The 60,948-nt window shown below is 33.3% G+C and overlaps 6 protein-coding genes and 2 long non-coding RNA genes across 15 annotated transcripts; 5 read left to right on the forward strand and 3 right to left on the reverse strand.

Annotated features, from left to right (window-relative positions):
• Positions 1–4,239: 4,239 nt before the first annotated feature.
• Positions 4,240–7,230, forward strand: LOC109148167 (annexin D4). Its single transcript, XM_019296003.1, has 6 exons — positions 4,240–4,359; positions 4,484–4,656; positions 5,686–5,901; positions 6,041–6,265; positions 6,695–6,766; positions 6,849–7,230. Exons 1-6 carry the CDS (start codon positions 4,263–4,265, stop codon positions 7,056–7,058), a joined length of 993 nt encoding a protein of 330 aa, XP_019151548.1. The 5' UTR covers positions 4,240–4,262; the 3' UTR covers positions 7,059–7,230.
• Positions 7,231–22,850: 15,620 nt separating this feature from the next.
• LOC109151867 (protein LNK2-like) lies at positions 22,851–26,034 on the forward strand. 2 transcript variants are annotated; one of them, XM_019299471.1, is made up of 6 exons: positions 22,851–23,117; positions 23,465–23,774; positions 23,866–23,965; positions 24,080–24,230; positions 24,378–25,157; positions 25,277–26,034. In XM_019299471.1, the coding sequence occupies exons 1-6, from the start codon at positions 22,956–22,958 to the stop codon at positions 25,544–25,546; spliced, it is 1,773 nt and encodes a 590-aa protein (XP_019155016.1). In that variant the 5' UTR covers positions 22,851–22,955; the 3' UTR covers positions 25,547–26,034. The 2 variants fall into 2 exon arrangements, with proteins under 2 accessions (XP_019155016.1, XP_019155022.1); XM_019299477.1 differs by having other exon boundaries at positions 24,378–25,183; positions 25,227–25,432.
• On the reverse strand, positions 24,216–24,679 carry LOC109151907. The gene is made up of 2 exons (XR_002049305.1): positions 24,592–24,679; positions 24,216–24,486 (listed from the first exon to the last, which is right to left on the reverse strand). It is a non-coding gene; the product is annotated as an uncharacterized LOC109151907 (long non-coding RNA).
• On the reverse strand, positions 25,670–28,852 carry LOC109151882 (DNA-directed RNA polymerase V subunit 5C). Of its 5 annotated transcripts, none has more exons than XM_019299502.1 (5): positions 28,572–28,852; positions 27,756–27,932; positions 26,250–26,363; positions 26,038–26,180; positions 25,670–25,762 (listed from the first exon to the last, which is right to left on the reverse strand). In XM_019299502.1, the coding sequence occupies exons 1-4, from the start codon at positions 28,815–28,817 to the stop codon at positions 26,055–26,057; spliced, it is 663 nt and encodes a 220-aa protein (XP_019155047.1). In that variant the 5' UTR covers positions 28,818–28,852; the 3' UTR covers positions 25,670–25,762; positions 26,038–26,054. The 5 variants fall into 5 exon arrangements, with proteins under 5 accessions (XP_019155047.1, XP_019155038.1, XP_019155035.1 ...); XM_019299493.1 differs by having other exon boundaries at positions 25,675–25,762; positions 26,029–26,180; positions 28,572–28,851; XM_019299490.1 differs by having other exon boundaries at positions 25,687–25,800.
• Positions 28,853–34,674: 5,822 nt separating this feature from the next.
• LOC109152633 (zinc finger BED domain-containing protein RICESLEEPER 2-like) lies at positions 34,675–36,081 on the reverse strand. Its single transcript, XM_019300275.1, has 3 exons — positions 35,196–36,081; positions 34,869–35,150; positions 34,675–34,772 (listed from the first exon to the last, which is right to left on the reverse strand). Exons 1-3 carry the CDS (start codon positions 36,079–36,081, stop codon positions 34,675–34,677), a joined length of 1,266 nt encoding a protein of 421 aa, XP_019155820.1.
• Positions 36,082–41,987: 5,906 nt separating this feature from the next.
• On the forward strand, positions 41,988–42,803 carry LOC109152642. Its single transcript, XM_019300287.1, has one exon. It carries the CDS (start codon positions 41,988–41,990, stop codon positions 42,801–42,803), a length of 816 nt encoding a protein of 271 aa, XP_019155832.1.
• An 852-nt stretch (positions 42,804–43,655) lies between these two features.
• LOC109148233 lies at positions 43,656–50,778 on the forward strand. Of its 2 annotated transcripts, none has more exons than XR_002048772.1 (3): positions 43,656–43,667; positions 49,934–50,475; positions 50,553–50,778. It is a non-coding gene; the product is annotated as an uncharacterized LOC109148233 (long non-coding RNA). The 2 variants fall into 2 exon arrangements; XR_002048771.1 differs by lacking the exon at positions 43,656–43,667 and adding an exon at positions 48,906–49,064.
• Positions 50,779–56,618: 5,840 nt separating this feature from the next.
• LOC109148221 (UDP-glycosyltransferase 74E2-like) lies at positions 56,619–60,251 on the forward strand. Of its 2 annotated transcripts, none has more exons than XR_002048770.1 (3): positions 56,619–56,818; positions 59,653–59,870; positions 59,988–60,251. XR_002048770.1 is itself a non-coding variant. In XM_019296094.1 (3 exons), exons 1-3 carry the CDS (start codon positions 59,387–59,389, stop codon positions 60,081–60,083), a joined length of 324 nt encoding a protein of 107 aa, XP_019151639.1. In that variant the 5' UTR covers positions 59,372–59,386; the 3' UTR covers positions 60,084–60,251. The 2 variants fall into 2 exon arrangements, 1 of the variants encoding a protein (XP_019151639.1); XM_019296094.1 differs by lacking the exon at positions 56,619–56,818 and adding an exon at positions 59,372–59,396.
• The last annotated feature ends 697 nt before the right edge of the window (positions 60,252–60,948 follow it).

A 60,948-nucleotide genomic window follows, 5' to 3' on the forward strand; every position in this document is an offset into this window, starting at 1 on the left:
AAAGACATAATAAGTAAAAACGAGTCAACTTATTACCCATATATAACAAAGCGAGAACATAATAAGTATAAAAAAGTATAAAAAAAAGTATTTAAAAAAATAAGTAAAAAGAGTCAAATTATATATACTATACAGCCTCATACTGTTAAGGATAAGATTTAGACAAAGCATGTCAAGTCTATCATATCACACAGCGTATTCACACTCAACAGCTTTGTTTTAAAAAAAAATGAAAGAAACATATGATGATAGGAATAGTCCAAGTTTAAATCATTTGGACCTAGATTAATATGATGTTGATTAAATGATTAAGACGTGCTTTATCTTGACCAGATGAAAAAAATATCTTCTTTTTCAAATCAAGGACGTGAACACAAATAAATTGCTATTATTTAATAATAGATTATGACATCTTCAAAAAAATTAAAAATCATTATATATCATATGATTTCAAGACAATACTAATCTAATCTCTAATTAACCCCGTTCTCGAAACCTCACCAGCCTATTCCCTCCTCACAAAAAAATAAAAATAATAAATAATAAATTTTTCTTGTGACCCTATTTTATCCTACGATATATTTTTATGACAAAAAATATTTATTCTCATCAACCTCTAGTCAAACTGATATATTTTTAATACTCTAGTAATGAAAAAAAATTAAATATTAAGTTCTTAATTTTAAAATAATTAAAATTTCATTGAATCCTCAATGACAACTAAAATAGAAATTATAAATGCAAATAATATTCAAGCAAATAAGAACACAAATACACAATTACAAAATATCAACACATCCAATCCCATATTCAAATACCATAAAAAAATTAATAATAATAATAATAATAATAATAATAATAATAATAATAATAATAATAATAATAATAATAATAATAATAATAATAATAATAATAATAATAATAATAATAATAATAATAATAATAATATAACAATAACAACAACAACAATTATATTTAAAAAGAAAAAAGAAAAATCAAGGGCATCATTCTCGCTGAGGTAGGGACCAGAGAATTGAACTCTATTAAATTAGATAAAGAATTTATTAATCTAAAATATTTCTTTTAATTGTTTTTAAGATATCAAATCAACACCTGTGTTTTGTGACATTAAACAATCAAAAATTTTAGTTAAATATTACTTAAGATATACTATATTGTAAATTAGGACTATAAAACAATAATTATAGTTCAAAAGTAAACGATAACATGCAATAGATTCATTAAACAAACTTTGCCACGATCTTCACGTACGAGATCAGAGCATCAATTTACATGCAATGCCACGTTGAAGAGATTGATTAAACTACAAGAACTTTATCTTTTATTTTAATAAATAAAATCATATTTTTCTTGTTATTTAAGTACTCCGTAATAAATAAAGCCGTAGACATGAAAAACGTGGTTAATTTAATAGAGATGTCCCGTCATTTTCTTGTCTGGCTTTAATTTTCATATTGCTATTCTTATCTTCTAACATCATGACAGGGACCCATAATGACAGCTTGAATTAGTTGAGTCCGTACAGACTAGTTCACCGATTAAGTAGACAGTATTTAGAAAAATAGATCAATGCTTGAATTTTGACATCGACAGTGTTGAAATTATGTCTAAAATGGACAGATTTTTTGTACGCATCGGCATTTGATTATGTCTGCTGAACCATTGAGTCACTATAATTTACATCATCTCAAATACTTTGTCAAATCAGATTGTGAGGGGGTCATTGAGATTGTGGATTAAACCTTTTAGGATAAAGCTTGAATTGGTTGTAACGTTTGAAGTATGAACAAAAATCATAGAGAGAATTTTTACAATAGTATTTACTATTCGCCAAAAAATAAAATGTGAGATATTTTTGTTCCATGCTATCCTAGCCTTTTTGTTTGGATCTAATTAGTATTATCAAAATACAATCTTTTTTTCATCATTTTAGAATTTTCAATGTTATTTTATTGAAATGGTGAGTATGTAATTTAGGAAAAATAACAATTTTAGCTTCTGAATTGTTTCGATTTTAAAATTTTGATCATTGTAAATATATTTACACAAATTTAACCTCTCAAAGTCTCAATTGTTTAAAATGCACTTATAACTCCTAATGTTATATAATGTCAAACTTCATTAACATATATGGGTTTATTTTATTTTATTTTATTTATTTAGACTTAATATTCACTATTACAAATAATGTTCCAATAGAGAGTAAAACTTTGACCATTGATATTGATTCAAAATGAAAAATTAACCTCATAAAAAAGAGTTTGCTAGCGGAATTTGATAATTATATGATAACAGAGAACATAATCAACAATTAAGGGATTAAATATGTCCAAATCAATTAATAGAGACTAAACTTTTAAAAGTGAAATAATTCAAGGACCAAAAGTACAGTGTTGTTTTCCCTATAATTTATTACAATTATAATATCAACTGCTAACAAATATGACCTCCAATGCATTCATACGTCTACTTAATATATATATATATATATATATATATATATATATATATATATATATATTTGTGGGTGCCCCCGAGAGACCTAAAAGGTGGCCCTTACAATTTTATCATCTGTGACAAAGTGGCAATAATAATAGCATCAAGAAGGAGAAGGTTCTTCAAATTATCTGAAGATTGATCAATCTCAACAATCTTCAAACTGTTAGTTTGATCAAGATTAGCTAGAAAATCGACACATTTATTCCCTTTAATTCTCTCAAAACTGGTGGAACCTGCTTTGTAATTCCCATTTGATATCGAATGTCTTTACAATTCACTTCATAATATAATAATTATGAGTTAATATCTCCAATGGTTCCTCGAGTATTGTGCTTTTACCATCAAACGTCATTCCAGTATAAAATGACCAGCAAACATCTTTCGAGTATAAAAAAGTGACCACCCGTAGTTTTCCGTTAGCAAATATGTGAAAGTGGCATTAAATTGAAGGGTAAATTGAGTGAGTCGTAAATGTAACACCACATTCATGTCTTTGTTAACGGAAGACCACATATGGTCATATTTTTATACTCGGAGGACATTTATTGGTCACTTTTGATACTCGGAGGACGTTTGCTGGTTATTTTATACTCAAAAAATGTTTGCTGGTAAAAGCACAATACTTGAAGGACCATTAATCCTATAATTTCACAGATTTTATTATGAAACTTTACTAGCCAGGTTCTTCTCCTATCAGGATTAATTATTCACTTAATGGGAGTATCAGTTAATTATGTCGAGAAAGAACTACTTGAAAGAGGATTATTTAGTGAAATAAAAAGGTCCAAAATGAAAATTATCTAGAATTAATATTTTTCAATTGTACTAAAAATGTATGAAAACGTGTTCATACAAAAATCAAAGAAACCCAAGAAAAGACATCGACAAAAACCAAAACCTTGGAACGACCACATGGAAACTTTACTGGTTGGCATTCACTAGCTAAATAGACGATCTTGTACTTTAATATTTTCTTTTAAAAAATACAATGTAATCACTAGTCCAGCTGTTATAAATTATTTATTTATAGATACAATTTGTAAAATACATAAAATCAAATTTGGATATGAAGAAATTAATTAATTAATTAATAGAATCATTATATTATTGATGTCAACTATAGATGAATCATGCATATATATATATATATATATATATATATATATATATATATATATATATATATATATATATATATATATATATATATATATATATATATATATATATATATATAAAGATTTTATTAAGGAAAATCCCTTCAAGACATCCACACATGATAATTTTCAATTTTTCATGGGATAGAAAACCTGGGTTATAAAATAAAAAGGAAAAAAAGAACAATGTTAGATATAATTACAATATGTTACATACAATATCATCATTAATTACGGTTTCAAAAAGAGAATTAATTATAAATAATGAAAAATGAAAAGCATATATTACTTATAAACATAAACTGGCATAATTTTCATTTAATTAAACATTCCCTTTTTCCAGTTCATTAAGGAAGAAAAAAAAAAAAAAGAAATTATATACACCGAACTTCATTAAATTCATTGAAAGAGGACGCAGGTGTCAGTTTCGGTTTCCATAGGGCTATTACAGTCATTCCATCGTTTTAAAAAAACGGTGTTGTTAATTATAGCGAGTCAAATGACGGGAATACCCTTAGCATGATTGTATAAATATAGCGGGGCTTTGAATGTCTCTCCCCACAAAGGCATTCCCGACAGCCATATATGTCTGTATCTATGACTGCCCCCACTCTAAACTCCGCCAACAGTTCAAAAATGGCTGTCTCAGATGACCATAAAATTCTCACAAAAGCTTTCTCAGGTGGATTTCGTTTTCTTTTCTAAGCTTATCATCCTCGATTATGATCCGAGGTTGTTCCTTTGAGAATGGAAAATTGTATCATTGTTTATAATCCGAGGTTGTCTACTTGTCTGTGGTGTTTCAGGGCTGGGTGTGGATGAGAAGGCGTTTGTGTCGGTGCTGGCGAAATGGAATCCGAAGCACAGGCAATCCTACAGGAAGAGCACTCATCAATTCTTCAGGGATGATGAAAGGCAGTTCGAGAGGTGGGATGATCATCATGTCCTTCAACTCCGACAAGAGTTCTTGCGTCTCAAGGTACTGGGTTTTCTAGCTTAAAAAATTTAAGGTTGTGCGTAAATCTAGCCCACAAGTTGTTTGTTCTTATGCCAGAATGTGAATTCCGTAGTTGTTATGTCTGATCTGCAAGTTTTAGGCGACCATATATTTTCTTATATCCTTCAATAATAATAATAATAATAATAATAATAATAATAATAATAATAATAATAATAATAATAATATATACACATTATATATTGAAGTTATATGTTAGTTATCTCTTAAAACATAAATATCAAAATTTTAAAAATGTATTATTATTATTGTTATTATTATTATTTACAATCATTTAAATATCTAAAATCTAAATAAATTTAAAATTTTAATATAAATTATTAATATTTAGCACATGTTTTTTGCGCCATCGCGCATAAAAAATACTAGTATATATATAAAATGAAAAAAAATAACAAGGTCGAGTCGGCCGAGTTCGCCGCCAACTCAACCAACTTAGGCGCCTAGGTGGCCGACTCAGTCGAGTTAGGCACTTAGACGGCCGCCTAGGGGGAAAATCGCCACAGTTTAGGGGTGTCTAGGCGATCGTGTAAGTTAATTTTTGCAACAGTGAATCCAGTACCATGTAACTAGAGGGATTGTTGGCCGGAGGCCATAAATGGCAAGTCTAGCACCCTGGCTTTTGGAAATGTGTGGAGGTATAAGAAAATAAAATTAGGCATTTGCTATAAGCTATAGCTTTTGGTGTAGTGGGAAGTGCTTACCCTAACAAAATGTGAATTCATAAGTTTCAGCTAGATTAGGATACAAAGATTTTTCTTGCAGTTGCAGAAATCGAAACATGTTACCACTAGTCATCATCTTGTGCATTGAGTTCAGGGCATTTCTTCTATCAGCATATGCATCAAATTTGGCAGTAAATTTCTGCAAATCAAACCACTGCACACTAATAATGTTGGATCCTTAGTAAACAAGACCATCTTAGCTTTTGACTTAGTACTTTGTCTGCCTGTGTTTCTTGTTAGTTATGTTATTGATTGATGATTTCAGGATGCAGTGGTGCTATACATGATGCATCCCTGGGAACGCGATGCACGCTTATTCAAGGAAGCATTGCTGAAAGAACCTCAATTCGATTTGCTTATAGAGACGGCCTGCACTAGGCCGTCCGAGGAGCTCTTGGGAGCCAGAAGAGCCTATCATTCCCTGTTTGATCACTCTATTGAGGAAGATATAGCCTTCCACATCCAAACCCCTGAAAGAAAGGTATTAATTGTCTGATCTGACACAGACATTGTTTAGTACTAGTACTAGTACTAGGTTTGTGTGTGTCAATTTCAGTTCTGGTTTGGGATTGATTTGTGTTTTGGTAACAATTAATCAGTTCTGGTTTATGCATTAACAGCTTCTGGTTGCACTTGTGAGCTCGTATCGCTACGAGGGACCAAAGGTACACGAAGACGTCGCGAAGTCTGAGGCTAAGGTGCTGGCTAATGCCATAAAACATGCTGGTAACAAGAATCTTGTTGATGATGAGGAGATTGTGAGAATACTGTCAACAAGAAGCAAGTTGCATCTCTTGGCACTGTACAAACATTACAAGGAAATCACTGGCAAATTCTTGGATGAGGTACCATAACCAATGTTGTAGAAAGTGTTAGGCCCTAGTCGGGCGCCGCCTAGGCGGGCCAGTGATAATAGTAAGAAAAAAACATCAGTGTACACATTGCACACCTAAAAAAAAATAAAAAAAATAAAAAACTAGGCCAAGTTGGGGGCCGAGTTGACCGACTCGGGCTCCTAGTTGGCTAACCCAGGCGCCGAATTCGCAGACTCCAGCGTCTAAACTACCTTGTCAGCAGACCGACTAATATCCGCCTAAGGGTAAAATCTCCTCAGTCTAAGGGCACCTAGGCAGCCGCCTTAACCGACTTTTGCAACAGTGATCATAACACACAACTTCAACATGACAACATTGATTAAACAAACAAACAAACAAACACACAAAACCAACAACGTTTGCACTTGCTTCATCATTCCTCTGTCTCACTGTCTGCAGGATCTTCATGCTCACTTGCTTTTGAAGCAAACCGTGCAATGCCTTTGCATGCCACAACTGTATTTCAGCAAGGTGAGATAGATACAACTGTCGAACATATAATATATGAAATATATATAAACGTGTAGTCTCACTATCAGATTTTTATATACAGATTTTGGATGCGTCGTTGAGACTGGGGGTGGACGAGGCGGCTAGAGATTCGGTGACTCGGGTGATTGTTACCCGAGCAGATGAGGACATGAAACACATCAAACAAGAATTTAAGACCAAGTACGGAGTTGCTCTGTCGGACAGGATTGGAGAAGTTGCCAATGGCAGCTATAAGGAACTGCTGCTCACTTTAGTTGCAAAGTCGGAATGAACATTTTGAGTTGATTTGAGTTTGGCCATTACTGGATCTGATTGATTTCCTCCATATATGCTTTTTCTTTTCCCTGATAATCCACCTTCCTACTTTAATTTGCGGCTTTTGTATGATTTCTGTACTTTCAATTTAATGATGATTAAATAATAAATAATATTGATGAGTTATTGAGCTATTATTACTACTTTACTATTATGGCACGTTTGGTTCATGGAATAGGTCAGGAATGAAATAGCATTCCTTGGAATAGACCTATTCCATCGTTTGGTTGGATCATTTTGTCATGGGAATAGCATGCCTAGGAATGAGCTATTACCTTCGCAAGGGGAATAGTCATTCCTAGGGGGGCCTTGGTATTAGCTATTCCCATGCCCTTGGGAATAGCTTTTATATCACAAATACCAAAAATACCCTTTGCACATTATATAATATTTATATATATTTAATAAATATAGTGTATTAAATAAATGTATATATTTAATTAATTATAATTTTTATCCATCAATCTATATATATATATATATATATATATATATATATATATATATATATATATATATATATATTTAAATAAATTGTATATACACACACACACATTTTGTAGCGTTTGTAATTGGCATTTTGAGAAAAAAAAAGTAATTTCTCAAAACACCGGCCGTGACAGTTTATTTTATATATATATATATATATATATATATATATATATATATATGTAAATATATGTAAAATAAAAAAATAAAAAAAATAACTGTATAAGACTCCTTAATTATGGAGTCTTGGCTCCTAAATTAAGTAGTCTGCTCATCTGCATGCCTAGCGGATGGGCATTGCAAGCTTGCCTAGCGGATGGGCATTGCAAGCTTGCCTAGCGGATGGGCATTGCAAGCTTGCCTAGCGGATGAGCATTGCAATTGAAATTATGGAGCCTTAAGACTCCTTTTATAGGAGCATCAAGGCTCTATTCCTTACTTCTCCAACCGATGTGGGATAAGTGAGAAAATACATATAAAAATAAATATGTATTTGTATAATAATAATAATAATAATAATAATAATAATAATAATAATAATTATTATTATTATTATTATTATTATTATTATTATTATTATTATTATTATTGTTATTGTTATTCTCTCTCACACACACACATACATATACATGTATATAAATATATATATATATATATATATATATATATATATATATATATATATATATATATATATATATATATAACAGTATATCATAATCATATTCATTATTATTATTATTATTATTATTATTATTATTATTATTATTATTATTATTATTATTATGTATAAGGGTATTTATGTCTTTAAAACCTATTCCATTTCTATTACTTTAACCAACCAAACACTGGAATACAATTACTAAAGTCTATTCCTTCAGCAAACCAAACAACAGAATACAATTCATATTCTATTCCTTACCTATTCCATTCCATGTGGAATATCATTCATATTCCCTCCAAATTCATTCCGTGAACCAAACGTGCTGTTAGTCCTTTTAAATGGTGTCTTATTACTTTTGAATTTTGATGGATGCTCAATATAGTTATCAATTAAATCGGAGATTTTTATTTAGGTCAATCTTATTGTATTAAGTAGATGTGGTTAAGTGGTTATGGTTGAAGTCAAATTTTCTGCCAAGTAATAGAAATTAAAATATTTTGATTTAAACCTATGTGATTTTACTAGGTCACAATTTGATATTCATATATAACGTATTAAGTAAAGGTAGTTCATGGTCAACATTTTTTGTCCCCAAGGGAAGATCAGGACCAAGTGAGTAAGTGACCAACATGTACCCTATAATCCTATATCAATTCAGGACAAGTTTGGTGTTGTCATAAAGCAAGAGTTTTTTTTTTTTTTTTTTTTTTTTTTTGGAAAAATGGTACAATTTCTACCAATAGCTATTTTTATAAATCATAACAGAAAAAATAACAACACTAATCCAAGAATGAAACCGAGGAAGCATATATAGGCAGTTTATATCGTGGACCAGGATCCACATAGCATTGTGGATTTTGAATCAAAACGACATCGTTTTGATATTTTAATTTTAACCGATTCTGTAGTTTTTCGTTTATCATGTTTCAATACAATTTTTAATTTATTCTGGATACAAAGTCAATACTCTTAAAGTACATAATTTGATAACACAAGACACATACATATGTTTTATATTTACTTATTCTCAAATATGATTTATGTAGATAATATATGTCATATATGCACATAATTTCATAATACAAGACAAATTTGTAAAATAAGACACAATGTGTTGTGTGTTACACAACTACTCATCTATTTCATGTACAGAATTCATATGTTTAAGGTACATAATTGCAAAACATGGGACATAGAAACGCATAGCACAAGACACATACACTACATGTTTTATATTCACTTTAGTTCAGATACAGAATCAATATTCTTAAGGTACAAAATTGCATAACATAACACACAAACGCATAACATAAGACACAAAAACGCATAGCACAGGACACAAAAGTGCATGTTATATTTACCTTATTTCATGTACAGAACCCATACGCTTAAGGTACAAAATTGTATAACATGAGACACAGAAACGCATAGCACAAGATACATTGTAACACTCCCAATTTTCAAAATCGAAATACCAAAAATAGACATCATTTTCTTATTTAAAAGACTGAATTGAAATGCAAAAGTGAATTCAAACTTTAAACTCAAAATGGGTGTTATGCCATATTTAGGCCATACTAAACCTAAGTGCACAGGCTGCAAATGTTTTATCTACAAATCCAATTACAAACCATTTATACAAAATCTCAAGATCTAATCTAAATCATTATTATACCATGAACAACTCGGGATACTAGTTCTACGCCACGCTCTCAACTAGCCACAAGATCCAGATCCTGAAAACATACTTTACAAAATTAGTGAATAAGCACTACTACAGAAATGATATACTACGTCGCTTAATAGAAGGTGGTTTTTTAAATAACCGCCTTCTATTATATTTTGTTATACTACGGCACATAATAGACGTCGGTTTTCTAAATAACCGCCTTCTATTATATACTACGGCACATAATAGACGGCGGTCTTTAAATAACCGCCTTCTACTATATACTACGACACTTAATAGACGGCGGTCTTTAAATAACCGCCGTCTATTATATACGGCGTCACTTAATAGACGGCGGTTGTTAAATAATCGCCTTCTAATATATATTTACGTCACTTAATAGACGGCGGTTTTAAATAACCGCCTTCTAATATATATTTATGCCACTTAATAGATTAAAACCGCCGTCTAATATATATTTACGTCAATTAATAGACGGCGGTTCTTAAATAACCGCCGTCTAATATATATTTACGTCACTTAATAGACGGGCGGTTGTAAATAACCGCCTTCTAATATATATTTACGTCACTTAATAGACGGCGGTTTTAAATAACTGTCTTCTAATATATATTTACGCCACTGAATAGACGGCGGTTTTAAATAACCGCCGTCTAATATATATTTACGTCAATTAATAGACGACGGTTCTTAAATAACCGCCGTCTAATTTATATTTACGTCACTTAATAGACGACGGTTGTAAATAACCGCCTTCTAATATATATTTACGTCACTTAATAGACGGCGGTTGTAAATAACCGACTTCTAATATATATTTACGTCACTTAATAGACGACGGTTTTAAATAACCGCCTTCTAATATATATTTACGTCACTTAATAGATGGCGGTTCTTAAATAACCGCCTTCTAATATATATTTACGTCACTTAATAGACGGCGGTCGCCGTGTAAAGGTGTGATACTCCATTTTTTTTTGGGCATTGTACGAGGACCGTATGTGCATACGAGTAATTTTATTAAATTTTCCTAAATCAATATTATTCATTAAGCTTAATAGTTTCTTAATCCAAGAAAACCTAGTATTTTCTAATTATATACATATGCACGTATATTATGTTCCTACATAGCATAATTAACCATCTCCCTTGTGGTCTGATGGTATTCGGTATGGGCCTTCAAAAAGGCAGGCCTGGGATTGATTCCCATCCCAAGCGTGGGTTGGAAAATTGTTGATAAAAATGATCTTGGGCCTTACACTGCACCCTAGGCTCAGGGCCTTGAACCACCCTGAACCCTAAGCCCCCGGGAAGTCTGATTCCAGGGCACCACCGGAACAGGATTACAGGGTCCTGAGTGAGATGAACCAAGTGACCCTATGAGCCATCCAATCTTAACGAGCCTGATGTAGTTTCAAACAAAAAATACATAACTATATAATGTAATTTTATTTTATTTTCTTTTAAGGTGAAAAATATATGTATAGACGGCGGTTCCTCAAGACAACCGCCGTCTATACATATGTATAGACGGCGGTTCTTACATTGAACCGCTGTCTATTCATATGTATTGACGGCGGTTCTTACATTAAACCGCCGTCTATTCATATGTATAGACAACCGCCGTCTATACATATGAATAAACGGCGGTTCCTCAAGAAAAGCACCGTCTATACATATAATTGTTGAGATTACACGACATATATCGTGAGATTAGACGGCAGTTAGCAACCGCCGTGTTTTAGAAGTATACACGGCGGTTCAAATAACCGCCGTAGAAAGTTTTTATTTACAAAGGCGGTCACTTACACGGCACTTCAAGAACCGCCATGTATTTATAAAAATAACCGCCGTGGTAAGTGTGTTTTGTAGTAGTGAAGGTTAAGTAAATTCCACTCCAACTCGTAAAACTACATACATATACTTTTGTATTCAAAATAGGTTTTGAGACTGACATATAGAATATATATCAACGTAACTTTGAGTCTGGTAAAATTATTCAATTGAGTCCAAATCAACCTGTTTAGCAGGTTAATACTTCTCAGGTTTTGACACGCGTTTTTAAATTATTATTTTTTTGTTTAAAAAAAAATTATGTTTTTTAAAAGTTTTAAGCTTCTGGGTCTTACTTTGCAGAACAAAACGATTTCTTTTGTTGGTGTTTACCTCAATCTCTATTGCCGTTCTATGGTGTAATATTGAGAGAATATTGATTGTTTACGACCAGGATCTGAAAATCTCCTTGGGTGTAGATATCGGGAAGAGTAACAAGAGGAGCTTGTGAAAACCATTAGGAGTGCAGGTTTTGTGCATAAGCACTCATGTTGTAAAAGTGCTGAGTTGGTGAACTAGCACTTGGTTGTTCACTATTGTATCTAAGTGATTGATATAGTAAATTTCTCTTAGAGATAGAAGTAGAGTGGAGTAGAAGGATTACACCACCTTCGAACCAGTATAAAAATTCTCTCTCTCTCATTTACTCATTGAATTTACGTATACTCGATATTGCATGCATGATCATCTCACTAACACTTTTTTTTTAATTATTATCGCTGGCAACGACGCCATTTTGATGAATCATAGTATGTGTGGGTGGAAAGAAGTGCGGAAAAGATGAATTTCCCAAGATTGTCATTCTCAAAGGATAACAAATTTGGAGCGAGTGACGTGTGGTTGAACACAAGCGAGCCACAAACTTACAAAAAGCTAGGTATAAGTGTATGCAAGAGATTTGGTGTGTGTAGCAAGTAACGAGAGTGTAAGAGAAACAGACTAGAGAGCAATTACTAGAAATCAATGAAATGGAGTGGGACTTAAATTAGTCCTTCCTTGCTTAGGTGCTATACAATGTCCTAGGTAAGTAATACAACATGTGCTAATAGGGATTCAAGAGAGATGTTTGCTATTGACAATGCCATTTCGGTCCTCTTGGATTATCATGGAGTAGAATTTCACCAAGTGATGACAATGCTACTAACATGAGACATTTCATCAAACACCTTGCTACATCTCCTTTAGAGATTCATCCTTCTGGAGCAAAGGTGGAAAATACAAGTAGATTAAGGCTCTAGTATAGTCCCAATCTCTTGGAAACTATACTAACTCCTAGATCTCCCATGTAGTTGGGCCCTAACCACATGGAAGTCAATACAAAACTCCACTTCCATCAAGAATCCAAATCAACTAACACATATATATTTCCTAAGTGCAATTATAATCAAACTAGCACCATAGCAAGTAAGTTCTAATCCAATTCCCTAAGGATTCTAGCCACACATGATGTTCATTGAATCACAATCACAATTGAGCTAATTGAAGATAAATGATGAAGTAAGAAACAGAGAAAATGCAGGAGATTACTTAGCTCATGCAATCACAAATTACAATCAATCAATCAAGTTCTTCAATCAAGCAAGGGTAGAGCTCCAAGATCAAAAGTAAGTTGTCAATTTGCCTTCAAACCCTAGAGTATCTTTCTCTCTATAGAATTGAAGTATGTACAGAGTTGTAGCTAGAATTGAAAAGTGAAATCTAAGTCTAAAGTTACAAAGTTAACTCCTTAAATCCCTTAAATACTTCGTGCCTCGTTGTCCCTTAAAGTTACAAAGTCAACTCCTTAAATCACAATCTATTACAAAATTATTTCTTATAAAATATTAATTATTTTAATAATGATATAAATAAGTGTAGTACATAGTACAGTAAAGTTATATGTTCTAACCTAACTAATAAACTCTTTTGCTTTGATTTATATTATGATTTTATTTAAATTAAAACTTATATAATTATTTATTTGTAAAAATTAACAATAACCATAATAAAAAAAAAAGTAAATACTTTTAAGTTGTAACTCAGTATAATAAAACAGATACATAAATTGACAAAAACTATAACTCTAAAGTCTGAACTAATAATCCGGGGTAGTAACTAGATGGTAAATGAGCTCTTTTTGTGGGGGAGAATTTCGAGATATAATTCAAATTCGATTTCCACAAGTGGCAATTCCCAGCAGGCCACTTCTTAGAAGTCCAAACTAATGAAATTAAAAAAAAAAAAAAAAACTTAAATTTCAAATTTTGGGTATGGGTCAGGCTGGCCCAACCTGTTCTAACCCAAATGAATTAAAAAACTTAATATTTAAGAAAAATAGGGCAAATTATACTGTGTTGTGGTGGCATAAAAACGGTGTCAAAATATGTGAAACTGTTATTCAGTTTCATTCTATATACACTATAGTTTCATTACAATATAACTACATTACCATTCCGATATGATATAACTACAGTTTCATTGCACAATATACATTTAAATATGTGAAATGTTATTCAGTTTCATTTTATATACACTGCTGTTTCATTTCAACACAACTACAATATCATTTTGATATAACTACAGTTTCGCTGGATAATATACACTCAAATATGTGAAATTGTTATTCAGTTTCATTTTGTATACACTGCAGTTTCATTTCAGCACAACTACAGTTTCATTTCAATTCAATTGCAGTTTCATTTTATAATATAAAAATAATATGTGAGGCAATGTCAGTTTAAATACACTATAATTTTATTTGGTAATTAACACATCAAAAATACGTGCTCCGTTAAGTTATAACGACTGTTATTTTTTTACTTAAAGAAACGGCGCTGTTTTTACATCGCGGTCCAACAGTATAATTGCTGGAAGAATAGGCTATGGGCTTGCCAAGCCCATATTTTATTGTTTGGTTCCATCCAATATGAACGAACTAATGAATTGAAAAAGAAAACTTTATTTGGATTTTTTTGGGACTATGGGCCAGGCAATGCCTAGAATTGTGTTATTTGGACTAGTACATCTTGAATCAAACGAGCTAAAGAAATTTAAAAAATAAATACAAAAAAGTAACTTTATAAAAATTAGGTTGTGGGACGGCAAATTATTGTATGGACCATGGTCCAAATCATGAATACAATATAATTTTTTTAATATATTAAAAATATATTATTTGATAATATATAAATATCATGTATTTTTAAATAATACGGAGTATATTTTATGTATACAAATAATGTACTTTTAATATATAAAAAATGTACTTTTTATTTATAATTTACATAAATGTGTGGACTATTGTCCATGGAATAATTATTGTTGTGGGACAGGCTAGGACTAAATTTTTATTATTTAGCTCAACCCACTCAAATCAATTTTTAATTACACCACCTTTGTTCATGGCAAATTATACCGTGCACAGAGTGCACAATGCATTGTGCGCCCTAAGAGTTTATGTGTATTATGTTCACAGACTGAGCCAGAAATTTCATTAAGAGGGGGCGAAGAAGCAGGGACAGATCCAGAAATTTTTTCCAGTGAAGGCGAAATGTTAAAACAAAAGAGATAATTTGTAAAAAAAAAAAAAATCTAAGAAATATAGGTATAAATATTGTTGGATATAAACAAAAAATAAAACTCATCGAAACTTTATAAAAATATTCATAACAAAATATGAAACATAATTAATTTGATAAAATAATTTGAATAAATTACACATCTAATTATTAATATAAAAGAATGTGTGTGTGTGTGTGTGTGTGTTAAATAAAAAAAAAAAACTATTAAAAACGTGATTGTGTTGAAGCAAAAAAAAAAAAAAAAAAAATTGTGAAAATGTATTATTGCTAAGATTTGAACCCATGACTTTCATTCATTATAACTAAACACATGCTTTGTTAACTAATCTAACTCACTTCTTATTAACATTTATCTATTTTTTATACTAATACTGAAACGTGTACTATATATACATATATACATACAAATGTTATATATAGGGTGGGGATGGGGTGAGGGGGGCAGCTGCCCCCCCCCCCCCCCCCCCCCCCCCACTGGCTCCGTCCTTGATCATGTTGATGGTTTATGTGTATTACGTTAAGAGTTTATGTATATTACTTTAAGAGTTTATGTGTATTATATTAAGAGTTCATGTGTATTATATTAAAAGTTTATGTTATTATATATTATGTAAAAATTATGTGTATTATGTTAAGAGTTTATGTGTATTATACTATACAATTATGTACATACGAAACATGAAATTTTTAGAGTGCACAATGCATTGTGCGCCCTGGTGCACGATATAACAATTGTTTGTCCAGTCGAATAAGTAACTAGATAGGTGACAGATTATTCTAATCATTTGGCACCAATAAGAAATAGGTAAAAAGAGAAAGTCGAGTGTGTGAGAGATTTGAAAAGTTTCTTCCAAATAAAATTTTTGAAAGCCATTTTTCATCAAAATGAATATTTTTTTTCTTATGATGAGAATTCTTTTTTTTTTTTTTTTTTTTGACTTGGTCAAACATTAAAAAGTGTGGAAAATAACTTTCAAGAAATTATTTGTGGAGTTTCTAAACTAACCCCATAATAACATCGAATTGAGTATAGTACAATAATGAGTAGTTACACTTTTTAGTTCGAATCGCATCATCATATCGCTATCTCCATTAAAAATGCCAAACATAGCATTCAATAAATGTTTGGTGCGTTCAACAAATATGATGTGATCAAAATTGGGAAAATTTTTATTTTGATTTTTGTGGACAAAACTGAAAACTCCACAAAGAATATGGTAAGTGTTGATATAGTAGGAAATTGCAAATTGTTCCTTGGTGGACTTGACAACCTTACTCAATGCTATCTGTTTATTTTGGTAATAAATTTAATTTAATTTAATTTACTCATTCTTAACGTCTATGAAATTAGCGGCCCAAATTCGGTCTGTATTAATGTGCTATGACGCCTAGACCACACATTATTGCTCCAACTATCCATGAATTAAATAAAAGGATTGTTTCCTTTTTTAAGTCTCCTCAAATTTTATATTTGAATCTTACAAATAAAGTAATATGTGTAAATGAATTTTTCCTAATGTAATTCTAATTTTGATCTTTCAATAGTTGTGTTTTTCACTTGTAATTATCAATTAAATTATTGAAAATGAAAGATAAAAGTTGATACATTTTAAATTTTAATACTAGATGAGACATTTTGTTTAATGGATGATAATTAAGTCTAGTCGGTTTTTGAATTTGATAATCAAAAATGAAAATATAAAATTGTAATAGTCAAAGAACTAAAACAAAAGTTTAAGCTAAATTTGAGCATCACAAAGCAAAAGAAAAATTCATACTCAAATTTAGTTCCTAATGTGTACCTTCTGCGTTCTGAAATTGGTAATGAAATTATTTATATTTATTTGATTATTTATGAATTGATCAACCACACTAACAAAACAAAAAAGTAACGCTAAAGTGGATGTTAGGAGTAAAATTTACAAATGAAGTGCAATAAAACTCTAACAATTTGAGTAATAAATGGCGAAGGAACTTAACTCAAATAAAAATTGACTTGGGAAAGAATTAATGTAGAATATGCTTGCACCTAAGAGCATCACTATTGTTTGTTTTTTTTTTTTTAAAGTCATTTTTCACAAGTTTATTTTCCAAGTGAAAGAGAGATGAGAGAAAGGGGGTGGCGTTTTCTACAAGAGAGGGGTTTGGACACAATTTTGAGAGTTTAAGGGAAAAAAAAAACAACAACAACAACAAAAAAGTTGCATTCCCAAAATGTGCACATCCATTGATGTGTCTAGAGGTGGGCATTGCGATTTGAATTAGGTTTTTTCGATTTTGAAAAAATGAAACCATTTGGTTTCAACACTTTAGGTGCGTCAATTCTGAAATGCCACCTCTAGGTGCGTCAGGTCAATTTCTCTTTTCTCTCTCTTTCCCTCTCACTCACTCTCCATCATTGTTGGCTATGCTATGTTTAACAAAACCTCAAAGAAAAAAAACAAACCAATGGGTTTGCTCTAACGTCAATTCCAATATGAAACATTTGGAGAGAGAGTGAGAAAAAAAGATGCATTGTGTGATTTCTACAAAGGAGTTTAATTGGTGGCGTGCTACACGTCGCCCATAAAATACCTTACATGTTTTTTTCTAATAATTAAAATATTAAATGACAAAGAAGTATGTGAATACTTAGTAGACGTATGCTACGTTTATAATCGGAAAATAATGTTTTGAGCATAAATAAAATATTTTAAAAAACAATGTATTATAATTTATAAATAGGCTTCGTAAATATTCTTATAGACACCCTTACTTTTACCACTCACAAACTGTCACTCCTTATCACATAAAATCATAGTTGACGAGATCAAACAAAAAAGGTTCATATGCCGCTCCCATTAAAAATGGAATGTTAAACGCATCTCCTCTACGAGTAAAATTTGAAACTTTATATTTAAAACTTGAAACCTTATATTTATAAAATCAACGCTCTAGTAGGTTACATAAAACATCCTTATATGCTTTGAATACCCTAATCCTCGAAGAATAGGGTATTATGCGCCCATGCTAAATAGTGTAATTAGTAAATCTCTTTTGTGGTCACAAATCATTGAATTCGGTTTTGGGACCCCATGAAAACGACCATCTCCCGCCATACCCGCTCCAACCCGATTTAACTTCCAACTTTTAAATTTTGTCCTTCATTTTTTGAATAATCACACAAATTGCCCAAAAGATGCAAGACATTGATATATGCCTATCCATGTGTAATTTGAACGGTTATGGTTCCATCCTTTAATGCTTTATTGCTTTACCCATTAAACAAACATGTATACTCAGTATTTAGATACATCAATTTTATTTTATTTTTTTAATTTTTATTTTTGTTATTAAAATCACCCTTAATATATATAAATATATATATATATATATATATATATATATATATATATATATATATATATATATATTTTACTAACATGAGATTATCTATAATTTTCTTCTTTTCTTTGAAAACTACTAACTCTATTACATTATAGTATCTGCAGGGGCGGACTCAGTGCGGGGCAGCGGGTGCAACTGATAGCATGAAATATTATATAAAATCTAGGGAAAATGGCACTTTTTCCCCCTATGTTATATGCTTATAGTACTTTTTCCCCCTGAGTTATTCATGCATCCACATTTGCCCCCTCAATTATTATAAAAGTGGCGGTTTTTCCCCCTGATAATATTAAATAGACATTTTTACCCTTAAATACATATTTTATTTATTTCTCTTGTTCAACAAATTATTGTTTATACGTAGGGATGGCCACGGTTCGGTTCGAACTGAACCGAACACTATAGCAATCAAATAAAAAAAAAATCGGTTATGATTCATAACATAACCCAATATTTGGGTTTCCGTTTATTAAAATTGTGAAGTGGAAAAAAATAGATTCTGAACCGTGAACCAGAGGTTCAAATCGGAACAACTACTAGCAATAGCTTAAAATTAGAATTATAATATTTGCAAATAGTGTATGTTTTTTTCGCATTTATATTGACTCTCACATATAAGTATATATAATCGCGATTTGGTTTTTATTTTGAATCGTTGTTTCACAATTTCGGATCCAATTTGAACTGTTGGTTCAAACATTATTTTAAAATTTTATTTTTTTTATTTTTAAAGTATTCTAAATTCAACAATTAATGTATTTTATTTTTTCAAATTGTGGTTATAATTTGTTGGAGAAGTAAAATAAAGGAAATATTTATTTTAAGGGTAAATATGTCCATTTAATATATTAGGGGGGAAAATTGCCACTTAAATAATATAGGGGGAAAAAGTGCTATAAGTATATAACACAGGGGGAAAAAGTTCCATTTTCCCTAAAATCTATATTTATGTTGAAAATATTAGTAGTTTGAGTAGCTTAGTTGGTTGAATTTTAAATTTTATGTTATAAAAGGCTTATGTTATGGGTTCAAATCTCATTAGCAACACTTTTAATTATCTTCTCTCTTTCATTTTTTCACAAGATAAATTAAATATTTTTAGTCTACTTTTTATGAATCATTTAATTAACAAATTAAATGCTATTTTAGTCTAGTTTTTATAAATTATTTAATTAATGTAGTATTTGTATTCGAATTAGTTTAGAAAAATCGGTCTAACTAAAATAGATTAAAATTTAAAGTATTTATGAATATATTATTCAAATTATTTTATCTAATTGATAATGTTTCATATTTTCTCATAAGTATATTGTAATTTATAATGTATTTTGTATTTTAACCATATTATGGTTGTTTGATATTTTGTCATTGACATTTCTAACGTCATTTAATATTCACCCCCACTCAGATGATTTTCTGGATCCGGCACTGAGTATCTATTCATCTATAATTTTTTTTTTTTAATGCATATTTAATTTTATTAGTTGTCTTACGTTGGCTAATTCTATTACAAGTTAATAAAGTGTTTATGCAATAATCAATTGTAAAAAAAAAAAAAAACAAAAAAACAAAAAAACAAAAAAACAAAAACAAAAACAAAAACAAAAAAAAAACAAAAAAACAAACCACCCTATTACACGTTAGAGAGTGGCTTTAGTAAGATAGTGTAATATGACTATACAACATGTTAATGTCATATTGTAATTTATAAAATTTATTTCCTATCAAACTTCAAAACCCCTACATCTCAGCCCGACAGAGCATTTGGAAAGATGTAAATTACGGTGACTTAATGGCTCAACATATAGGGTCAAATGTCGAGAAAAATGATATATAAATATAATCGAGGAAAATGGAATATATAAATATAATCGAGGAAAATGACAAATGTTGTGTATATTAATACAACTAGATCATAAATTGTCTAAATGAATACATCAGTTACATGGAACAAAAATGAAAAAAAAAATCTATTTAATTCCCTTAGCAAAACTTACGAACGAATAATTTAGAATTAATTCCGAGTTATTTATGACTAACTAATAATTTAATTAAATTTAATTTAAAGCAATTGTACAAACTACAAATATATTCTTTCTAAACATGTAAGATATTGATTAATTAATTTATAGCAAGAATTGCTTGATTAATCAATGCTTGCTTTAAAGAATCGAGCAAATCGCACACTTTCCAAGTATAAAAAAGTTAAGGTGGATGGAAATGTAATAAAGGCAAAGTTGAAGGGTTTATACATAAAATTGACATAGTATATGACACCTCAACAATTGAAGCGGCAGTTATGAGCCACGAAAAACACTTGGGAAGGGTCTGTAAATAAATTTGACAAATTTGACAGCTCAGCTATTTAACCGACACTTGTTAGCCACTAATAAACATCACTATACACATTTCAAAGCCTTTACGTAACTGTAACGGAAAATGCTAACTTCTCCTAAATTTATTACTCACACCAAAAATTACTGCATGGTAATTTTTAATAAGTTTTTTTTTTTTTTTTTTTTTTTTTCCAAATGTCAACATATTACGGGGCGTTTTGTTGGCGGGAGAAAATTACGTGGGAAAGAAATTGCAATTCTATAGGAGATGAATTATTGTGAATAAAGTGAGAATTTAAATTTCAGTGTTTGGTTTACAGGAATAAAATTATTGGAAATTTCAATTCTAATGTTTGGTATAGATGAAAATTGAATGGAAATAAGTAGTATAAAGTCCAAAATGCACATTGTTGTTGTCAGGCATCAATTTTAGATTAAAAAATGAGAATGTAATTTTGTCTCATCATTATATTTTTTTCTTCCTAAAATCCATGGAATTAAAATCCCAAAGGAGCGCATGAGATTTTAATTCCATGAAAATGATAGAATTGCAATTAGGTGAGAATTAAGTGGGAATGGAATTTAAATTCCCTCCAACCAAATGCTCTGTTAAAGTTTCTCCCAAGGTTGAATCCCCACTCCAAGGGCTCTCCACTATTCGACCTGACAGAACATTTGGGAGGATGTAAATCACGGTAACTTAATGACTCAGCAGACAAGACCAAATGCTGGTGCGCACAAGCGATCTGTCCATTTTAGACATAATCCCCACACAGTCTGCCAAAATTCAAACATTGAACTCTTCTTTCAAATACTGTCTACTGAACTATTGAGTTAAACTCGTGCGAACATCAACATATTAAAGCTTGTCACATTAGAGAGCGATTTTGTTATGAGTGATAAATATAAGGACATATAGCATTAACCAACTATACCTCCACCGCCACATTTTATGTCATATTATATTTTTTAACATATACTCATTTAAAATCATTTTATAATCTATTTGTTTTGAAATAAATGCCATATTTGTGTTTGACATCACTTAAAAAAATGTGATTTTTCAAAAATTAATGTTACATTCCCTCGTTATTTTATCTTCACAATATGTAATTGGTTTCACTTGTATTTAATTAATAATAAGTATATTTTCATTTTTATTTTTTGAATGATGAGAAAAATATTACAAATATATACTCACCTTTATTACATCCAATATGTTCTCAAGAATTAAGATCCGATCTCACAAAAGATCATCTCTTAAAACATTTTATTTATTTTCTTAGAACCCTTGCTTTTCATTTTTTATATTTTTGGGATATAATACGTATACAACTTAAAATTAATAATTATAAGAAATTATTACTAACAAAAGAAAATAGTAAGGCATGTAAAATAGAATAAGAGAAGTATCAATTTTGATATTCGATTATTTTGAGTTCAACTATTGTGATTTATCATTTTTTTTTTCAAAAAACGACAATTTAACTCTAATCTACATTTTCTCAAGTTAAAAATCTATTATATTTACCGTCATTCAGGCATTCAGCTACATTAAAGAAAAAACGAAAATATAAAGTTAGAAATTTAACCTTTTAAGAAAAAAAAAAAAAAAGCAAAAATGAATCTAGCGTTACTCTTTATAAAATTCTTTCAATACGACAATACGTTACATAAAAAAAGGAAAAAAGTTTTTTTTTTTTTTACTGGAATTACATATTTCGATAAAAAGCACTTTCAAACTTCCATGAGCTTTTCTCACATATTTCATATTGGTTTTTAGGCCCACCACTGCCACTCTTTAAACCCCACGCCACCTTAGTTTTCTCTGTACACTCTGTTGCAATCACCCGCCAAAACTTCCCTCCGTGCTAATCTCCGGCGAGGATTTTCCATGGATGATTACGGTAACTCCCTGCATTGGAAGCGTTCAGTCGTTGATTCGCCGTTGAGCGGCAAAGAATCGCCGGTGCGCCCCGGTGAGGTCTTTCAATTTGGAGCTGATAATTCATTCGGCTGTTCGTTTTCGTCTCCGCTTGATTGGAACGACGAACAGGTATTCTGCTATTCCCTGTTTGCTTCGCTTTTGTTCGGTCTCCGTGAAGATCAAGGAACAACGGCAGAGCAGATGCTCTTTAATTTGATTGTTGTAGTTTATAATTTTTATTTTTTTTTAAATCCTTCAATTTCTTAGTCTTATTTCGGAGAAAAATCTGAATTGGATCGAAATTATGGATTATATGTCATATTTTCTGAGTTAATCTGACGGGGAGCAAGATGATCAGTTTGTTGCTATGGATTCTGTTTGAAATCACTACTAGAGTTTTGAATTGAAGTGTGTATCAGAAGATATTACGGAGTTAATCAATTGATTTTTTATTTTTTATTTTTTTTTTGGATCAGTTAAGAGATTTAATGGAGGGTGACAATGGTGATAGTGGGGATCATGTTGTTCCATATCCGTTTCAAAGTGACAGAAATGTTCCATCTGCAGAGGGAGAAGTCATCATAAATCAAAACGATGAAAAAGCTTCAAATCTCAAACCTTCTGACAAGAAGAAATCATTTGATTTACATAACACTAAGCATGCTGCAAATGAAGCTCTTCCTGCATCACCGTTCATGGTGGACTCATGGCCCGATCTTTACATGTCAAAAACCGACCAGGATTTATCGTGTGCTTTAGAATCTGACAATGCAGCAGGAACTCTTGGTTTGTAGTTTGTACCTCTATTTTCTGCAAATGAGATGGGATATTATATAGAAACAAATTTCTGAAGTTTGTTTTACATTCACTTTGGCAGATAGAACAGGTGAACTGGACTCTGATTCGGGGTTTTTTCAGAAGCTGGATGGGAACGTATCTAATATGGAAATTCTTGATGATCTTGATACGATCCTTAGGTAATGTAAAACATTGCGTATTACGCATTCATACTATCTTGTGGTTAATGTTACATTGGCCTACTTTGTGCTCTCTCCATTTGATCATACATCCTCACGAGTCATGTTTTGCAGCAATTATAATCCAGATTTTTGCCAGACAAGCCTTCCGAGTACTCAGCTATTACACAACCAGCTTTCGACCAGAGGCTGTGAAAACATGAATGATTTCATCACACCAAATATTTCTTCACAAGCATTTCCCGAACCCTTTATAAAGGAAAAGGTATAAAATTACGCATAATAGAGTTTCAAGCTTTTAGGTTTACAAAATGAGTAATTATGTATGCTTTTCTTTTTAGTCATTAAAACATTTTGAAAGTTTTATCTAAGACTTGATATTCTTTGTATGTTGGCTTTGATTCTTCAACAGATAGATTTGGAGTTTGGCGGGAAAGCACCAGCATTCAGTATGGAGCTTGACACTGGTTTTGCTGCAATGCCTGATTCATCCTTGGACGAAGTATTCTTCGAAGCTCATTCTAAATCAAAAGAAGATCATGAAGCTAATCAATTTCAGGATTTATTCAGATACCAACCAATTTCCTTTGATAAACTTAACAATCACTATATATCAATGAACCAACCGTGTCCATCTGTCGCCTTTCCTCAACCAGTGCAGTCTCGCTATAATTCCAAGTCTACCCCATATCCATCTGTTCTCCTTCCTCAGCCAATGCAGCTTCACTACAATACTGGGTCTATGCCATATCCAGGTTCTGAGTTGGCTTCTTCTGTATCCATGGACTTTGCTAGTCAGTATAGCATGCCTGGTTTGTCACAGTTCCGTGATAAACAAGTTTACCAACAATCAGTCCCTTGCAGCAGTTATGCCTCTGCTCCTTACCGTTCAAATGCTTTAAAGATGTCATCAGGTAGACCCATGGATGGTTTGGCAATGACCCGAAAGACGAAAGTTGAAAGATTAAGGAAACAGCAACAAATGAGACCGATGCTCGCAATCCAGAAGGTGCAGCAGCAGTTTTCTGATCAAGCAGTATCCACAGACCATTCTGTGGTGGCACGTGGGAATTTCTTTGTCGAAGGAAAGTCACAATTAGAACGGAATGATTCTAATATTGTTAACATTGCAGCTGATGATCATCCAGTGAAGGACCCAATACTTTATCAGCTTTGGGAAATCATTCAAAAGGTTTGTACTGTGTTAGATATTATGAGTTTTTTTTTTTTTTTTTTTTTTTTTTTTTTTTTTTTTTTTTTTTTTTTCTGGTCTAAGCATTCATTGCTCAACAAATGATGTTTCTTCTTCAGTTGGATACCCGCGTGAAAGTCAATATCCGAGACAGCTTCTTTCGACTGGCTGAGAATGCTAAACAGAGGCAGTATGGTAACAACACAAACGGCATGAACACGGACAGCAACACATCAATTGTCAACAATGAAGACATCAACAACAATAAAGTGGAGACTGAAACAAATCTAATAGACCGTGGTGTTGCTCATTTGCTGTTTCATCAACAATTATCAGAAGAGTTCTATTGTGAAGGCAACCCATCTAGTTCATTGAGCTTTGCCAGGTAGAGAGTACCCCAGAGCTGTGAAATCTCTCCCCCTTCTAGCTTCCTCTGTGAAAAGGCAAGAACCCAAGAATGACCCGTGTTTAGAGACATCCAATATGCATCAGACAATGAAACTGCAGATGGTGGAGTATTGGGGTTGAATCCTCTTGATGAAGCTATCACATTTCCCAGTTCATCCAAATACGGTAACTGGCTTCTCTTCATTGCTGACAGATTTCTGTAGTAATGAAAAGCTCCTCTTACATCGCCAACCGACTAGACAACACTCATGCATGATCATAGAAGAAAAAGACGAAACGAGCAGACTGATTAAGTACAAAGCAATTACTGTTAGGCTATTTTAAACCATCAATAAGCTGTCTTGAAAATTACAGAGAGTCATTTTGGACCGTGTCTTCATACATGTATTTCCCATTTAAATTTGTTGTTGTCAGGAAGGGACAATAACAGGTTTTGTCTATGAAAATGACGATAAGAGTTCACTGTTGTAACCACAGAAGATGGCGTCGTCACACAACACAACGGTAAGTGACAGCTGAACCAGTTGGAGGGACTTGATGAGTAAACTTCACCACCTGACCCTTCTTAAGCCCAGAGTACCTTGCAATTGCATCAGTTTGATGCATCCTAGGCATCTGAACATAATATACAAACCATGAGAGAGAGAGAGATTATTGTAAGCATGACTTGGTATGAGCTAAAACCTGATTCTCTTCAATGTTGTATGCCTTCAGGAGCTTTGCCTTCTCCTCAGCAGTCAATATCTCATGCTCTGGCTGCGCGATGTGCTTCGTGACATTGATCAGCAAGTCAGTAATCTAAACAAACAGGATAGATGATGAGAAAACAGATATACATTTTTAATATACTGAAAGTACATTATTTGTGTATAGAATGTACATTATTTGATAATATATAAAAAATTGTGTACTTCAAATAATGTATTTTATGTATACAAATCATGTACTTTTAGTATATTAAAAATGAACTTTTTATTTATGGTTCACACAAATTTGTGGATCATGGTCTATGGAATAATGATTGCTTAAAGTCATGGTAGTCATACCTAATGTTCAACTTCAATCAAACACAGTTTTCATTTGTTTATACATAGGCGTTTTAAGTCCAAATTTATATGAAACATTACAATCTGTCTATAAAGGAATTCACAACATTTCTCTCATTTTCTCCTCATTTTGTGAGCCCAATTGTTTCACACCCGTATAATTCCTTCCCTTATTTTCTCTCCTATCATTCTACCTTTTTCTCTCTATTTTGTGCCCTACGCTCTCCTGTCATCTATTACTTTATTCACTTTCATATAATTATAATTTCAAAGTTTGATTTTAAATCCAAATAAGTTTAAAATAAATACACATAATTTTCGAACGAAAAAAATAAAATTTCAATTATTTAACTGAAACACATAAAATCACATTAAAAATTTTGAAGTACATTAAATTCAAATACGAACATAATATTTGAAAACATAAATAAAATAAAATAAAACATGAAATTTTATCTCAAACCTTTTTGAAAGATGTTCTTCCGTAGTTAGGAGGTGGAGGAGAATATGGATATTGATAATTGGATGTGGATATGGATAATTTCAATTGGGATTTTTTTGAGGATTTGAATTTTCTTCTTCTTTATTTGAAGACATATTGAGAGGAAATAGAAATGTATGAGGAATTTTGAGAGCAAATAGAAGTGTTATGAAAATTTGAGAGAGGGTATATATAGAGATGATTGTTTTTTTTTTTTTTTTTTTTTTTAAAGAATCTTCAACGGTCAAGTGACTATTGAGGAGGAAAGAATTTTAATTAATTCATTTTTTCTTTTTTAATAGTCATATATGACCGTTGAGTAGAGATTTTTTTTTTTAAAATGAAGGTTGGAGACAACTGTCCCCCATCCTAATGGAGTGTGCATGCATATCAGTAGTGCATGCTTGCACGCGCTACATGCCTATGACTTTTATTTTTCGGAGAATAAATATTCTATCCTCCAACCCTTCTCTCACATTGGAGATGCTCTAAATAGCATAGAACAAAGTCGTGCAATTAATATATGTCACAGAGGTAAATTATTTTGACATTTGAAAAATTATAAACTTAAATTCAACTCGAGTTGGGTATGTGAATCTCGAAACAAATATACATTTTATAAAAATTTTATTCCTATGAGTAGCATGCAGCTCGATCACTTACTTGAAAGGTCTCAACTTTGACAGGATACTCATCCACAACCTTCTTAGCATGGGAATTCATCTTGCTTTGCAGGACCAAGATCACCTTTTCCAAGCTCTCTTTGTTCACAATTTGAAGCAAAATACCAACAATAACTTTCTTCCGGATCTCCTCTGTTCCACAAAAGATAACCAATATCTACAAGAAAACAGACAATTCAATATGAAGATTTAGGCTCTTTTTGGTAACATAGTTAGCTTATCAGTCAATATTGTTTTATTTGACCACTATTAGCTGTATGACTAAACAATCAATATGAGTGTTTGATTAATTAGCTTTTATAAAACATATTGTCTCAAAATGCTAAAATTAAAAAAGCTGTTCAAACCTGTCTTTTCAATCAAATTTTTGAGAAAGTGATTTGGCACGTAATCAGCCATTTATAAACACTTTTCTACATCGAGTCAATGCTATTAACTAGTAAAATTTAATTCACTAACTCAATCAACTAACAGCTATTTATCAAACGCCTCTTAATTTATAGCAAAATCACAAAAAGAAAAGAAAAAAAAAAACAAAAAATAATCATTATGGTTGAAATTTTCAAAAACATTTTAGATAGAGTGATGGATCATATTTTCATTCTCATTTCCTTTTTTTTTTTTTCTACAAATTTCCAAAATTTTCTGGTAGTTGAACACGCCTAAGATTTTTACACCAAAACACACACAAAATCAGAGGATTAGACGCTCAAATCGCAACTAAGATATATGTAAAGAGTGATATACATACACTGTGGTGGGAGTGAGTGGGACACAAACGAGGCTGTATGTATACCTTTTTAGTTGGGCAGGTTGTGCGATGAGTGGAGAAACGGAGGCGGTCAAGTTCCGGCCGGTCGCCAAAGGAGGAGCGGAAGTCGGAGAGGGAGCGGCGGAGCTCGGAGTCGGGAACATCGTAGCCTCGATCTCTGAGCATTTCAAGCAATGTGCGGCGGGCAAGGAAATAGCGATGGCTCTCCACCGAACCCCTGTCGATGAAGCTGGTTATGCAGCTTCCTCCTCCATGAATGTTATCGCTCATTTTCTCTCTGTGGATTATGCTGTGAGAGATCGAGTTGGGTAGGGTAAATGCGTTATGCGTGAAGAATATGGAGTGCAGGGACTGTACGGATAGAGTATGGGGATGGGGGAGAATCAACGTTGATTTTGCAAAAGACAAAAAGTATTCCGTATAAAGCAACCTCTTTCGCCTGACTCATCATTTTTAATGGAAAAAAATTATTTTTATTTTGTTTTTTATTAAACTTAGGTAATACCTCTGTAGAGGTAAATCGCGAGTCATCTAATCAGTCCATCGGTTAAATCTTAGTTTTTATGTGCGCACAAGGGATTCAATCCAGCATCTTTTGGACTTTTTTCTCATACATGCTTCCAGTGGGGTTTGAATGCCTATACTGTTGTCTTCCATCATGACCTTTAAGTCAGCCTATGTTAAATTATTTTTATTTTTGATAACACAAGTCTCCCAACTTCATACTATATCTTGCGTTGAAAAAAATTAGTCTAAAATGACATTTAAAGTTATCATTCAGTGATGTAATTTTTAATGAATCTACCCCGATTTTGATTGTGTCAAAATGGATTCAGATTATCCTTAGTGAAATGTTTAATTTGATATCGCACAAAATGAAAATAAGAGAATATAATGAATGTGAATTTGCATTAGTATATATACAATTTACTTATTTGTAAATTTTAAATTGTATAACAAGTGTGATATTTATTTTATATTTTTCCACGAATAACAACCAACCTTTAATCAGTTTCACCAGTCATGTAGGCTCTGTTTGGCAAACCTAGCTGAAAAGCTATAAGCTAGGAGCTGAAAACTGAAAAGTTATAAGCTCGGAGCTGAAAACTGAAGAACTATTAAGCTAGCTGTTATGATTGAAAGTGTTCGGTAAAATTAGCTTTTTGATAAGTTGATAAATGTAAAAAGACTAAAAAGGACATCTTCATAAAATTTAAATTACTTTGTTTACTTATTAAAATTTAACATTTTAAAATAAAACTATTAGCATAATCATTATCTAGCATCTCATAATGAAGTAGCAATATTGTTACAAATCTCATAATAATAATAATAATAATAATAATAATAATAATAATAATAATAATAATAATAATAATAATCTCTTCAATAATAATAATAATAATAATAATAATAATAATAATAATAATTGCGGATAAAGGAGAAGAGAAAATGATTTTAATTAGGAAGGGTAAATTATGTCATTTCTTTAAAATAATAAGGATAAAGATGGAAAAAAAGTTAAGAAGCTAGGAGCTTATTTTGAAACGCTACCTAAGGTAGCGTTCCAAAATAAGCTCTTATTTTAAGCTAGGAGCTTATTTTGGGAGCATTACCAAACAGAGCTTATAGCTAATTAGTAGCTTAAAATAAGCTATAAGCTCTTAAATAAGCTCTACCAAACAGAGTCGTACAGAGAGAATTAATATGAAAAAAATTATTTCTAACAAATGTGGACAAATTATTTGCTATCAGAGGTGAAGGTTATCCATGGTTTTCTATTATACAACTGTCAGAATCAAATTGACCCAGAGTAAATTGAATAGTGCAATTAAATCTTTTTAAGTAAAAAAATTTCATTTCAGATATTCTAAATCAATCAAATTGTTTAATTGAGTCTAAATTTACCTGTTTAACAAGTTAAGGCTTTACAAGTTTGATACTGTTGGGTAATATGGTTGAAAAATTCCAAAATAATAATTCTATAGAAAAAATTATTATTATATGGGAAAAACAGAAAGCTGGAGTGTTTGGATATAGGTTTAGCACGAGTTTGAACACAAAGTTCTTTTCCTTAAACCCTTATTTGCTACCTCCCACAAGTGCTAGGAGCGTTGTAGCCTAGGTTTCCTAGGATAAAACGTGCTACGATTCCTTGTTTAAGCACCTAAACAAGGAACCCGGCAAACAAAGCAAGAGAAAGAACACTGCTGGGTAAAGAAGAGAGTAGAAGCAGAAGTTTTGAAGCAAAACTGTACTGGAATTCCTTAGTTTCGTGTACTGTATAAAATGCTACTGCTCTACCTCTCTTTATATAGGGATGTTGGAGTGCTAGCATTCAACATGGCCATTAAATTGGTATTAAAACCAATTGTGTAACATCTGTAACAGTCACCCACTAAGTAGGATTAAACTCAGAATTTAAAATTGGAATTAAAACAATATTAAATTCGTAACAGATGAGTTTAATCTGTACAATAGGCTGAACTTTCGGGTTTCAGACCGTTGGGGTGCAGGTTCACACGAGAGCACACGGATCAGGCAACACGAGAGTACATCTCTCGTGCTTGCTGTGGTGCAACCCGAGGGTACACTTCTCGTGGTCACAGATGCACGAGAGTTGTGCTCTCGGTGCACCACAACCTCTCTTGCTCTTTGTAGCACGAGAGCGTTGGGGTGCAGGTTTACACGAGAGCACACGGATCAGGCAACACGATAATACATCTCTCATGCTTGCTGTGGTGTAACCCGAGGGTACACTTCTCGTGGTCACAGATGCACGAGAGTTGTGCTCTCGGTGCACCACAACCTCTCTTGCTCTTTGTAGCACGGGAGTATCGGTTATGATACCAAAGTTTGGCATAACTTATGCCCGCAAGGCCAGCCAATTTCCGGACGACATTCGTGCCCGCAGGTGCCGGCGAGCTCGGGCTTGAATTAAGCCTTTTCGATCTCCTCTAGTTGGATTTTGATTTGCCCCCCCTCCCCCCGCGCGAGAGAGCCTCTATGCTACACAATTCTACAAGCTTCAAAAGAGCTCTTGTATATAAGGGGGGCAAATCTTCTTTCCAAACCAATGTGGGACAAAGTTCACTTTGTTCCCTTCATTTCCCAACTCAAATCGGTCTACCTTGAGAATCAATATCTCATTCACCCATTATCCGTTTTGAGCGTACAATATATCAATCTCTTCGTCTTACTACGAAGAACCCGAATCCACTTTGACCCGACCCAAATCGGAAGTGGACCCCACTGATAATTGTACCACAAAATAGCCACTTAATATGCCATTTTAAGCTAATTTTTCCAACAGATACAATTATTTTCAATATTTTGAAAGGTTCTCTACATCATATAAAATTATTTTTACAAATTTTTAGAAGTGTCAATTTTTTTCCTAAAGTTATTTTCTATATTTAGAAATTTTCTCGAGTGTTTATATAATTATTTTTTACAAATTTCGGAAGGGTTAATTTAGTACCAAAATGAATTTTCTATATTTAGAAAGTTTCTCGAGAGTTTAAAAAATTATTTTTTACAAATTTAAGAAGGGTCATTTTAATACATAAAATTATTTTCTATATTTAGAAAAGTTCTCAAGAGTTTATAAAATTATTTTTAACAAATTTCAGTAGGGTCAATTAAGTACGCTAAATTATTTTGTATATTTAGAAAATTTCTCGCAAGTTTATAAAATTATTTTTAAAAATTTGACGGGTCAATTTTGTACATAAAATTATTTTCAAGTGTCTTTTTTTTTAAAATATATTTTTTAGTTTTTTAAAAGAACCTTGTCTTTATTTATTAAAATTAATAATAATAAATAAAATAAAATAATGGTTGGATACTTCTGGCAAATAAAATTATTATTATTATTATTATTATTATTATTATTATTATTATTATTATTATTATTATTATTATACAATTTAAATAAATATATGTTCACGGGCTTCCTAAGCTTGTGAGCACTACTCAATAATCACATGCTCCGTTGCTAATTACCATCATAGACTCATAGTACTAGGCAATCGGCTTATGAGCCCCGTCGACGGGCACAAACACCCTGTTGCCTAGTACCGTGAAGAGACAATGGGGGTAACGAGACTGAGAGATGGGATTGTTGAACCTGTCTACATAGTCTTGTTTTATTATTATTATTATTATTATTATTATTATTATTATTATTATTATTATTATTATTATTTGGATGTGTTTTGGAGAAAATAATTTATTTTTTAAGAGATAATAAAAAAAGCTCTTTGACCAGCTTTTTGAATTTTAGCGTTTTGGAGCAATAAGTTGTTACAAAAAAACTGATTAATCAAACACTCATATTGGTTGTTTGACTTGGTCAAACAGCTAATAGTGGTCAAACAAGCCAAAATTAACTGATAAGCTATATACCAAACAGGGCCTTGTGCCGTTGCGCACCGAGTGTAACTTATGGATTGACGGGACAACGCGCAATTTACCTCTTCTAGTGGCTTTTGGGCATGGCTCTGAGGACTTAAGATTAATCTAACGTAAATTGAATACGTTATATATATATATATATATATATATATATATATATATATATATATATATATATATATATATATATATATATATATATATATATATATATATATAATTAAAAAAGAAGAGTTAATTCCGTTTTTAGTCATAAATTTATAGGTGGCAGTGAACTTTTAGTCCCATTTTATCATAACATTCGCCTTTAGTCTTAGTATTATTGTGACATGACCATTTTGGTCATCCGTCAACAAAATCGTTGAAATGTCAATAAATACAAGGACATTCCGTTCTTCAATTTTAGATTTTTAAAAAATATAGACAAAAAATATAATGGGTTAACTCGTTTTGTATGGAAAAAGATCAAAATGTCAGTGTATTTAATGACATTTCAATGATTTTGTTGATAGAGGACCAAGAATGGTCATGTCACAATAATACTATGACCAAATTTGGATATTTTGATTAAAAATGTACCAATTGTTATACCGTGCACCAGGGCGCACATAGCAATGTGAGCCCCGCGCCTAGGAGTGTGCATTCGGACGGATCGGGTGACGGTTAGGCTAATCTGATCGGATTTCGAATATGTATTTTGACTACCCTATCCGTTTAAAATTGTTGACTTATCCGGTCGATTATATCATTGTTCGGTTTGGATCGGGTTGGTCGGATATCCGATATTATTTCGGTTATTAACAATTGTTGAAATCAAATAAAAAATTCATAAATTAAAATCAAAAGCAAAATAATAAGTAACTGAAAATCTGAAATATTGAATAAATAAGTAAATAATTAATAGAATGATAGTGTAATAGACTAATACCTGTAATACTAAGTTACTAAGTTAGTAATTAGTATTACTAAGTAGTCTATTAACTAACATTAAAAGTCTTAACTCTTTAGTGGCTAAGAGTCTAAGACTCCAAAAAAACTACAGTGGCTAAGAGTCTAAGACTACAAAAAAACTACAGAAGTACATACTAGCTAGTATAGTACATACAAATTTACATACTACATACACAACTGTTTAAACTTTAAACTGAAGCACCACAAATACAAATTCATCCAAAATCAGCAACTCAGCAACTCCTAGACTTTTAGAATTCAGACAATTAGACCTATTCTTCTTCCTGTGAATTGTGACAAGTTAGTGTAAATAATTAGTACACAAGCAAGTAAGCAAGTAAAGCAACTGAGCAAACATTAGAAAATGAAAAACAGAGAAGGGATTATATAAATATTGGCTTAGTAAGCATTTTTTTCCATATCATTTGGATTAAGGGCCTATTGCTTCAATATACCTTAAGTATAGAGCAACTGACCAACTTAATCCTTTCCTTTTTAGATTAAATGTGGAAGCTTGATCATTGCCAAACTTGCCAACTTAAAGTGAACAGACAGAATAAAATAGTCCATACATTACCAAATTCCCAAGGTACTTGAGGCAGCAACTTAGTACAAGTTACCAGGCCTTCATACTTACAGAGTTTGAGACTTACAGATGTCCAGTGTAATTGAGTCAAACACAGTGGGCTCAAAAAATAGTAAGTGAGATTAGATTGCAATTTAGTTAAACAGTCAAATACTGTAAAAGATTGCAATAAAATCAAGTAAGTAAATCAAGTAATGTAAATAATAACATTACAGGAATTGTAGCAAGTGTAGAACCAAGAGACCTTCCACTTCCACCATCACCACTTAACTCTGCAAAATAAACAACAAAAGTTAAGTGTATTAACAATTTAAGCAATTTAAAATATAAGTATAAAGGATTATAAAGTTAAAACTAAAAAGTTATACCTTTTTCAAACCTCTCCAACTCTTCCAGATTCTCCTCAATACATAAAGGAGTATTTTGCATTCTAAGCCAATCTTGTGTACACACCAATGCTTCCACAATTTTTGGAGTTAAAGAACTCCTAAAAGGATCCAATACTCTTCCAGAAGTACTGAAGGCAGATTCTGAGGCTACAGTGGAGATTGGAATGGCTAGGACATCCCTAGCAAGCTTAGACAGAACTGGAAACCTAGCAGAGTTGATCTTCCACCATCCAAGTATATCAAAAGATTCTTCCTCTTCAACTATTCCCTAACTCAAGTACATATCCAACTCAGTTTGTTTCTTACCCCCAGACTCCAATCTTTGCTTTTTAATTTGGGACTTCAGAAAATCTTGTGGCTTCCCAACAGAAACAGAAGAGGCAGATGTAGGCTGTACAGACACAGGCACAGAAGGGACAGAAGAAGAGGCATATGTAGAATAATCATCAAATAACTCAGCAAGACCAGCAACTACTTTGTCATAGAATGGTTTACCCTTTTCCTCACCATACATATGATTAAACTGAGTAGGCATATACTCTAACTTGTCTCTAGGGTCTAGAATGTTTGCAAAAAATATCATTAGATTCATTTTTTCAACATCACCCCAATACTTCTCAAATTTTGCCTTCATATTTTTTCCCATCACACCAACTGGCCCACCAACTTCCACCATGCCTTTCAATAGGCAGTAAAGATCAGAAATCTCAGTAAAAAATGTGTTTGAGGTGACATATAAAGAACCAGAAATTCTAATGGTCATGTCATAAAAACACTTCAGTAACTGAACCAGACTGCCAACAGATTCCCAGTCCATAAAATCAGGAATTGAATTACCCAAATCAGACTTGAAAGAGCAATCTGACTCCAAAGATTCAAACACTTTTTGGTAAGTTAATGCAGACTGCAACATCAAATAGGTAGAGTTCCATCTGGTTGGAACATCTAAACACAAAGAAGACCTTTGTTTAATACTCAACCAATCAGCCAAATCCCTGAACTTCTTGAGTCTAGCAGGAGAGTTTCTAACATATCTAACCACCTCCCTAACCTTCTTAACTGAACTATCACAATCCTTAAGACCATCTTGAACTACTAGGTTTAAGATATGGGCAATACATCTCATGTGAAGATACTTTGCCCTCACAGTAGATGATCCCCAAGACACCAATTTTTTCTTTAGAAACCCCATAGCAGTGTCATTTGATGAGGCATTATCAACAGTCACAGAAAACACATCTCTAAGTCCCCACTCAAGCAAACAATTTTATAGGGCTTTGGCTAGATATTCACCTTTGTGAGAGGTAACAGGGACAAATGCAAGGATTTTCTTATGAAGCTTCCACTCAGAATCAATGAAATGGGCAGTAACTACCATGTAGTTAATTCTTTGGATGGATGTCCAAGAATCTGTAGTGATACTAACCCTATGACTACTTCCCCTTAAAAATGACTTCAATTTTAGTCTCTCCTCATCATAGACAACTAGGATGTCCCTACTTATAGTCCACCTGGATGGAACTATAAACCTAGGGAAAGCAATAGCTATGAACATCTTGAAACCTATTCCCTCCACAAACCTAAAGGGCAATTCATTTATGATTATCATTTCAACCAAGGCCCTCCTTATTGACTCTTGATTAAAAACCCAAGTCCCTATTTCTCCCACAGTAGGCTGACCATCTGTAAGTGATGTAACAGCCTGAAATGTTAACAGGGACTGCCTAGTTTCCTTGGAGTGAGGATTTTTCAAACAGCTAACCATGTGATTTCTTAAGGAAGAAGTCCCATATTTTTTTGTCTCACAGTGGTAAATTTTGGCACAATAAATGCATTTGCCTTTTAGAACCACATTATTAGTGTCCTTTATTGTCTCAAAATGATCCCACACTGGTGATCTGGAAGCAACCTGTTTCCTCTTCTTGGCTGGAACAGCAGAAGGAGGTTGCTCATTTTGTTGATTCTCAACAGTTTGGGCTTCCACCCCTGAAGGTCCATCAATTGAGGAGTTGGGAGGTTGACTACCAGGCATACTGATATTATCCATCTAAAAATGGTGAACTATCAGTACACACAGCAGGATTCATAAGCATTCCAGAATCAGACACATTTTGTGTCATCATTAAACAGGAATGCATAATTAATTAAAGGGCATTATTCAATACAAAATTACAAATATACAAATACAATTAAGGGAATACATCCATAAACTTACAAAGAAATCCAGATTCAGGGATATATTTTAAATATCCAGATGAATCAGAGACTGTTATAACATAAAAACAGCTCATTTCATCAACATCATTATAAGAATTTCTATGGGGCTTCCACCAATTAAAGCCTTTAAGAGACATTATAAGTTTATAACACTCAAACAAGGGACAAGTGATATACAATCTGGAACTTCTCAACAGATTGACTTAATCACAGTCCACAATTCAAAGAATCATAGAAACCATAATCAAGTATCATAACATCACAAACAACTGAACAAGGGACAAGTGATATACAATCTGGAACTTCTCAACAGATTGACTTAATCACAGTCCACAATTCAAAGAATCATAGAAACCATAATCACACACAGTCAGTGCTTCCACCAGAAATCCAGAATGTCACACAACATATCACACATTCACAGATTCTGAAATCAATTTTATAACACTAGGGTTTTAATAAAAAGTCAGTGCTTCCACCACATTATCACAGAGACGCAAAATAGATCACAAATTCGCAATAAACTCAGAGCAATATGCCAATAACTTTAAGAAATAATTTTTACAAAACTAGGGTTTGCAGTAACAACTAACAAAGTCAGTGCTTCCACTACAATATCACAGAGACAACATAATACATCACAATAAATTTAAGAACTGCAAATATATAAAAATAGGGTCAGCGAGTTTACCCCGGAGAACGAGGGCTTCAGGCCTTCAGTTTACTGGAAGTCGACGACTCGACGACACCACTAGTCCACCACAGCACCACGTCCACGACCACCACAGCACCACTACACCAGTCAGGGCCTCAGGGCTTCCACAGTGACCAATGTTTCGTCGTCTATAACAGAACCAACCGGACAAGGAGAGTATAGACTACAAAGAAGGTAGTATTTGTCTAGTAGAGAAGAGAGAACTGAGGAGTGAGGACTAAAATCGCAAGGTGCGACTGCGCAGAGAACCAGAGAGAACTCAGAGTCTCAGAGAATGAGAGAAGAGAAGCTCTCGTCTGGAAACCCTAGCAAGAGAAGAGAATCAAGAGACTGACTGCGCAGATGTGAAGTTCTCCGTAACAACATATATATATACTAAGCCTAAACGACGTCGTATTGCTATCTACGTACGCAACCCTAATTTTAATCGGGTATTCGGACGGATCGGGTGTATTTTTTACCCACCCTACCCGAATGCCGTAAACCGACGTCGTTTTAGTTGTCGGTTCGGTTTTGCGAATCGGGTAGCGGTGCGGTTCGGTTTCTCTTGGTTGGTTCGCGGTTCGGGCGGTTTTTTCGGTTTGTTCGGATTCTGCTCAGCCTTACCCGCGCCTCGCAAAACAACGTCGTTTTGTTAAGTTGTGTGAGAAATTAACGCGACGAAAATGTATGTGTATTCAGTTATAAAATTCCCTGTTTTCAGGTATAAAATTCTGTTCATTCAATACAGGGGATTTTATCATTTTAAAAAAGATTATATGTTTTTATGTATAAAATTATGTGTTTTCAGGTATAAAATTTTGTGTTTTCAGGTATACAATTCTGTGTTTTCTATTATATAATTCTGTACATTCGAAACATGGAAATTTTCAGTTATAAAAATTATGTGTTTTCAGGTATAAAATTCTGTATTTTCAAGTATAAAATTCTATGTTTTCTATTATACAATTCTGTACATTCGAAACATTAATTTTTTTTATGGAGTTAACAGCAGACACGCGAAAAGGTACAAAACGACGTCGTTTTGGACCAGGGCGCACAATACATTTAGGTAGAGTTGTCAAAACGGGCCAGCCCGTCTCGAGTTCATTTAGAAACGGGTTAGGTTAATTTTTCTATAGCTTAGGAATCAATTTTTAAATTATGTTTCTAAGTTTTTTAAAATTTGTGAATACATTACAGGGTTATCACAAATTTTGAATTTTTAAAATGTAAGTTGTGTATCTTTGGACTTGGGTCTACCTTGAAATGTGGGCTTGGATCCACATAGGGCTTGTTTGGTTATCAACGGTTAGCGGTTAGCGGTAGCGGTTTATGTTAACGGTTATCAGATAACGGAGTGTATTAGCGGGGTTGACCAGCGGATTGCATTAGCGGTTTGTAAAAAAGTGTTTGGAGTTTGGTAAAATTAGCTGTTTAGATTAGCAGTTAACATGTAAAATGACCTATACATAATAATAATAATAATAATAATAATAATAATAATAATAATAATAATAATAATAATAATAATAAAATAAAAAAAAAAAAAAGGAAGAAGAAGAAGAAGGGAGCTCCCCTCTTCTTTTCCCACTTTTCCCAATCCCACATCCGTGGAAAAAGTGAGAGTGGATAGGAGCCTCAAGGCTCCACTTTGAACAAATAGTTGCCCATCTGGGTGGGTAACATTGAGGAGCCGTTAACGGCTCCTCAATTAAGTTAATTATTTATTTGTTTATATAAACAAGGGCGTTTTGGGGAAAATTTATTTTTTTCCAAAACGCCAACTGTAAACGCTGCACTTTGCAGCGTTTGCAAAAGCAGCGGCTTGGAGCGAATCGCTGCTTAACCAAACAACGTTTTTGGCGGTTTGACATGGTCAAGCCGTAAAAAACAACGAATCCGCCAGAAATGGCGGATTCGCTGTTAACCAAACATGGCCATAATAATTTGCCCTTAGGAATCAAACCCTCAACCTCTAGCTGAACAACTAAGTGAACTAACATTATTTCCAACCAAACACATTAAATTTTTTGAACAAATACCGTGTGTGTGTGTATGTATGTGTGTGTGTGTGTGTGTGTGTGTGTGTGTGTGTGTAAATGTAAGTTGTGAATCTCATAGATTAACTCATCTTTTTTTTAAAAAATCACCACATCCATAACAATGTACACTGGAAGGTCTATAAGGCATAACAATATGCACTAGAAGGCAAAAATATATATACTGTAAGCCACAAAATTATGCAACTATTGAAAATATTAAATTTAATACATGATCTTCAACACAGTTCATAAAAGATCATAATATTCAACTAAAATTAATAATTAGTGATTCATTCATGATCAAATACTCTTCATACATACATACATACATATATACACCATACATGTGTGCAACCCTAGATTTTACATTTCAAATTTCAAGAACAAAACGGCATCGTTTTGATTAATTTGTGTAGTCCAGCCATGTTCCCAAGAATCAAGAATTAAAAAAAAAAAAGGAATCAAGAATCTTGATCAAGAATCAAGATGACAAAAAAGTACAAGAAACAGGGTGATCCACTGATCCATAGATGAGAGATCATGAAACAGGGTGAAGAGTACTAGCTCTACATATGGGGCAAGTCTGTAACATTTTCCATGTTGTGGTGCAAGATTATTATGGCCTTAATGGCCATTAAGGAGTGCTAATGGTAACAGTTGTAACAGTTACCATAACAACTGTTACAAGCCTATATTGATGGTTAAAATAGGCTATATAAGCTAGGTCCCCCCACTACTCAAGAACTGTCATTCTGACAAAATATACACCATCTTATTGTACCTGAGATTAGTGGGAGACACTCTGCCACCCAAGTCATTGCAGCAAACAACAGCAACATCAAGGCAGTACTAAGAACTACTATGGCAGGAGGTTAGTTTATGTTTACTACTTCTTACATTTGGTATCAGAGCCTATTAATCTCTACCTAGCTGTTCAAACTGCCTATATTTGCAAAAGAATCATATTCAGCAAAATAAAGCAAATATTGATGTGTAGTGTTTGATTACAAATTCTATAATGTTGTTGTATATGTTTTTGGTTTTTTTTTTTTTAAAGAAATTTACATATGAAGATTTTTGGATATATGTTACTGTGTATGCATTTAGGAAAGTATATACAAAATCCATATGATATAGCTTCTTTCGAAAATACAAATGTAAAAATAAAATAAAATTTGAACCTGCTGTTGTGGAGAGTTTATCTTATCCGATTCCGATCAGACCGCTCGCCGGCGATCGTGTAACGGTTTTAGATGGTCGTCGGTGCGCCATTTTATCCGGTGACCGGCGTAGAGGACAGGTTGCGGTGGCGAAGCTGGTTCCCGACGATGTCGCTACTTCCCTTCCTCTGGATCTAGATCGGAAGTGGTGCGGCTGCGGGAGAAGGCGGATGGACTTTAGCATATTACGGTAGTACATACGGTTTAGTACATCTACGGTAGTGCCTGATGATTAACACATTAAGATCAAAAGTTCACCTATTCTTAAAGCCTTTTTCCAAACCGTGAACATCAAAGTTTTGAACAAACCATTCAAAACAGTTATGCTATGATATGAGAATGCATGAATCGGGAAAATTATCTTGGGAAGAAAACTAGAATAGCCAATATGCTACTAGTTCCTTGGAATCCTACTCTGTCTAAGGAGTCGGTATTTAACCAAGTTTTATCTCGACCAACTTTCCTGGGAGTATACTTGGTAATTGCTTATCATGTTGAGTGCATAGTTTGTTTCGTTAAATCTATGCCGATGTGATAATACAAATTTTGTTAATTAAAGAGTAGCCACAACATCCTTAATTTAATTAAAATTGTATATCAAGCTTTTTCAAATCACATAAAATTTAGGTATAAATTGTGATTAATTATATGTAATATAATGAAATTCAGCCCACAGGAAATTTTGTTATATTTGTATGGTTAATTAAGATAAAAATACCAAACTATGATCATAATTTAGCCCACAGGCAATTATGTATTGGCATATAGTCTTTGGTAGCTTTATCTTTGAGAATAGAAATTCAACCTTGTTCCCAACCCATTTCTATTCTAAAATTATCTAAGGTCCCTTTTGCGTAAAAATTTAGTCCACAGACAATTTTTATGGCATTTGGATCTTTGACATGCATCATTTACATTGGTAATGTATGCGATTCAGTTATTTCTATGCCTCAAAATTCTAATCCAAACCTTTACCTTTACAGCATCTCAATCCGTTACTCATACTAATTTGAACATAGAAGTTCCCGAACTTAGGGGTGACAACTACAAAATTTGGAAAGAAAGGGTTCTTCTCAGTTTAGGGTGGAAGGGCTTGGACTTTGCTATCCATAACGAGAAACCACCGGTCCCCGCTGAAGATAGTACCCAAGATGACATTGCACTATATGAGCGATGTAATAAGTCCAATCGGCTCAGTACAATGTACATCAAGGCGAAAATATCTGATGGGATTCAGGGTTCCGTTAGTGAAAAGCATAAGGATGTCCAAGCATTGCTCAAGTCTATTGACGACCAGTTCGTTACTTCAGAAAAGGCTTTAGCTAGCACCCTCATCATGAGATTCTCCTCTCTCCGTCTCACTTCCGTCAAAGGTGTGCGTGAGCACATCATGGAATTGCGGGACATTGTGGCTCAACTTAAGACTCTTGGGGTAGATATGTCGGATGATTTTGTTGTGTACTATGCTTTGTACATCCTACCATCACCGTATGGACCTTTTAAAATTTATTATAACACACATAAGGAAAAATGGTCCATAAATAATTTAATGACCATGTGTGTTCAAGAAGAAGGAAGGTTGGTAATGGAAATGGGAGAAAGTGCCATGCTGGCTACGACACACGAGAAGTCTAAATCTGGCAAATCTCGAGGTTCCACTTCTAAGGCTAAAGGGAAAGGAAAACTTTCACAAAGAAGGTGCATAAGTGTTTCTTCTGTAAAAAGAAGGGGCACATGAAGAAAGATTGCATCAAGTATAAAAAGTGGATCGAGAAGAAAGGTATTCTATCCTCATTCGTTTGTTATGAATCCAATATATCTGAAGTTAACACTAATACTTGGTGGATTGATTCTGGTTCAACAATCCACATTGCAAACTCTTTACCGGGAATGCAGGATCTAAGGAAGCCGGTGGGAAGTGAACGAACCATCTTATCATGAAACAAGATGGGGTCACAAGTGTAAGCCATTGGAACATGCAAGCTTATTTTAAGTAGTGGCTTTGTTTTGATTTTAAATAAGACATTTTATGTACCAAGTTTCTCCCGGAACTTGATATCTGTTTCTAGACTTGTGTCGTTGGGTTTTTCCTTTAATTTTCGAGACAAGTGTTTTGATATTTTCAATAAATCAACTTGTGTTGGATACGGTACATTGTCTGATGGTCTTTATCGTTTACATTTACAAAACAATGCCACTTATAGCTCATTGCATGTTAACTCTGGTTCCAAAAGATCGAGTGTTGGTGAGAACTCCTCCATGTTATGACATCGGAGATTAGGTCATATCTCCCTTGAACGTATAAAGAGATTAGTAAATGATGGGGTACTTAGTACTCTTGATTATACTGATTTCGAGACTTGTATAGACTGCATTAAGGGAAAGCAGACGAACAAGTCTAAGAAAGGTGCCAAAAGGAGTTCAAGTATATTGGAAATCATACATACTGACATTTGCTGTCCAGATATGGATATGCCAGGTCAAAAGTATTTCATCACCTTCATTGATGATTACTCACGATTTACTTATGTGTATTTGTTTCATAATAAGAATGAAGCGTTGGATGCCTTCAAGTCTTTTAAGGCTGAAGTTGAGAACCAATGTGGGAAACAAATACAGATAGTAAGATCCGACAGAGGTGGTGAATACTATAGTAGGTACACTGAAAGTAAGCACCTGGTCTGTTTACTAAGTTTCTTCAAGAACATGGGATTGTTGCCCAATACACCATGCCTGGTTCTCCGGACCAAAATGGTGTTGCTGAAAGAAGAAACTGCACGCTTATTAACATGGTGCGGAGTATGCTTAGCAACTCAAAACTTCCTAAGTTTTTTGTGGGCCGAAGCACTTAAGATGGCTACGTATATATTAAACCGTGTTCCAACCAAGGTTGTCCCAAAGACGCCATTTGAGTTATTTAAAGGTTGGAAACCGAGTTTGCAACATATGCGTGGTTGGGGATGCCCGTCTGAGGTGCGGATATATAACCCACAAGAAAAGAAGTTGGACCCGAGGACTATTAGTGGTTTCTTTATTGGATACGCACAGTCCTCCCAAAGGGATACAGATTTTATTGTCCATCTAATTCAACTAGGATTGCGGAATCAAGAAATGCTAAGTTTCTTGAAGATGACATGATTAGTGGGAGGGATCGGTTCAATGATTTGATTTCTAATCATGATCATACTGAATCATGTCCTTCTACGTCATCAGATAGGTTGATAATAGTTTCAAACACCCCTCAAGTTCAAACGAGTATTGAATAACCTATTGAAGAAGTTCCACAAAATGCTGATATTATATTATTCCAATAGATCAACCAATTCAGGAAATTCCTGAAGCGGTAGTTGAACCGCTAACTTCTCAAGAAGATGGTAGTTCAACTTTAAGGCGATCTACTCGCGAAAAAAGACCGGCAATTCCTAGTGATTATATAGTGTATCTGCAAGAGTCTGTTGTTGGAGTCGAAAATGATCTAGAAACATTTTCACAAGCCATAAACTGTAAAGAATCATATTTATGGTATGAAGCCATGAAGGAAGAAATGAGTTCCATGCGAAGCAATAGGGTTTGGGACCTTGTTGAGTTGCCTAATGGGGCCAAGGCCATTGGCTGTAAATGAGTCTATAAGACTAAAAAGGACTCATTAGGCAACATCGAGCGATACAAGGCTGGGCTCGTTGCTAAAGGATTTACTCAAAAGGAATGAATCGACTACACGGAGACATTTTCTCCTGTGTCAAAGAAAGATTCACTTCTTATAATTTTGACTTTGGTTGCACATTTCAATTTTGAATTGCAACAAATGGATGTGAAAACAGCATTCCTTAATGGTGATCTAGAAGAGGTGGTTTATATGAAACAACCTGAAGGATTCTCTTCTAGTGAAGGTGAGCATTTGGTTTGCAAGCTCAAAAAGTCCATCTATGGTTTAAAACAAGCTTCCCGCCAATGGTATATCAAATTTGATGGGGTCATTTCTTCATATGGATTTGTTGAAAGTCCCTTAGATCATTACATATACCTAGGGGTGACCACGGTTCCGGTTCCGGTTCCGTGGATGGTGAAACCGGAATCGGAGCCTTATAGTAAGGTTCCGGTTCCGGTTGGAACCGCCGGTTCTAACCGGAATTATTAAAAAAAATTAAAAAAAAACACTAAAATATTTGTTTTTTTTTTCGGTTTGGAACCGGAACCGGAACCGGCGGTTCCGGTTCCAAGATTTTACAAACCTTAACCGAAACCGGAACCGTACGGACGGTTCCGGTTTACATAGTCCCGATTCCGGTTCGAACCGGAACCGTGGTCATCCCTACATATACCAGAAGACAAGTAGGAGTAAAATTTGTTTTCTTGTTTTATATGTGGATGATATTCTACTTGCAACAAATGATAAGGGAATGCTGCACGAGGTTAAGCAATTCCTTTCTAAGAACTTTGATATGAAAGATATGGGCGAGGCATCTTATGTGTAACACCCCCGATTTTTCAACAATTTTCAAACTTAATTTCAAAGGTAAGCATCTAATCATCAAGATAAACAACAGTGAAAACTTAATTAAAAACCGGAGAGATGTTATGCCACACCTATCTCAAACATAGGTGCACAGGTGGAAAACTATCAAGTCATCAAACAGTAAACGTCTAGGCACACAGGCCACTAGTCTAGGCACACAGGCCGTTAATCTAGGCACACAGGCCAACAAAAGGTAACGTCTAAACATGGTAGCTACTCTATCTAGCGTCCACATATAGCGCGCTCGGCATCTACTCAAAACCTGTAAAACATGGGGATAACACCCGGTCAGCGAATATTGCTGGTAACCCATCAATACACGTTAAATAACATATATATATGGATATAATCAAAACCATTTGGAACGGGAATACAAAATATATCATTTTAAAACCAAAGAGAAAATTCAACACTAGGCTGGACATGTCGGATGCTTCAGTTGTCGGATGCCTCGGGTATGTTCAAATCTGTACTAGGCCGGACATCGCCTTTGCTGTTGGAATGCTGGGACGATATCAAAGTGATCCGGGTTTAGAACACTGGAGAGCTGCAAAGAAGGTTTTAAGGTATCTCAAGGGTACCAAGGATTATAAGCTTGTGTTCAAACAGATGGACGTTTTGGATATTGGTTGATATTATGATTCGGACTTTGTCGGTTGTGTTGATTCTCGAAAATCAACTTCGGGGAACATTTTTATCATGGCCGGTGGAGCTGTTTCATGGAGAAGTGGTAAACAAACTCCTGTCACCACTTCAACCATGGAAGCCGAGTTTGTTTCATGTTTTGAGGCTACATCTCAAGGTGTATGGCTTAAGAATTTCATTTCGGGGCTTAGAGTTATGGACTCTATTTCTAAGCCATTAAATGTTTATTGTGACAACTCAGCTGCAGTCTTCCTGGCTAAGAACAATAAGAGTGGGAGTCGAAGTAAGCATATCGACACCAAGTACTTGGCCATCAGGGAGCGTGTTAAAGATAAGAAAGTGGTCATTGAGCATATAAGCACTGAGTTGATGATTGTTGATCCCTTAACTAAAGGCATGCCACCATTCAAGTTTAGGGATTTTGTTGAGAAAATGAGACTTGCGCCCACTTTGTAAAAAAAAAAAAAAAACATGTATGCATATAGTTATTTTATGAAATTCTTAAAGCATTCAGATATTATCTCGTTATTGTATTGTGCACATTTTGTTGAGAAAATATATATCTTTTGGACTTGGAATAAACATAAGGTTTATCCATTAAGTTTTGGTTAAGCACATAAAGTACTTAGAGAACAAGTTGCATTGTGATTATAGTATATACTACTCGTTTTCAGAGGACATATCTCTATAGTTCATGTATTTTGTTTCTTTAAGTCTGTTCTTACACCAAGTGGGAGAATGTAACATTTTCCATGTTGTGGTGCAAGATTATTATGGCCTTAATGACCATTAAGGAGTGCTAATGGTAACAGTTGTAACGGTTACCGTTACAACTGTTACAAAGCCTATATTGATGGTTAAAATAGGCTATATAAGCTAGGTCCCCCCACTACCCAAGTACTTTCATTCTGAAAAAAATACACCATCTTATTATACCTGGGATCAGTGGGAGACACTCTGCCGCCCAAGTCACAGCAGCAAACAACAGCAACATTAAGGCAGTACTAAGAACTACTATGTCTGGAGGTTAGTTTATGTTTACTACTTCTTACACCAACCAAATAGCAATGCAATCTAAATGAAATTTATGGTTGCATGGGCAGAGAACGGTAAAGATGTCGCCTTTCTGGAAACCGGTGATACAAATAACGCATTCATTCTCTCTCTCCTCTCGCTTTACGCTCTGTTCTTGGAAGCTTTTAATGTTTAACCTTACTTCTGGGACTACTTGTGCTTCCACATTAACATTGTTGCCGCCTGTGCTCCCTCCCGCCGCCGCAGTTGGAGGTGGTGTGCTGACGGAACACCACCTTACACATGCATACCCCAAACAAACTCCTACCAGTGCAATGAGGAAATAAAAAAGACCCACATCCATGTGTAGCAGAACAGATGTTAGAATACGTGTGTGTTATATTTGGAACTTGGAAGAAGAAAACAATAATAAAATACTCTACTCATTCGTGAATATATATAGAATAATATTAGTAATAGGATTAGGAAACTAATAATGGGAATAGGAAACAATCTAAGAAACAGGGCTCTAATAATAATAATGACAGCTTAAATAAAAATAATAATAAGGGAAAAGAGATGGAAATTATGACCGTTACCTCGCTCTCGGAGAAGCTTCCAGAACACGAATTGCCGACGACCTCCACTGAAGAATTGAAGAAGGTTGGAGACTCCTCCACTGTTGATATGGTACCAGAATCAACAGTTGAGTTGAGACCGGAATCCATGGCAGTCGACGAAGCAGAAATCGAGTTGGGAATGAAAAAATCTGGTGACCCATCCGGTAATCCTCTACGTGTTAGCTCTGCCAAGGAAGGAAAGACCCTCGTATATGCAATCCCTCACCGGGGAGACAAGGGATTCGGGAAATGGTGTGACAGAGGAGAAGGAATTCGACTCTAAGACGAGGAATTGAAGAGGATAGAGACTGCCCTACTATCTATCTGCATGTCTAGTGTCTAGGGCTGAGAAAAAGCTCCTTCAATTCGAGCACCATCACCATGGAAGCAAACTCTAAACTTCAAACTTTGTGGAAACCTGCTACTACGAAGATGGACCTCGTGGCCAAATTCAAACTTCGGAACTGTGTTAGTAGGATAGAATATGAGGGCGTGTGTTTCGGTTGTGGTAGGTATGGAAAGAAAGAATACGAACAAGGGAGTGGAAGCAGATAAAGAGGAAGAATTCTTTGAGATTGAATGGAATTTCAGAAAAGCTATGGTTACTGGATGCTTGCTCAGAGAAGATATGTTAATAACAATCGCAAAACTAACTCTGGGAAAAAGGTTCAAGGAAATGCTGTTAATAATTCGATCGTCTAGAAGAATCAAACTACCCTAATGTATTATTATTATTATGCAATCACATATACTATCAACACATTTAAGTATGTATATATATATATATATATATATATATATATATATATAGATTTTGAATCTGGTGCACCCCCTTAATTAGATGTGTTTGTGAGCTTTAATCTTGATCGTTTGTTTTCATTTTTTAACGGCGCAGATGTTATTCATTTTTTTGTCATGTGTCTGATTTTTTTGTTAAGTTAGGGGTAGTTTTGTCTTTTGTGTCGGGTCTTATTATGTCAAGTCCTTAATTCGCGTGAATTGGGGTCGTGTCACAAGTCAATTTAAGAGTCTTGCACGTTCTCTCTCACTTTGCCGCAGTTACAAAGGTTGTAGCTTCATCGTTTAGGTTCATCTTCATTCGCGTAGTCTGGGGGCGTCCTCGCTTCTGTGTCGATTTTGCGGTGCTTGTATCGGTGTTGTTCATGGCAGGGTCGAGCTCGAGGAGTTCTAAGCGACTTAGAGGGTTTGCGCCCAATCCCATTCCAGATTTTAAGTTTTTGTGTCCTATTTTTTACTTTGATCGTATGGTTTTTAATCTTTTTGCATTTATCTTTTGTGTTTATGGGTTGTGTAGTAGTATCGTGTCTGGTGTGCGTGTGTTGGGTCACTGATTTGGGTTTTGTTTGGAGTTTCGGGTTGGGGTTAGGGTTGCTCGTTTTTTATTTTTATTTTTGTTAATTTCTAGTGTGGGCTTGGTGGGTTTCTGATTTGGGTATTGTATGGGGTTCTTGGTTGGTAGTTTTTCTGTCGGTATGAGAGGTTGGGGGAATTTGTAATGAGGGGCTGGTGTTTCTCTGGGGTGAATGGGGGGGAGTGGGTGTATGATTTTTTGGGGTTTCAGACCACCCATCCTAGGGTTGGATGGCTGGATGGCTGGGTCTTTGCATGTGCCGGTGGGCAGTGTGTATTTAGTCGTTTGTTGGGGTTTTTGGGGTGGCGTTGGTGGCCTGAGTTTTGATGCTCATGGCTGGAGGGTGGGGGTTGCGGTGTTGTAAATTTTTGGCCGGAGCTATGGTAGCTCGATTTTTATTTCTTTCTTTATTTTTTTAGTTTATGGCAGTGCGGTGGTGTTATACTGCTTGTTTTTGCAGGTTCTATATGTGGGAGATTGAAAAGTGTTTTTTTGTTCGTGTGTGCTTTTGTCTTGGGGTTTGTCATATATGGTAATGTATGTAGGGGGTGGGATTCGTGGTATGTAGGTTCATAGTTTTATTCATTTATCCTCTTTTTTTTTTTTTTTTTTCTGTGCTCACTTTTGAGCCTGTTACTTTATACAATTTGGTGTGATATATTGGTTTCAGCTATAGTCTTATGATCTGTCATTACTTTCAGGCCTAGGAAGTTAGTCTTGCAATGGATGCCTCCAGAAAATCAAGAGCTGCTTTTGCAGCTGCTGATCCAAGAAAAGGAGAGGCCCTGTGCAAAGAGGGTATGCTATCCGTTCGAAAAGCCCTGGATTTCAACTTCCAGGATGTGGATGGGTTTCTGCATCTTGTCCGCATCACAATGAAAGCAATATAATATAGGCATATAGCGCTGAAATGTAAGCATGCAAAACATGTTTTTGCTCCCCTCTGTTGATACAGTGGAAGCAGATAGATTGGATCATTTAGAAAGAGATTTACCAGGATGACTGAAATTCAAATATGAGAGTCATTCATTTTTTGACCCTGTATGTATAGTAATAGCTGAATTCTATTAAGATATTCTTTAATGCCTCCTCGGGTTTCTTCTAAATAACTAAAGATCTTCGATCGAAGAGGTAGTGGTTTGAGTCCCATACCATTGCGAACTCATTATTTGATTACTGATCCTGGTAACCCGTTTCTCCAACCATGAGTCATAAGCATCCGGATTGAGTTTTAGGCTCTCAGGTAACTTCCTATTTTGTAGTTTATTATCTAACTAACTTTTTCTTACTTCTCTATTACTAACATTTATAATTTACCAGGTCATATTGTACAGTTTATGCTTTGCAATTGAGACTATTGATAGATTGTTTTTTACATAAAGACGGAAAAATGACTAAATACATACAGCTCTAAAATGCAAAATCAGCAGTTGTTCTGGTGTATGGCTTTGCAAGCCTCCACCTTTCCACCTTTGCCTTGTCACTTTTTTAGCATTTTTTTATGATCTGCAAATGATTCTGCAAAACCTCATATTTGATCTTGGTGTTTGCGTAGGTTCGGGATGACGATCTTAAGCTGTGAGTCGCCATCTAACGCTATAGATTTCAAAACTCTGGCGGATTGAATCTTCGAGCTCAAGCTCCCTTTCTGAAGAAGCAGAACGAATCGCGACAGATAATCGGTATCGCTTTTCAAAATCAACCTATTCAATTCCTCAAATCACCTGATCTGATCTGTTAGTTCTATCTTGTTTAGTTTTTCAGTTTTAATTTTGTTGTTGCTTCCTACATTTCAAGCTTGAACCCTGCAGAATGATATTCATAAGCTCTAGAAGTGAACAGTGCTCTAAATGCTCTCTAAAATCTGAATTCTCAACAACAAGTAGTCAATAATATGCAGTGTAGATTCATTTCATTTTAGAGGGTATAATTCTATCCTATGAAGAATGCAGCATCCAATCTCCATCCTTTTCCACATAACTTTTATTCTAAGTGCACTTTGTCGGTTATATACTTCATGTTTGTTTTACTTGTTTATTTTAAAATTTAATCTCACGTTGGGGTGTGCATTGTTGTGATATGGTTGTCCATTAATTCATCTTGTTTTTTTTTTTTTTTTTAAAGGTACATACATCTATATAAACCGTATTGTTTTTTGTTTTTTTGTTTAATATTCTTGTTGGTAGAATATACAACACATGGTCTTTGCGTCAGTTTAGACAGTTTTGTTTTTGTTATTTGGTATGTGCAGTGTAATGTTATGGCGTGTGCGAATTACCATGCTGGGATTTTTTTTTTTTTTTAACAATAAGTGGTTTTGTTTGGGTGACTTCTTTTATGAAAGTACATATCTCTTCTTTTTGTGTGTATGTTTATGTCTAGCACTATTTTTGTCTGTCTGTGCGTAAAGCTTGACATTGTTTTAGGGAACACTTCTGAGGTCATTGAAGCCCCCCTTGGTGTAGCGTCGCCTGATGCCCAAGTAGACCTGCCAGCTCCCACCGTCCTCATGCTCAAGGAGATCCGACTTTGGATGCCTGATGAAGATATCTTCCCAACTATGAAGACTCGTGCATCCCCAAAGCATTTAGTTGTCCAAATAAAGCGCTTTAATGCATGCCAAAGGAAAGCTGTGAATGTAATTGGGTTAGGGAAAAAAAAAAATCAAGGCCAAGTTCTTGTATAATCTTTTTTAATTAAATAAAAACAACCTCATGAATGCGCACAGATATCTAATTACAGTTTTGATCAAAATTCTAAACAGAACACACTTGCATTGACTCCAATATTGTATTACGACACGCCGTACCACAGTTATGCTAAGTCCACAATCGAAATCACACGCCAACAATCTTCTGCATTCTTTTACTAAAATTCTACCAAAAGAAAAACGCCAATGATTCATGCGTACTCTGATTACCAATTATTTTACACCATATCACATGCCAAAATAAAAGAAGAAAAAAAATATAATACCATAGTTATGCCAAGTCCGACTTACAATAACATGCTCACGCTGTTGTACATATATGCACACACCACCGTAAATTTCAACACTGGTGCACCACAAATCAAATGATTACTACTCTAACAATCATTTTCTTTATGAACAAAAAAAAAAAAAAACATGAATTCACACACATACCTAACAATTATTTTGGCTAACAAGTACAACTAAAAAAAAAAAAAAAACGAACACCCCATCCTTAAGAGTTGCACACACTATAGCACATATACGCACACACCTCCGTAAATTACGAACTATGGTGCACCAAAAACCACACGAATGCACACACCATGCTTACTAATGCACACACCTGCGTCCAACCCACTTGCCTTCCGCTTTTTAAATTATTCTTTCTTTAAAAAAAAAAAGAATAACCATCATGTGTTCACGCTTACAAAACATAACAATTTTTCAAAAAACACCAACAAAAAATATTAACATCATAGAAAGTTAGTGGTTCATGTAGTTACACACGCCATTGCTTACTAATGAAAATAATAATTTTTTTTTAAAAATAAAAAGTCCAAAAAAAAAAAATCAAAGCCCGCAACCGTACAATTTGCACACGCCATTGCACATACACGCACACACCAACGAATACCCATGTTCCTTCGGCTTGTTGCATTCTTTTTTCTTTTAAAAAAAAAAAACTACACGTACTACTCTTACAATCTTCTTCTTTAAAACCAACCCATATACATAAATTCACGCACACACATATAAACTATTTTCGTAAAATTACAAAAAAAAAAAAATACTCATCCATACGATTTGCACACACCATACTACATACACGCACACACTATCGTACATAATCAACTAAAAATATCAGCTGTCAATACAAATTATTACTAGTTATTACCTTTAATATTCTACCTAATATTATGCTCAAGATTACAATTTAATACTAACCAAAAATAAACTCAATACTAGAATTACTTTTTAATCCTTATGTTTTAAAAACGTCCTTAATTAGTTTAAAAAAATCTTTCAATCTCAACCATCCATGAAAAATGAATCAATGGATATTATGAGATCTCATGATCTCATGTATCATAGGGGTTGCACCGGATTCGAAGCCTATATATATATATATATATATATATATATATATATAATATCAACAATGAGACATGAATAATTATACATTTCCAATTTTTAAAAATGAGGACAATCACCCAATACAAAAAGTCAATTACCAAACACATTTTTTAGCTGACTAGGTCAATCAACTAAAATTGATCAAGCCAGAGAAGCTCTATCATGGATCAAAACTCGTACATCCACAACGTACATAATGGAGTCAAATTGTTTGAACTTTTTGTAATAATTTTAATTCCGTTAGTCAAGACTTTTGGTATGTTGGTTTGATTATTGAACAATGTCGTGTTATTGCTAGAGGCATTAGGAACGTTTTGGTTCGCTATGTCAAAAGGTTAGCGAATTACGTAGCTCATGTGCTTGCACAGACTGCTGGTTCTTCTTCTGTCCTTGGGGTGTGGGATTCTCACCCGCCCAGTTGTATTTCGGCTTTGATTTAATATATTCCTTTTCCTTCAAAAGAAAAAGTTAAAAATGACTAATAAGCCAGTAACCACACATCCCCGTTACTTTAGAAGTAAATAGATGGTTAAAAGTTAAAAATGTCAATTGCAAGAATTTTGGATGTACTGACTAAACCCGTCTTGTGACTCTAAACAACAAAGAATCATAAAGAGGTAAACCAACCTAGGTTACTAATAGTTAAATTTGTAATATTGTGATTACCAAGTTAATAGTCTAACCAAGTTGAACGGGTTGCTTTATCTTGCAACTATTCTTATTCTTATTTTTGGATGTAGAAGTCAATTTTGATTTTTACCAATTTAGTACTTTTTTTTTAAAATATATTATTTTAATTCAAAATATCTACTATACTAATAAGAGCCCAAGAGAGTTAGGCTATAATAGGTAGAAAAAATGGCGGTCAAATTTTTTAATCAAATGAATGACTCAGATTGATCAGATTTTAATTTTTCCTTAAGATTTCCTAATTTATCCTTAATGAATATGATTATCCGTTAACTTTTCCGTTAAATATTATCTTTTCCGTTAATTTCTGTTAGTTCACCGTTAACTTACTCATTGATTTCAATAAGAAAGGTCTTAGGTTCGAACCACATCCCAATCAAAGTTGGCATAATTAGTACTCTATTTTACTCTTATTAAATTAAATAATAATTTAATAGCTACAACAAAAAATAATACATATGCAATTCTTTAATTTAAAATTATGTGTTTACAATGTATTTATTCGAAAAAAATTATTCATTATCAATAAATTAAATAAGAGAAATAATTTCATTAGTTATATTGTATTTATTTTTCTCCAATATAAAAATTCTTTACATTCAAATTCATCAATTGATTATATTCGCTACATTGTCCCTACAATGGCCCTGTTTGGTAAAATGGTTGTTAGCTGATAGCTGTTAGCTGTTAGGTGATTGTGTTAATTAGAGGGTATAAATAGTTAATAACATTAGCTGATTTTAGAAAAGTGTTTGCTAAATTAGCTGTTTACTGATAGCTGTTTGGTATAATTTCTTTTCTCAAAAAGCTAATTGAAAAAGTTGTTTGGAGTACCTTTTTTAATTTTAGCCTTTTGGAGTTGCAAAAAGCTAATTAACCAAACATCTATATTGATATTTTAACTAAATCAAACAATTAATAATGGTCAAATAAGACAAAATTGACCTATAGGCCAATTTTTTACCAAACAGGGCCAATGTCTTTATTAAAAAAAATTATTCATTATCAATAAATTAATTAAGAGAAATAATTTTATTAGTTATATTGACTTTATATTTCTCCAATGTAAAAATTCTTTACATTCAAATTCATCAATTGATTATATTCACTACATTGTCTATTATCTTTTTGGTGCACTATTTTTTAATTAAATATCAAAGTTATAATACAAAATAATGCTATATATTTATTTACCAAGTATTTTATTAATACTATGAAAAAGTTTAAAAAATATAATTAATAAAGCCAATCATATTAATTACTTGAGGGGTTTGTTGACAAAGAGAGTATTCAAATCACACAACAAATTGAAGTGAGAACTACCTCGCAATGTCCTTGTTTGACAATCAGCAGTTAACGGATTATAGGGAAAAGTGTCAAATTGACCCCCTAAGTCGACCGGATAGTGCAATTGGATCCCTTAACTAAAAAAAGCTTCATTCAGATCCCCTAAACCTGTAAAATTGTTCAATTAAGTCCAAAGTGACTTGTTTAACAAGTTAAATCTTCACATTGTTGACACATGTCATTTTAAAATATTTTTTTCTTTTTTTTTTAAATTTTATTTATTAAAATATATATTATATATATAAAAAAAATAAAATAAAATAATAAAAAAACACAGCCACCTAAACAACTTTGTGTGTTTTTTCTTTGTATGTTTTTTTGTTTTTTTTTTTAAATTTTATTTTTATATATAATATATTTTTAATAAATAAATAAATAAAATTAAAAAACAAAACAAAAAGAAAAGTATTTTAAAATGACACGTGGCAACAATGTGAAGACTTAACCCGTTAAACTAGTCACTTTGGACTTAATTGAACAATTTTACAGGTTTAAGGGATCTAAATGAAGTTTTTTTTAGTTAGAGGACTCAATTGCACTATCTGGTCGACTTAGGAGGCCAATTTGACACTTTTTTCGCGGATTATATTAGCGAATTTGACCAGCAAATTATATCAATGATTGGTAAAAAGATATTTGAAAAAAGTTGTTTAGATTAACATGTAAAATGATCTAAATGTATACATATATTTAATAATAATAATAATAATTGTTTTAAAAAAAATAAAAAATATATAATTAAGACATTAACTACTTGGGGTTTATTGACAAAAAGAGTATTAAAATCAGACAACAAATTGAAGTGGGAAACTATCTCGCAATATCTTTGTTTAACAATCAACAGTTAGTTCTTCAATATTAGTATATATTTAATATTTTATGCCCTAATATTTATTTGTTCTCCCTTATGCCCTGTATTTAGTTTCAACCTTACTTATACAATTATTTTATTGACAATTATAATCAATCTTGACTATATTATCTTAGATTTGTAAACTTAGAATTGCCTATTTAAATATCTAAATTTAATATTCAATTATTATCACAATTACAATATAATCTTGCCTTGATATACTTTAAAGTACTTATTTAAAATAAATAAATAAATAAAAAACATTGAACATTATTCCATACATTTAAATCCTAAAACATTTTTAATTTTTTTTTTTTTAAATAATCTAAAGTTGAGCAATATGTGTAAAAATGCTGAGATAAATTCCAATTATATTGCGAAGATCTCCGTCCTTCTCGATCAATCTCAGATCTTCTGAATGAGTGCTCTCCCAGAGAGAGGAGAATGAAAGTGAAATTCAGTGGAAAGTGCTACTCCATATATACGACTTGGTCAGAGAATGCTACGAGTCTACGACGTTGGCGACCACGTGAAGTTGAAGACTCGAAGTTGCCGATAACCTTCTGACTCTACGAGCTATATAACAAGGTGATTTGATTCCCCCCTCTCTCTCTGTTGCTTGGATCAACTTGATTTCTGCAAGCAAAGGACTTCAATTCCACTTTTATATTGGAATTGATTTGATTTCCTCCTGTGTAATGTTGAAATTGAGATGACCTAAATTTTTAAAAATAAAAGTTGTCATAAAGTCAACAAGTTTACGAAAATGACTGTTATTAAGAAGTGCAATATAGATTTGATATTATGCTTTGTTTAAAGATTCATTTCACATAATATGCTTCAATTAAAAAAACTGTGAAAATCATTATTGATAGTAAGGGAAGCACATTGGTGAAAACAATATATAAGCACATGTATGTATTTGCCCATCCAATTAATATCATTATTCTGTGTTGTTAGTTGTTTGATATATCTGTCAAGTGTACATATGATTTTGGAACTGATTGGCAGCAAATTACTCCTACTGTTATTACAGACCTAAATGACTGCATTTTTATTGAGCAGGAAGAATTTTATCAATTTTAATTCCAAAAGTTTGTTGCTTTATTATAGTAGACTAAAATTATACAAAGGTCTACTTTTTCAGATATGTGATTCAATTTCATAATATCAAATGTGTGCTTATTCAGTACACTTTTTGATTATCAGTTGTATCCCCCACTATACACTTAAACTGAGTTCTTAAATTGTGTACTCTTTAACATGGAAATCAGTTCTTTTTTCTTTGTCATTTAAAATCTGATGTTATACGTTTTTTCCGACCTAGGTATATCACTTTCTTTTGCTGCATTCAATATTTTTTAAGAACAAACATTGAGTGCATATGAACAGATGGTACCTTTGTTATCCCCAGGATGTTTCCTCTTCCTTCATATCACTGCTGAGCATGTTAGTTTCTCCATCCTTTCACTATTTTGCTGTTTCATCAAATTGAATCGTACAACTAAAATAGTGGTTTCCCACTGCATATCATCTTGGAATAGTAACAATTTTCTACACATTTAATATTGTCCTGCTGCATTGATTATTAGAGCTTATTATCATATTTTCCTGAAATATGATTCCTCCACAGCAGCCTACATGATAATACATTGTATTTTAAAGGATAGAAACATAGTAAGGCTTATAGGACTGATTATTTAAAGTATAGAAATAGTAATATGATTCATGAAAAAGTCCTAATTTATAGATATAGATCTTACTGAAAATTTCATAGAGAATGCATGTTCTCTTGGTACTTCATTTTTTACCACTAAATTGCAGCCCCCAACAGGATCATGCATTGTACGACCATCTTCTTTTCACTGCCATGTTAAGAAAAAAATGTAATCTGGACAGTGCATATGCATTAAAACAAAAAAGATTTTTAATCAACAATTTGGTAGATGTAAATGCCTCTCGATCATGAAAGAAGAACTCTTTACACTTGATTGTAGAAAAGCCTTTTCTTTCTAGGATTTTATATGTATGCACCACCCTAACTTTGATTGTGCTTCTTGTTTTACGACCAAGCATGTATATAAGAGCCATGAAAGTCCTAAGATGTATTCTGATTAGCTTTCGTTGTAATGTTTGTATTCGAATAGAAGTCTTATATAGCCATTGGTTTACGCATGCCTTGTATCTATAACAGAAAAAGAACGATACGCTTCCCAATATAAAACTAAGTGTAATCCATGTTTTAACCAAACGGTATCGTATGCTTTGGGTGGGAATTTTTCACCAAAACTATTTGGCTTTATTATAGTTAGGATTATATATGGGGAAGGGAAGAGATACATACATGTTTCTCACTTTTCTTCAACTTCAATATAAAACTTTACCCTAACTCTTCTTTTCTGGGGACTGGGCAACCTAGCACCGCTCAAGAGAAATTGTTTTTTTTTTTTTTTTTTTTTTTTTTTTTTGTAAGAGTTTTCTTTATACTTTTGGCTCATTTTTCTGGTTAAAACATCATATTGATTTTTAAATATTTCTGCAAATGTTTCAACAGGATAAAGTGATAAACCATGCAATCGTAGTGTTGTTTTCTGTTGATGATCTTTGTTTGGGTTTTCATTCTTTAGTTATTTATATTTTTTGAATTGGAATTGGAATTTACTATATGAGTTTATTTTTTTGTATCAGTGATCCCATTGGACTTCTAATGCTTCTTGAATATATGCAATTTTTAAGAATTCGATTCTAAGCCATACTAATTTAAAATTAGACTGAAGTATAATTTACTTTATTCTAATTTTAATTGGTCTGGCTTAGGTTTACTAGTTTATCTTTTCTTCATTAATTAATTATTCTTTATGTTGTGAAGTGAGATTTTATATGGGTTTGGGTTATCTTTGAAATATAAGTATTCATCTCCCATTGTGTTGTAATGACTAATTTCTTTTGTGTGAAATACTGAGGTTTATGGGTTATAATATGTTTATGCAACTTTACAGGCTAACACTAGTTAATTATTAGTTCTCCAAATCCAAATTCAGATCTAAAGAAAGCCTAACTTTTCCATAACTATCAATGAAAGTCCACCGTAAAAACCAATATATAAACCTTAAGAGGAGTTGGGGTGACAGTCATTACCCCAAAATCAACTAGTGCATGCATACAGGTAAGTTCAAGCCTAATCAGGATTGAGTCTATCCCCAATGGTGCGAAACCAGATTCTGGCTTTGATGCCATTTCTGACTGGCTCAAGGACTTAGTCTCCAATAACTTGGCTGAGATCATGTCTAAAGTCACCGGTTCTGGGTGTTTTTTGACCACCGTGGTTTATGACTCAATCATGCCATGGGTGGCTGACTTAGTGCACCAGCTAGGCCTGAGAGCTGCTGCATTTAACACCCAATCATGTGCTGTTTTTGCAGTATACCATCATACTGATCAGGAGAACTTGACTGCTCCAACTGAAGGATCAACCGTGTCACTGCCTTCAATGCCACCATTGGGGTTGAAAGATCTCCCATCTTTTGTTCGCAATAAGAGCTCCTATTCTTCCCTACTGCGGTTCGTTTTGAGCAGAAATTTGAATACGCAGAAAGCAGATTGGCTCTTGTTCAACACTTTTGATGAATTGGAAAAGGAGGTATGCCTCTCTCTCTGCTTAGATATTTTAGATTATTGCAACAGTTTTATCTTGAAAATGAAATTGCTGAGTCTGTGTAGCCCACCTCAAGTGTTAATTTTTATTCCATTGAAGCAGTTCAATTTTGGGTTGCTGGGTTTAATTTCAACATTCACAATCAGAGATAAACTGAAAAAGAGGGACCTATATACTATATTCCCAAAATATCCTTAGTTGGGATCAAATCTTGACCTACAGGCCTCCCCTAGAAGTGGATTAAAATGACTGCTCTCAAACTCATTTGGACATGATCTCTTGTTCTTTAAACTGTTGAACTCAATTGTAGTTGGTTTTGGTGGATTGAAAGATTGCTTAACTTTTCATTGTTTTACCTGGCCACTAAACAAGAACTCTGGTTTAGTGTATGGTTAACAAGTAGAGAGGTGTTTGGTAGAAGTGATGAAGGGGGAGAGAGGGGTTATGCTCAAACAGAATGTTGCCAAGTGGAAACAATTGGCTAAAGAAGCTGTTGATGAAGGTTGAAGCTCCGACAAGAACATTAAGGAGTTTGTGTCTGCTATTTCTTCTTCTATGTAACAACACCAATCAATGAGCTGTTGGACTTACCGTACGTAGATTTATAAATTTCCATATAAGAGATCAATGTATTTACCATATCCATATAATTGTATTACTCCAAATTTCAAGCCAATTATCACAATCACAAATCTATTTTTATTTGTTTGATATATGTTAATCTCTTGCAAATTTCATCTTGATCCGTTTAGTCTCACGGACAATGATTCGTAAGACAGCCTCGCACAAGTCTTAATTTAAAACAAGTCTAACATATTCAACAATATATTAACGTCATCCAACACATTTAACCATAATGTATTATGCAATCACATATACTATTAACACATTTAACCATCACAACATAATCGATCACCAATGAGACAGGAATAATTAGGGTTTATTTGGTTCGCACATGAGAATTAAAATCGGAATGAAAATTGAATACTTGGTAATGGTAATGTGTTTTGGCGACAGTGTTTTTAAATGTTTGGCAGTAGGGTGGAATTGGAATGATTACCAA

Source organism: Ipomoea nil, unplaced genomic scaffold, assembly GCF_001879475.1.
Source record: "Ipomoea nil cultivar Tokyo-kokei standard unplaced genomic scaffold, Asagao_1.1 scaffold0268, whole genome shotgun sequence".
Classification (NCBI taxonomy): Eukaryota; Viridiplantae; Streptophyta; class Magnoliopsida; order Solanales; family Convolvulaceae; genus Ipomoea; species Ipomoea nil.

Bases quoted from the DNA above. Each gene is read 5' to 3' on its own strand.
- LOC109148167 (XM_019296003.1), top strand. From the start codon at position 4,263: ATGTCTGTATCTATGACTGCCCCCACTCTAAACTCCGCCAACAGTTCA. The intron at 4,360-4,483 runs GTGGATTTCGTT...GTGGTGTTTCAG, and splicing joins TCTCACAAAAGCTTTCTCAG to GGCTGGGTGTGGATGAGAAG. The intron at 5,902-6,040 runs GTATTAATTGTC...ATGCATTAACAG, and splicing joins TCCAAACCCCTGAAAGAAAG to CTTCTGGTTGCACTTGTGAG.
- LOC109151867 (XM_019299471.1), top strand. From the start codon at position 22,956: ATGGATGATTACGGTAACTCCCTGCATTGGAAGCGTTCAGTCGTTGAT. The intron at 23,775-23,865 runs GTTTGTAGTTTG...TCACTTTGGCAG, and splicing joins CAATGCAGCAGGAACTCTTG to ATAGAACAGGTGAACTGGAC. The intron at 25,158-25,276 runs GTTTGTACTGTG...TTTCTTCTTCAG, and splicing joins TTTGGGAAATCATTCAAAAG to TTGGATACCCGCGTGAAAGT.
- LOC109151882 (XM_019299502.1), bottom strand. From the start codon at position 28,817: ATGAGCGATAACATTCATGGAGGAGGAAGCTGCATAACCAGCTTCATC. The intron at 26,364-27,755 runs GTAAGTGATCGA...CTGTTTGTTTAG, and splicing joins TCAAAGTTGAGACCTTTCAA to ATTACTGACTTGCTGATCAA. The intron at 26,181-26,249 runs GTTTTAGCTCAT...TATTATGTTCAG, and splicing joins ACAACATTGAAGAGAATCAG to ATGCCTAGGATGCATCAAAC.
- LOC109152633 (XM_019300275.1), bottom strand. From the start codon at position 36,081: ATGGGGTTTCTAAAGAAAAAATTGGTGTCTTGGGGATCATCTACTGTG. The intron at 35,151-35,195 runs GTAAGAAACAAA...GTTAGGGAATAG, and splicing joins GCAAAGATTGGAGTCTGGGG to TTGAAGAGGAAGAATCTTTT. The intron at 34,773-34,868 runs GTATAACTTTTT...TTTATTTTGCAG, and splicing joins GTTGGAGAGGTTTGAAAAAG to AGTTAAGTGGTGATGGTGGA.
- LOC109152642 (XM_019300287.1), top strand. From the start codon at position 41,988: ATGTATGCGATTCAGTTATTTCTATGCCTCAAAATTCTAATCCAAACC.
- LOC109148221 (XM_019296094.1), top strand. The intron at 59,871-59,987 runs GTATGCCTCTCT...CCATTGAAGCAG, and splicing joins TTGATGAATTGGAAAAGGAG to TTCAATTTTGGGTTGCTGGG.